Source organism: Anomalospiza imberbis, chromosome 5, assembly GCF_031753505.1.
Source record: "Anomalospiza imberbis isolate Cuckoo-Finch-1a 21T00152 chromosome 5, ASM3175350v1, whole genome shotgun sequence".
Lineage (NCBI taxonomy): Eukaryota > Metazoa > Chordata > Aves > Passeriformes > Viduidae > Anomalospiza > Anomalospiza imberbis.
The window spans coordinates 42650370-42722458 of NC_089685.1; the positions used below are offsets into that span (position 1 = coordinate 42650370).

Consider the following 72089-nt stretch of genomic DNA (forward strand, 5'->3'; position numbering starts at 1 on the left):
AGGTATTTTCCACTTTCTTACCACCTCTAAAAATCACACTAGAAAAAAAAGGCAAAATAAGCAATTCTCTGAAAGGTCAAATAAAAACTTTGAAGACAGTTCTCTGATTCCATTAGACCATCACCTGAGGCCTCACTGATCAGTTTTCTTTTTTTCAGTCAAGCAAAGCTTTTCATATATAACTGTATCAGTTGTATACATTGGAAAGGAAAGAAACTATTTTAGACATTTTGTGTCACAGAGTTAAGTTTTGTAAACTTATTTTGAATGGACACAAATGTGCTTAATGTCTAAGTTAATCTCCATCCAACTCAAGAATGGCCCAGCTGCACTAACTTTTCCCTCATCCTGCAATGTTTTAAGGAGAACACAACATTTCCCAATTAAACTTGTTCACCTCCCATAAATTTCAGACTTCTGTCTATTTCGCTTAACTCTTTTTTCTTCATCTCATATTTTTTCGGGCTTCAGCAATCACCTAGTTATTGTATTTGGATAATTCTGTATCTGTATATTTTTATAAATGTGTGTCTGTTTGTTAAATGGTAAACGGAATTGAACCAAAAACTGAAATCAACATCTGGCCTTTTAGCTTCTGAGTAGACGTTTTAATGCTTCCATACTATTTTAATTTCTATATATATTATATAGAAATACATAAATACATTATGCTAAAAAACAGAAGAGCATTTTGAAAGACGCTGCTTCTTTTTGGAATAGTGATAGAAAGCTAACTCAGAGGGAACATCTTCCCTTCTCTCTTCTCAGCTGGGTTGCAATGACTTCTGGGTTGTGTGTATGGAAAGTAAAGTACTGCAATCAAATACCGTAACTCTTCCCAAGTCTCAGTCAGATCAGAACACCATATTATTAGCTGTTCAAAAATATAAAAAACCCAGAGATAAACATTACCATGAAGGATTGCAGAAAGCATTATCACTGACTGAGAAGAAAAAGTAAGGAAAGCATTCAGATAACAGGCAGATAAATAGCATTCTCAATGTTTGGGTAGATAAATGCAAAATATTAATGTCACCAAAAAAAAATTATTATATAAAAGGAAATTGATGACTTCTCTCTTCTTTAGGCTTTACCTACACTAGTAAATCACATTATGTCCCTGAAGATGGCAAGTTATTCTTTGCAGTATTAATATATAAGAATGGGATTTTGCATTATTCTAGCCCGAACTAAACAATTCCTAGCCAGGGTTTTGGACTTATCACTCTCAACAGAGAGCTTAAATGAAGCCACTGTGTTTCATGAGGCAAAAAAGCCTTACAACACAGATGAGACTAAGTCATGTTCCAGGCTTTGAAAATGGCATGATTTCACTTAATAACATAAATGTAACTTTATCCTCTAGAATATAACCTAAGCCATCAATTAGAAGTAGACATTCCGGTCCTAAGATTTGCTGACATGCCCTGATCCACAATTTGAATTTTATTAGATTATAATTTCATTATTTCCACAATTTTCTCAACATTTATGTGTGTTTGCATGTGTATGGTTGTATTTATATACACTTTTGCCTTACACTGAGGTTTTGAAGAAAATACTATGGACTATTTTTAATTTTCAAAGGAGAAACAAATATGCTTGAGAAACAAGACCTGATTCCAAGATTTAGGAGAGGAATAATATTTAAGTGGAAAAGTTGGTTTCACATAGAACTGCTGACACAAACTTAGCTACAGCAGTACTGGTGAGCAACACTATAATTTAAGCCGTTTTTCTACCTCATAGTAGCTTCTAGATAGATACAGACAATATGACTACTCAGTTGTAGTACGGCAAACCCATTGCTCCTATTCAATTTCATGAAAATATAATGAGACCATGAAAATAAAATAGGATCACACATTTGTAATAACTTCACTCATAAAGGGAAGGGGTTTACACTGGTTTTAGCAGTTAAATCTTTACCATTATTATGGACCTTTTAACACAACCATAATTAAATAACCCTGAGACCCATCAGATATGTGTTGTCTCAGAATGGTTCTTTTTCCAGGGAGTCTACATGAGGGCCATTCTTTCAAGCAAGTAGGGAATAGATGTGCAGGTGATGGCCCACATCAAAATGTTGAATCAAAATGTTTGATTCAAAGCTTGGTGAAGGGAAGGAGGTGTTTGCTTTACCAATTAGCAGGAAATCCTTCTTCTGAAAGCCACCGCTAATGATTTGTCACATACAACAAAACATTTTTAGAGAAGTGCCTTCCAAGGCTTTGGAGAACAGGACCTGTGCTCCTAATTAACTCAGGTGATGTTGTAGATGTTACTCCAGCTTCATCCACATTCTCCAGCCGCACTGCCTCCACCCACTGTCCAGCAGCTGTATTCCATTTGAATCACAGTCCTAGCTCTGTTCTAGGTACACTGTTCCTAGTTTTGTACCTGGCATTATATTATTGACTTGCAGTCTGAGCTTGACCTTAAGCCTGCCCTCTCAGTGGACATCTGTTACAGTCACCAAAACAGCTTTGCTGTGCTTCATGGGGTGCTGTGGCACTGTTACCTCAATCCTGAGGCTGCTGCCCTGCCATGTGTGACTGCTGTCTCCCAGCTTGCCTTCTCCTGCACAGCTGGTCTGTCTTGCTGAAACCCAGCTGCAAGCTCAGGGAAAAGACAAGGAATTGAGCTTAAATGTAGCTTTTGGACAATGAGAGGTAGAAATCTAGGTGGACAGAGGCTGTGGAAGAGATGGTTAAGGCAGCAAGAGCCTGCTGGTGTACTCAGGGCCCTGATATTGCATTTGGAATCACAGAATGGTTTGGTTTAGAAGGGACCTTTAGGGCTCGTGTAGTCCAACCTCCTTGCGATAAGCAGCACCTTCCATGAGTCCAGCTTGCCAAAAACCCAATCCTACCTGGCCTTGAACGCTGCAATGATGAGACAGCCACAGCTTCTCTGAGCAACCTGTTCCAGTGTTTCACCAGCCTTAATTTAAAGAAAATGTTCTTCCTCATGTTCAACCTAATTCTACCATCTTTCAGCTTAAAACCATTGCACCTTATCCTGTCACTACAGGCCATGGTAAAAAGCCTCTGTCTTTCTTATAAGCCTTCTTTATATAGTGAAAGACTGCAATAATGTCTCTCCTTAGTCTTTTTTTACACCAGAACAATTCCAATTCTCTCAGAGTTTCTTTGCAGGAGAGGAGCCCCAGCCCTCTGACACTTCTTGTGGCTCTCCTCTAGCCTCGCTCTATCAGCTCTTTCCTGTGCTGAGGACCCCAGCACTGTATGCATAACTGCAGGTGGGTTGTTCAGGAACGTGGAGAAGAGGAGCAGAATCAGCTCCCTGGATTCCCTGATGGCCACGCTGCTTTTGATGCAGCCCAGGATATGTTTTGCTTTCTAGGCTGCAAGTGCACACTGCTAGTTCATATCCAATTATTCATCCACACATATCCCAAAATCCTTCTTTGCAGGACTGGTCTCAGACCATTCATCACCCAGTCTGTACCAATGCTGGGATTGCTTTGATCCTCACAAGCTTCACATATGTTCATGTACTACATGCTCTCGTACCAGCCCAGAAGCTGTCCATGAGGTAACCAAGGGGCTAGAAAGCTCTTTTATCTCAACTTCCTCACTTGAAAGGTGAGAGAGGGTGGAGCTGGTCTGGAGTCATCTTTAGCTTTCTCCTCTGTAGGACAGAGCTTTGGTAAATGGGACATGTCTTCTTCAGTTCATATTAATGCTATTTCTTTCTCAGCTCTGAAGAATAATCTAAAATCATTGTGCTGTTGCATTTTTCTTTTCATACTGTGAGACCATTCCCACTGTCTAAGATGCCGGAAACATGACAATCCTGTGTGTCAGAATTCTAACAAAGCAGTTCAAAGGGACTATCACCACTTCATTGTAATTTAGTCCTTTGAGAGCAGTAAAGAGCTAATATATTTAACTTTTTCCATAATAATCCAATTATCTGTTTCTGTTAAAGAGAAATTCACACAGTCTTCTCTATCTCTCTCTAATCTACACATGCAGATTGGCATGTCTTTAAAGAATATGGTGGTGAAAATGAGCAGTAAAGGATAGAAATCTAAAATATAGCCAAAAGGCTAATCTTTTTGCTTCATTTTCTTGATGGCATGATGGAACATTAAGTCACTCAAGGTCTAAGATCTCTCAATCGCTCTCTGTTAGGCAACACTTCAAAGTCAGCCCTTTGTTTCAAGAATTCATTGCAATGTATCCATGTTTTCCTTCCATGATAGAATGATGTGTATGGACAAAACTCCAATATTCTCAGAAGGGAATATGAAATTATTTTGAAGCATTTCAATTGTCTAGAGTTTCTAGCATGGGCAAGCAGTAGTTAGAACTATTCTGTCTTTTATGTAAGGATTATTTTATGCATCTTGAAATTTCTTTTTTTTTCTACAGTCTGGAATTTCGTTTATTCTTTACAAGCTTTTGATTCCTGCAAAAATACGATACCTTGAAATGAAAAGATTAAAGGATTCAGCATCAGAATGCTACATGATTAACTTTAATTGGTTATGAGTTTTTCCTGTTGAGAGGGCTTTCTAACATGTGCTTAGTAGCAGACACATGGTCCCTATTTTCCATGACTTTAGGAATTTGAACACTTTCAAAAATTACTCTCTAGAGCAGGACTAGCCTAATTAATCTCAATTAAAGTCTTCATCTGGAAACAATAATGTAACTTGTATAAACTTGTAATTTCAAAAATAGCAACAAAATTCTTAAGGCTTTTTTATTCAAATATAATATATGCTTTAATACACTAGTTGAAAATTAATAAAAGGTGAAAGTATGATTTATCACAAAATATATACTGCAATGTTGGTTAGACAAAAATATAAAGAGTTGGAAAAATTTTGCTTGTTTTCATGTTAAATATGAATATAGAAAGTTTTATAAATTGTAATAATTTGTACAGAATCACAATTAGAAGGGACCACCCTTAGTGTAAAGAAATTTTTCCTCATGTTGATATGAAACTTCTGATGGTTTAATTTATGTTCCTCTCCCTGTCGCTGGGCACCACTGAAAATAGTCTGGCACTATCCTCTTGACACCTACCTTTGAGATATTTACAGGTGTTGGTGAGACCACCTCTCAGTCTTCTCCTCTCAGACTAAACAGGCCCAGCACCTCCCGTTTCTCCTTATAAGAGGGATGCTCCAGTCCCTTAATTACCTTAGTAGCCCATCACTGGGCCCTCTCCAGTAGGTCCTGTTCTTTCATGTCCTGAGAAGCCCAGAACTGGACACAGCACCAGGACTGGCCTCACCAGGGCTGATTAGAGGGGCAGGATCACCTCCCTCAACCTGCTGGCCACACTCTTCCCAACGCACCCCAGGATATCACTGACCCTCCTGGCCACAAGGCTGCTGCTGGCTCGTGGCCATCCTTGCAGAGCTGTTCTCTAGCAGGTCAGCTCCCAGTCTGTGCTGGTGCCTTGAGCTATTCCTGCCCAGGTCCAGGACCCTGAATTTGCCGTTGTTGAACCTCGTTGGTTTCTCTCTGCCCAATTCTCCAGTCTATCAAGGTCCCATTGAAAGGCAGCACAGCCTTCAGCAGATCAGCCAACAACCCCCCTCCTCAGTTTTGTATCATCGGTGAAATTTCTGAGTGTTCCTTCTATCTTTTCATCCAGGGAATATCCAGAATAAAGCAGTAAATATTCCACTGTCCATTCTACCAAAAGCTAGGAACAACACCATCTATCAATTAATATTTTTGCATCTAAACAAAATATCATGCTATTTATGACTAGAAATCATAATTTTCAAGTATTCACCTTCTCTCCTTCTGGGAGTGAGCCAAAGGAAGTACCTGGGCCATTTCCTGGCATAAAAATTTCCTGGATAGAGGTGTTTTAGACAGTTCAGGATTTTTTTTTTGTTTGTTTAAAATCAGACTTTTGTATTTAAAGAGTGGACAGCACCTTTTTTTTTTAATTTTTTTTTTAGTTTACCTTCAAAACTGATGGTCATCTGTATTTTTTCACATCCTCTGAGTGAAAATATTGGAGCTACTCATGTGAGTAAGTGTTTGCAGATGCAAGGCCTACAATTATTCCTGCTTTTCAAAAGCTTCTTCACTTCATGCTGTGGAGGTACACACAGATAGATATTGAAACACAACCATCACTGCTTCTCATCACACTGTTATAATTTTGTTATAAGTTTTTGCTGTAGTCTAAAAGTATATGTGAAATATAATAATAAATATATAATTAGAACAATAAAATTTCTCATAGTTTTTTTTTCCATTCTTTCTCCGGCAGATTTAAGTCCAATTTACGCATGCAGTAACAGAGCATTAACATTCTTCTGGTCTGCTGACTTAAGACACCCACATAGAGGTAATCTCCAAAGCTTTCAAGCAGCATAATGTACACACTGAGACAGAAAACTGCCTGACAAAGCAGTTATGAAGAAACCACTTCTTTAAATCTCAGAAAGGAAAGTGTGGTGTTTAACAGGCAGGGTAAACAGCCTTCAGTAGTGCCTGTATCCAGGCACTGTATCCAGACTGTATCCAGACTGATCCTCTTATGCACTTATGGCACAGTAACAGCCCTGAACTTCCAGAGCAGGAAGCAGGGCAGGAGGCCAAAGGCTGGTTTGTGTCACTTAAAATGCAGCCATTGATGAGTCTTGCTGTTTGAGTGTTTGTGTTGAGTGTAATCCAAACAGCTAAACAGTTTTTGTGCCTTTTCAGGACATCCACAGAAACTTTGTTCTTTTGCAGATGGAGCTGCTGGAGCATTGTTAAGATAACGTTTTATGCTAAAAAATTTCAACTATTTTTAATTTCACAATTTCATTTTGAAGATGAGGCAGTTAATATTGAACCTCTATCTCACAGCCCGTACTTCCCCTTCAGTGTTCTGCAAATTTTCACTAACATGACTCTTTAATTTATTTTCCTTTTTCTTGAATGAACTACTTTCAGCTAAATTAGGCCAACTCTTCAGAAAAAAAAAAAAAAAAAACAGAAAACACAGATGTAGGCAGTTCTCAGAAGAAAAACTGACTTCAGAGCAATATATGCATATGGAGAGAATGAGAAAAAACCCATCCTTGTTCAAAGTAAATGCATTTGATTGTGGGTGTACAAAAAGGCTATTGATCTCACAGCTCTGCACCTCTGACTTAATAAAAAGAGGAAACCAAAACAACGGATTATGTGAATATGAGTACTGTCTTCTCATATAGCGTCATCAACCTTTTTCCTTCTGGTTTTCTCTAGCTAACAGTAACTTTGTTACTGTCCCTCAGTGACACTAGATGGCACTTCAGAGCAGTGGTGGGATCAGAAAGTCTGTAATCTTTTTTAGTTATTTTCCATATGATATTAGAAATACATTAAGTTAATGCTTGCTTTGAACAAACACAAATTTTCAGCTTTTTCCTATTTTTTACACATGAGTGAGTGTGAGGTAGAAAATTTTCTCTGTTTTCAAAAATAGCTAACATAAGCAGAAATAGATTATAACAGAGAGGTTTACTAGCAGCTGAAAAAAAAAAAAAAACCACCAAACACAAAAAACAACCAACCAACCATCCCCCCACCCCCCCCCCCTCAAAAAAAAAAGCCCCCAAAACCAAATTATGGGCCAAAGACCTGTTACCAGACCTTGTGCTTAGATAATTTTAGAAAGAGTTTGTGGAGCCAATTGAAAAAATATATGGTCTTGGAAATGAGAGCAACACACCGATGCCAAGAATTTAAGAGCTGATCCTTTCCTGGAAATAAAATTAGATTTAGTATCATTTATACATCAGCAACTGAGTATATGATAACTGTCCATAACCTGGTGCATTGTAAGAGAAACCATACTAAAAGATGGCCACACCCTTGTTGGCAGTAAGGGATAAGATGCCTTAGGCTGCACCAGGAAACAAGGGTATTAATTATTCTTTATGTGTTTGAGTCCAACAGTTGTGACCATTTACTGTCTTCATCCTTTATGAAGAAGCTGAGGATGCACTGTGGGGCCCAAAGGCTTTCTACTTTAGTTCTCTTATTTCTTTCCACCCATTTGCTTATACATTGTTTGTGTTTGTTCTTTTTTTTTTTTTCTCTTTCCTTATTTTGTTTTTAAGTGGAAGGACCATCTGTTCTTTATTTATATGAAAAGCAGTTTTAAAATTATTTGGCTTCCCGCTGCTTTGAAATCTCTGCAGATGCTATGTGTGGATAGAATCTGATCAGTCAAATATAATTGTTGTGACTGCACAACTTATGGAAAACCAACAGCGATTGGTTTACCTTTCAAATCTGTCATGATCTTGCTTAGGTCTCTTGTTAAAGGATTTGCTTATTTTGTTGCATTGAGAAAGACTGGGAATCAGGAAAGTCCTGCTATCTTTGCAGCCTTTGGTTGTTAGAAGGGAATGTATTTTATGAGAAATAACTTATGCTTTAGCAGTAAGCAGCAAGCTTGATAGGGGACATATCATGGGCATTACATAGGAGGACCAGACTCAGATATTTTCTTCTGGACTTGTTGAAGTTTGTTCTTATTTGAAAGAAAAGCCTTAGTATGTGAGATGTTAAAACTATGGATGGAGAAATGTAGAGTTTGTGCATATGTTTGCATGATGCTTTATGTAATTGTTATTATTTTTTGTATTAATCTCTTTCTGTAATCATGTACATACAAACTCTGTGGAGTTTTTCAGGCTAAGACAATGCCTTTGTTCTCGCTTGAAATGCCTGTGCTTAGTTTTCTGCAAGAAGTCCCTGTCTGCACAATAGCCGATATCCAACCAAGAGCCAAAAGGAAAAAAAAAACATAACTGATGATTTTCTGGAGTGTTTTCTTTCCTGTGACAGAAAGATATCATATACTGTTTATTTTATTTAAAAATAACTCTCTGAAAATGTGAAATCCAGAAGAAAAACAGATAGAAAGCAGAGAAATCATTGGCTACTATATGAAGAAGATAGCCCAGAAGAGTGCAAATATTCTATTTCTGTGTAGTGGTTATAGTGAGTCATAATTGTTTCCAATTATTTACCACTGAATAAATGACATCTAAAAAAAGACTAAATTTGTTTTCTCCTAAAAAAATACCTATGAGAGTTAGGCATGAAAAAGTTCCTTGAGGCAAATGATTTTCACACAACTTATTCTTACTTTAGCTATCACTATGCCAAAGATGTTCATTTTTTCAAGACTTATTTAAATTTCTGACACACTTATGTTATTCTATCAAAACAAAAGAAGAAAGACAAACACTTTGGAGTTTGCCTGTATTACATTATTCTTTAATATAAATGACATATAAGTTTTACAAATTAGAGAGATTGACTTTGGAGTATTAAGAGTCTGCAGAAGATTCTTTTCAGGTGATGTTTTTATTGAGTATATGTTTAGCTTTGAAGATTGACAGTAGATATGTGCAGCCTACCTTTGATGTGCTTGCTACCCGCTGGTATGGGTTGAAGAATCCCAATTTACAGAGGACTCCAAATCACTCTAAATAGGTACATCTACAAATGATGTTCCAACAATGTCCACAATAGCAGTTATTTCACTTCATATATTTCTATACTTATAGTTTTTCTTCTATAGTCTAAATTCCACAAATTTGCTGGACAGAGGAGCCTGCATATCTCTACTTCACAATTAATTCCTTTTTAAAAAAAAAACTAGTAAAGGATGCTGACAAATGTACAATGCAGAACAAGTGAAAAGTGAACTGCTATGGATTTTTGTTTAGATAAATACATGGTTTGATAACAATTACTAAACCCTTATATCATACTCTGCAAGGCAGTACAGTCATAAAAACTGCTCTTGTGACTAAGGTGAGAAGAATTTGCTCTAGAGAAATTTAGTCATCGAGCTCCAGATAGAGGTTACAAGATTTTTACTGCAGACTACTCAATATTTTATTTGTTAGGATGATGTTAGGCTAATTCTGAATAGCATTGCTCTAGAAGAATGGCAAACTTTAAAGAACTATGTGTACAATACAAATTTATTTTATTTTTTTCAAAAATAATGACATTAGCAACAACTTTATTTGCTTCTGCTAAATAGATACATTCAGAATTATCTTATAGTGGATATTTTTAAACCTCCAGGGCTTGAAATAGATTTAAAGGAGGTAACTAATACCTTCTCAAGTCTCAAAATTATTTGAGAGTCTTTTTTCCCTCTGCTAGTTTTCTCTGTGTGTGGCTATAAAAATAACCTCAATCAATGTATTTTTTTTTAATAAATCATAACTTGACAAATATTTACTCCGAATTTCATATACAGTGGAATCTGAAAATCTGTAGCATTCAGCAAACTGAAAAATGCCACAGAAAGCATGCTGGAAAATAAGTCTGAAATAAGTCAGTTTAAAGCACAGTGGGCAATTCTTATTGATGGTATGCTCGCTCTTGTACATCTGTAATGTCTCATTTATTCTACCTCAATGGATCATCTCCACTTTAAAGTGAAGTTTCTGGCATTTGGCATTAATCGATAGCAACTTTTTTTGAACAGGCCTATAATGACAGATACTTTAGCTGGAACACAACCGAACCCCATCTTTAGACATCTATTTGTAATTTCCAATCTGTACTGCAGAGCGTTCATGGATACACCGGAAAGCAGAGGGCTGGATTTCCCAGTACTGCACGGGGTTGCTGAAGAGGCTCACACCAGAATAGCTGGCCTTTTTGGTGTTGTAGCCAAGAGGGCAGAAGTCGTTGATACCGATGGAAGCAATTTTATTGTTATGAAGATAGACCACCTGCAAAGCATACAATTACTGAAGTGAGAAATTGAGCTATCATGGCAAATAAGATGCATTATTTCATAATAAATGTTTCATATGTGTTTTGGCAACGTTAGACAAATATGTCTTCTTTCCAAACAAATCCTTGACTCTGTTTACCTTTTGAAATACCTAGCATACACCCAATTGACATAATTTCTACAGGAAGTGCACAAGCTTTTCACATTGCCTTGTGCAGAAAGTGCAAGGCTATCTAATAATGTTACTATCAGCTGATGGTACTGTAACCAAAAGAGGAGCCAAAGACGTGAAATTATGAATGCAGTTCTGTGGCTCTGGAGCGTGTGCTGTATACAGAGAATGTATTTGATGTAATTGGTTTCTCTCTAGCTCTAATATTTTCATTCTCCTGAGTGCAACTATGCAGGACTCAGAGCCAAAGTAACCACTAATGACAATTTAAAGTAGCTGATGAATATTATTTTGCTCCAGATTCACCACTTCTGGAGAATTTTTCCAAGCAACATGTAGGGGATAATTTACATTTGGGAATTTTCATTCTTTGGGAGCTTTCTTTCCTGTAAAATTTTAATCTGGGCGAAGACAGATTTAAATTACTCCCAAGGTGCAGTATTTCTAGATATCTGGCCAAAAGGACCTCAAAAACACTGGTGATGTGAAATGCCTATTTTGTCTATTTGCACTCCTGATGGCACTGTTTTATGAGATAACAAATGAAAAGTTATTGGGAAAGGTTGCAAACCACCACTTAGCAGAAATGAAAAAAAATTCCCCAGAAGAAATTATCTTAGAAGTTATTTTTTGAGTAAAGAGGAAACCAAAGTACACAAATAATCCCATATTTTTTATGGCTCTTCAGACATACAGAGACAACAAATGTAGACTCCAGATCTATACACCTCCATAACCATTTCCACAAAAAAATTCAGAATAAGAGTCTTCCTGTCATATTCAACATTCCTTGATAATTCAAGCATTTATGAAACTTGCATCAGGTTAAAAATAGTGTGCACATTTCTGTTCAAGACTGAATAAACACACAAATACCATCAGGAATCTTTCCAACCATTGCTTCTAAGATAGTATGATAAACTTTACCTGTATGTATTTGTGATCACCCAGTCCACTGGGTACTCTGACAAGTTCATTGTTGTTCAAGTGGAGCTCCCTCAGATGAGGTACATTGTTAAGAGAGCCATTCTCAACTGAAGAAATACTGTTGAAACTGAGACCTAGTCTGAAATGTTAAAAAAAAAAAAAAAAAAAAAAGAGGAAACAAAAAAAAATGGTGTTAAACTTGCACACCTAACTATCTTTCTTGGGTTGATGGCTTCTCTACACTGCTGTTGCAGAACAGACCTGGCTAATTTTCAGAATTATATATGAGCTAGGTAGAGCGAGGTTAAATAAAAAAAAAATTGTTTGACATGTGATGTGAACAATCACAATTATCATTATGTCATTCAACTTGTGCTTACAATACTGCATCCTTTGCTATATCACTAATCCTGGTGTAGATACCTCCTGATCACCTCCATAGGCACCATTTTTTCTTTAGAAGCTGAAATACTGAATAAGTGATACTTGTAATTTTAAGAGCACTGTCTGAAGCTTTTTGACAAACAACTTAACCCATGTTCCCAGAGCTGTCAAGCTTAAAACTCCACCACATCCTTCTAAGAAAATTAAGTAGTTGGAGCCATGTTGCATGCTGGAAACAGAAGCTCTGTCATACTTCAAGATCCCTTTACTAGGACAAAGAAGTGGGACTTACACATTTCTCCTAAATTCCAATTTAGAGTTTTCATTACAAAAAAATCCTTTCTGCTTTACACATCGACATATTAGGTTTATAGGACAATTTAAGTTCAATTTGGACAATCTGTTTCTATCTGTGCATTTCTGTGTTGATAGTATTTTGGTTTACAATTACTAAACTGCAGACATTTTTCAAGAGACTCCCATAATTTACAGTACTCTGTGTTGCAGTAAAGAAACCAGTGACAATACTTCAGAAGTTGCCATCATCAGGAGTATTGTCATTTTTGAAAATTATTTCTATGAAGGCTAAATTTAGCTCATGTATTTTGCTCTGCTTTTCTTTAAGCATTTTTTTTTAATATTGAGGGGGAAAATGCTCTGAGATTTCTTAATAGGTTAATCAATAAGAGACTTTAATACAAGTAATAAGAAACCTCATGTTAAAATAATTTGCTAAGGAGTACTTTTAAAGAAAGTCTTCTTCACAGTTGTCTAATAACCTGTAATTCTTTATGGCTTATAGCAGTTTCAGAAGTCAGGGCCTGAAACTGGAACAATATCACAGGACTGAAAATTCTTGCTTGATCTTTACGGCTGAGAGGTTTCCTAGTATTAATTAGTATTACAAATAATGCAGATAGTCTTATCATACTAATTTAAATATAGCAATGCTTTCAAACTATTAAATGACAAAGGAGAGTTTAATGAGAGCTTCCACTTACATCAACATGAATTTACTTCACTCAGAAATCAATTCACAGTATCCCATCTTCTAGATAGAATTTGATAATGAAGAATTTTCACTTAAAGCTATTAGAATGAACTTTCTTTTGAATAGGGCATACCAAAATTTAGGTAAGCTTGGGGAATTGGATCCTACAGAGCAATTCAGTCTGAAGTCCTACAGAATGCTTACGATGGACTTCAGTGATGGGTACTCATAGTGAATGTCTTTGAAAAGATTGGAAAAAGAACCCTCCACATTTTGTCAGAGGGCTATAAATTCTTGTTTGACACATATCTAAATATGTGCTCTCTACATATACAGGTCTACAAGCAGATGTGTCAAACCTGGGAGACCAGTACCAAAAAAAACCAGTTCTGACTCTCATATTAGTCTATTGAAGAAAAATAGTCCCTTTGCACAGTCTTTTAGGGAAAGAATGAAAGTATAGGAGTCTGTAGTGAAGTGGACCTAAATCCCAGAAGGAGTGAAATTATATGTGATTACATCTCCTCTAAATGTCTTACAAAAACTCTCAGTCACCTGGAGCTATGCTTACAGTTGAAGTAAGTCAATACTATTGTGTAAAACAGAGGGTGATTTGGAAAGAATATGGTCTTCATCGCCCTTCCCATAGGAAAAAAAAGGAAGAACTTGAAAAATCATTCTTGCTTCATACATTGATATATTACTTCTTTTTTTTATTAGTGAATAAGTAACATATTCCCAGCATTTCAGCAGATCTCATCCAAGTATTCCAAATCATTGAAGAGCATCATCAAAAACATATCTGAAAATGGAAGAAATTCTCAAATAATTTTTTACCTTCTTTCTCCAACATGCCTGCTGAATCATTTCCACTATGTTTTTGAAAGAAACTTCATGATGCTCAACACCATTATTGTCATTTTGGGCTTAGAATCATAGAATTATTAAGGCTGGAAAAGACCTCTAAGACCACCAAGTCCAACCGTTAATGTGGCCCCACCACGTTCACCCCTAAACCATGTCCCCAGGTGCCACACCCACATGCCTTTTGAACACTTCCAGGGAGGGTGATTCCACCACTTCCCTGGGCAGCCAGTTGAAGAGACGGACTACCCTTTCAGTAAAGAAATTTTTCCTTATATCTAATGTAAAGGTCCCTTTGTTTGGTTCAATTTTCACTGTATGGAGCTAGACCATTTAAGTAAGTTTTATTAGAATATAGACATTAGTAATATCAGATGTGTAATGTGAAAGTCCTCTTGGAGCTCATTCCTGCATGTAATCAGCAAAGTCTTTGTTGGGTTTACTTTTAGAAGATTATTGGTTTTTCACTGAATCACTCAATGAAGGTTTTTGAAAGACTTAGGAGTAATTTTACAAGGAAAACAAACAAACAAAAAGGACAAATATTACACATCTACTAGAATGCAAGAAAACTCAAAAGAGAATGAACAATAGACCTACGCCAAGCTCTTGCATGAAATTTTTTACAGTTTAAAATTGTTTAACACAGCCAGAAAAATTACCTGTTTCTCAAAATTTATCTGTGCTTTAGGGCAGCTATTCGACTGTCAAGCTTGAGTAGGCATGAACAAGGTTGTCTGACCTTGTCCTAATATCTCTGAAAACTTAGACATATAAAAAAAAAGCTGGGATTCTTTATGGTAGGATAGAGCTCTTCCATACCTCCCTCCTTTCCTAATCTGTCTGTTTTATTTTGTGCAATGTGCTCCTTGTTCAGCAATCTGTGCTCTTCCTTACCTCCGACCTTTGCAAAAGAGCATCACTGACTATTCTTAGGTTACCCACTTAAGCACAGGGCAGCGAGTGCTTAAATCTCGTGGTCTGGTGATCAAGGTGACCCCGAGAGTGTAAAAGTCCCAGCTCGTGCAGCCAAAGAAGAAGTCTGAATGCGTAGGGTCAGCTTCTCAAGGTTTTTGATTTTCTCTTATCTATAACATTCTTTCTCTGACCTGCTAAGCTCTGTCTAGCAAGTTTGCCATGGCATTCTGTCTGCCCTCTAGGGCGGTGTTTACATTTTACACTAAAAACTACGTGCACTATGTTTACAATAACGTGCCAATATCTATAATTTATGTTGAACAGTGTGTCTCTACCTTAAACCAATAGAAAAGTGTCACCATTACAGCAAGACATGGAGGGCAAGAAGAAGGACAAGAAGGTCAGGACATGCCCAAATCCCTCCGTCTTGTCCCCTCGAACCCCATTCTAAAAGCCCCAAAATTCTACTTTTTCACCCTGTGTTAATTCAACTACCACACTACTCAAATCCTTGTGGCTTGTAATTTCTCATACACAGTTGGCAGTTTTTCCACGGGCTAAAATCGAAGCCACAGGTGTTTTTGACTTTGTGCCAAGGTCTCTCAGCCCCCTGCCAGGGTCTCGAGACAGCCAGGGCAGCCAGAGGAATGTTCTGGGTTCCCACACTTAAAAACTTGGAGCCTGCTCTGAGCAGCTCCACATTTCCACATTATGGTCCACAGAATATCTTGTTCCATACAGTACAGCCACAATAGAAGCAGCCCAAGTTTAGATATTTTTAGGACTCCACTGGCACTTGCTGTTTAAAACTTTATGGCTTTAGGCAGACTTCCAACAATGTTGTCCATGTGATGCTGCCTGTGGTGTTTTCCAAGTGTGAATGAGAAAAACCGAAAAACTGTGTCATCTGCAGGACAGCTCACAAGCCCTACAACCTGCACCTCCAGTCATGTAAATTACTCTTTACCTGAGTAGTTATCATCTTCTTTTGGTTTTGGAAGTTTTCTTCGTAATTTCTCCAGAGAATGTTATAATCTATTCTAAGCCTCTGTAACAAACAATAACTGGTTCACAGTCCTCTAATCCATATTTATAGTATTTTTATTTTTTCATTAAAATCTAGAAAAGATTTTTTTTTTGAGTCTGTGATAAAATATTAACATAAAACATAAGATGAAATGTCGTAATTTATAAGATCTGGAAAGGTGTTCTAAGTTTTATATCTTGGAATTTTCAGATTCAAAATAAGTATTAGGTTACTATATACATCATTGCATTGAACTGCTGTCCAAGCAACTATAAATAGTTGCAAACTTAACTCCTGTTACTCAGTAATTTTTCTCTGATTTCTGTTCTCTACCCTCATTAAGACAAGCAGAATGATGAAGATGAAAATCCATTAATCCAGTAATCTGGTTAAAAGTCTGATTATCAGTCTTTTTAAAAACCATTTTCACAGTAATTTTCTTGAATATTAAATTATAAAAATTATTGTAGTAAAGGACCATTTTTCTCTGCTACATGTTTTTTAATGTGAATGAATTCACATCAAATCATTCTGTATAAGGGCTGTTAGGGAATTGTCCTTTTGATTTTCCTACATTTAGTGAAACTTTTTCAACAACATATTCACAGATTAGCAGAGTAAAGTCACTCTGACAGTAACAATTTTTGAATTAAATTTTATATTTTTTTTTTCTTAATCATGTTCCTAGACTCATTGCAGACTTGCCTTTCTTGAGAAACAAAGGAACCACTGTTGAAAGAAGTTTTGCTTCCCATGTACTTTTTTCCTCTTTTTTCCAGGCAAACTGCATGAGCATTGCTGTGTTCTAAGAAAACTGCTTAAACCAAAGATGGACATGAAATGAAAGAAACATGATACAATTAAAAAAGTCTAATTGTTCTTGTTTGTTTGGTTGTGGGGTTTTTTTTGGTTTTTTTTTGGTTTTTTTTGTTCTGAGTTTTTGTTTAGGTTTTTGTGTTTTGTTTTGTTTTTATTTTGTTTTTTGTAAATCAAATAAACAGTTGTCCTGAGCATATAGCACTCCTAATTGAAAACAGATGAAAAGTTTTGTCAGGAAAATAAAAGTGTTTGTTTTCTTCAATCAGTACACAAATCCTTAGAAGTCTTTGCTGCTAACTTATGATTATTTCAATGATTCTAATACTCATGAAGGCCAGACTTCTGTTTTATAATTGTGTTTGTGGTGATCGCAATTTCAACTAATATTTTATGTGAAAAGGAGAAATTAATTCTTACTTTGCCAAGTTGGTGAGTCCAGAGAGACTTTCAGCATCAATTTTGCTGATTTTGTTGCCATCAAGGTGAAGTTCAGTAAGAGATGGAGGAAGGCCTGAAAGACAGAACACCATCAAATTACTTTTGATTAAACTGGATTCTTATATTTAAAAAAAAATACTTGTACTATAACAAGGCTCTTTTACAGTTGACAAAATATTTTTTCTAAACATGCCCATGAACTATTCACTAAATGTAATAAAGAACTTTCACACTCAGGGAAACTGAAAACAGATACTAGCCACTTATTTAACATGAAAGAAGATCAAGCTCCTAGAGTCATTATAAAATAGTTAACTCTTGAAAAATACCTAAATTAAATTCTTCTCATTTATTAATTCTAGGTTTCATGATGATGTAAATGGGACATAGGAAGATCTCTCATTTTAGCCAGACTGTTCACATATATAAATATGCAAACTTGTGGCACCTAGATATTTAACAAGAAACAGCAGTAGAAAATGCAACTGTAACTATGAGGCAAAATAATTTTAATGTTATTTTAATTAGGGTGCATACTAGTTTACAAATTCTGTTTCTCAGGAAAACAAAAAAGAGGAAACACATTTTACCTGAGGTCCCTCAAAAGAACAACCAAAACAGGAAATATGGGATGAAAAATAAAAATCGGGATTATCATTCAGAAAGTATTCAGCCATTTCAAAACAATCTGTTGGCTGAAGTATGAATAAATTGAATATAATCTCCTCTGTATTGGAATCATTCTTTGTTTTGTTTTTAATAAATTACATGAAATTGTTCTTATTTTGTAGGAATTTGCAATTAAGTACTTTTAAAAATAGCAAGTTTCTGTTTTGTTATAGTGACAATATTTTTGGTTTCAAACCCACAGACTTGCGGACAGCTGATTTTTTGCTTGTACAACTTCTGTTGATTCTACATGAGTTTACAGTTGTGTAATGTTAATCAGGCTCCATAACCAGACTTGGAGACTGAAAACATTCTTCCATTTTATATTTCAGGTATGAGACAAGAAAAGCAAAATAACATAAAATGACATTTCACAGTGCACGTCTCATGGATCTTCTTGTAACCAAAAGCCAAAACTTTCCAAACTAATAAAAATCATCCGGTCTAAAAACAGATACTTTAAGGACAGACTCAAAAAGCTTCCATAATATTTTTTCCCAGCTGAGTCGAAGTTACCACATTATACCTGTGCAATTCTCTGAAATACTAATTGAATTTCTTACCCTTTGGGATGCTTGTGATGTTGGTGTCTGCAATGCGGATGTAGGAGAGCCTCTTCATCCCCTGGAAAGCTCCGTTCTCAATGCCTGAACTCTTGATCGGATTAGTGCCTAGTTCTGCCAACAAAACATGGTTGTGAGCTGTACTGCAGTGTAGGTACCTATATTCTTCAGGTCAAAGCTAATTTGGAGGTACAATTTATTGGGGCATATCTTGCCTTTCTACATATAATCACAGATCAAACTAAAAATAGCATCTTGAAAAAAACACCCAGTAGTGCTTGTTATAATTTCTCATGCTCATACCTAAGACAATCACTTGATTCAGTCCGTTAAAGACAGCTTTCCTCAACTTGGAGATCTCATTCTCATGAGCTCGTATCTCCTGGAGAGACTTCGGCATGTTTTCTGGGAGTTCCTTCAGGTTGTTCTTGGACAGGTAAAGTCTTTCCAGTTTCTTCAGAGGAGCAAAAGCTAATGGGCTTATTTTGCTGATTTTGTTGTTGACAAGGATCAATGCCTGTGGAGTAATAATCAAGGAGATCTTATATGATCACAAGGGAAAGTATTTTTGCGCTGAAACATTTTAAAATTACAAATATTATTATTAATATTAATATTATTATTATTCTCTAGTGCCTTTTGAGGTCTTCTAATGGCAAACTTGGTGAGCTGAAGAAGATGCAATGCAGTACTAAAAATAAAGATTATAATCTTCTGAAACAGTGAAAGGTAAGTCCTATAGAGCAAATACAAGTGTTACTTTGTTGCTGAGACTGCAATGCAGCTTCCGTTAGCATCCATAATTTATGTTCAAGAATAAGTACATACATTCTGTTTGAAAGTTGTGAAGAACAAGACAGTCACAAAAAACATTAATTTTCATTTAGTTTTTTTTTCCTGATTTTGTTTATCCTAAGGAGACTGTTATACCTCACCCAACATCACACAACTTTTCTAATCAGTTTCTCCTGAAAAGGAAATTCTATTACTAAATAGAGTGAAGGCACAGCCCAGCTTAATAAAAATATGCGTAACATCACCTCATTCCTCTTAGTCTTATAAAACAGTACTTACTAGATTTCTGACGAATAACAACCTTTTCTTCTTCTTCTTTTTTTTTTTTTTTTTTTTTTTTTTCAGAGATATAAGCTATCTTTTTGGTAAGCAAAACTTTCTATGGAAGGGGAACAACCTGAAGCATCATGCTCCAAGTCCTGCCATTGGGAATCATGGACCATATTTACTTTGCCTTTCCTGTCAGTGCCTAATCCTATTCTCACGACTGTGATATCTAGACTCAGGGTAACTCTAAGATTATCTCTCTATACAGAGAGGGCAGAAAGACCTCCATGAAAGTACTGTTATCTGTAACAGGTGTTCTCTGCATGCTTCTGAAATTTTACATTACTTCTAAATCTCATAGATTAATTAGCCATGACACAAAAAGGGAGAAGGCCTCGTTGTCAGGACATAACACAGTAAGGGAGAGTATTTCAGATACTTGAATGACTCTTATCATTCCATCTGTTTGCTATCTACTTGTCAGATTTAAAGTGCTACGTATTTTTGCAGTGGATTATGTAGAATGGGCCATATAAATATTAATATAATATTGATTCTTGATATAATATCTACTTATATTTATTAATAGGGCATCTTTTTTTTACCACCTCCATTGTGCTAGTTTCAGAAACAGAAGACAAAAACTGTTGTAAATATTATAGTGAACATCAGAGCATTTTCATACACTTTGAATATTTTCAGAATTACATTTTATTCTATTTCTTGGAGGAAAATGGAGTGTCTGACTGATTCCATAATCAGTTAAGTATTAAAACAATGACAAGACTATCAGGCTCTGTGACAGGCCTTCTCCATCATGGAAACTGGGAAGAGAAGTGGGCAGATGCAAATTTTCCCCTGATGGACTCCTCTTGCAGATCACCCTGAGCAAAGCCAGCAGTATGTACTGGACATGGTTTCATTGAGTGCACGTAAAGCTGAACATATCTGGTTTTCATTTTGTATGCTAGCTAGAAATAACTCATATGCAAGAGGAGGTAGAAGAGGTCACCCACAGTTCAGCCGAGTATTTCCCTGACAATAAGCCCATCCCAAAATAAATATGTTGGTCAGTGGAGGCCCTAGCACCAACTCTCTTTGATTTTTGCCTGTATGATAAAATCTGACATGAGAACACATGGATACACATTGGGAGTGGTTTTCTGATTCATGATTGCCAGAACTGTGATACAGATGTAGTTTCCGCCCATAGTGAAATTCATGTCCCTGTAGAGTATGAGGACATAGCAAACAATCCAGTTATTTAAAAGTGGTTACAATTGGAATTATGCAGATTAGTCTCTTACATTGTTTTTATTTCAATGTGCTACTGCTAATTACATCGTTCTTTATTTTTATTAATTTCACCATGTATTTTTTTTCATAGATCTCTAAGTCAACACTCAATGAGTTTGGGCTCATGTTTATGAGTATTTGAAATTTTTATCCTCTATCTTGTTTTGTACTGATTAACCATTTGTTTCAGCTAAAAGTCTCCCTTTTTTGGATTTCTTTTAACTGTGTTATCTTAAAAAAAAAAAAAATTGGTCAACAGTAATCACAGCTAATGACTTGGTGTCAAATATTTCTTGATGGCAATAGGCAGTCATACATTCAGCTAGGCACTGTAAATATTCTCTGATTGTTACATCTCTCAGAGTGGAACTGAAACCCCTGACCAAACCCAGAAGTTATCTAGGTACCTAGGATTAATCTGTTCTGCTTTTCCAATGCTTTCTCCTGAATATGTTAATGTTATCTTGGGGAAACACTCAGGTTTTTTTTCATTCAAACACTCAAGGAGTTTCTCAGTTAGAAATGATGGTATTCTATCAAAGGTATGTATAAAAAGACTAATTTCACAGTGGGAACATGCGTTTGGTGGTATAAGGTGGGAAAGTACCACAAGTCAGAGTTTACAACTTTTTCAGTACCAGAATATTATTTCCCTCTTAGACCCCCCTCTGCAAGTCCCTGCTCCCAGTATTTTAAACCTGCAATATTTTTCCATTGTTGTGCAGCTGTAAAGGAAAAATAAACCCACACACTAGAGTTTGTAAGAGACATTTTACTGTCTCCCAGAGCAACAACAAATGATGAGGATAACACACCAGTATAGCACCTGGCAAGCCATAGCCCTGGATTCCTTTCCCACTTCACAATGCCTCTATTATATCCCACACTTAAAGAACTAAGTTATTAGCCTTGTAGCAATGCTGTTTACTTTCCTCAGAATGTGTCCCGTATGGTTTGCATGTAACAAAAGCTAAACCAAACCAAAATAAAATAAAATTAAAAACTCAGGGGATTTAGAGGTCAATGAAAACAGGAACTAGGGAACAAAAACCTAGGGAAAACATCTGCAGGCAGTGTTACAGAGGAATGGATCTTAGGCAAAAACAGGTCACATGGACCAGCTATCTGGAATAAAGCCCAGATGGCATGATGGGACATTACACTCAGCATGTTAAAAGACATGAAATTTTTGTACAGGGCAACAAGTACTTGGAGAGAAAAATAAGTCATCCTCAAAGTACTCAAGAGTGCTGGAGCCCTCGGTCACAGATATCACTTGCAATGCTACTGGTAGGAAACAATTTGGCAGAAATGACAGCTTAGAACAAAAGTCACAGGAACTGATGCCCTTATATGAAAATCTACCTTCTTCTACACTTTCACTTTTAATGGAGGAAAAAGAATATTTCATTTAGAATAAATATACTGCCTCAGCCCTAACTTTCTCCCCCCCCAAAATTTTGAAGCATATAATGAATTCACAATAAAAAAGACTGAACATACAAATGCACAGCTTTCAACATGACCTGACAGGGGCGAAAAAATATATGGCCATAAGTGGAAAAAAAAAAAAAAAAAAAGAAAGAAAGAAAAAATAAAGAGGCAAAAATACATCAAGTATTAACACATCAGTTTGTTAGGCTTAGACATTTCATAGCAATTTCTCACAGATAAGAGAAAACTCATCTTCCATCCTCATTTTCCTGAGATAAGGTTTATTCCTTTGTCATAATATAGCATGTAAAATGCACAGTAAACATTGACTCAGTTATAATATTGCACCACCTTATCATGACCAGAAGTTTAAGTGGCATTCAGAGAGGAAAAAAAAAAAATTAAGCTTTGCTCCAAAGATGACTTTCTCTTTTAGTGAAACACCTCTAGTATTTCTGTAGTCAGGAGAAAAAATAAAAACCACTGTATGACAGGAATAGATGCTGGCTACATTGAAGTCAGTGGGAGTCTGGCCATTTAGCTCCCTCTGACGGGTTTCCACATCAAATATTTATTCCCAACACAAAAAGGAGGATTCACAATTCAGGAAAATTTTGGAACCCATGTTGGCAGGCTTTTGTCAAAATACACCCTGACAAACTGCAGAGGCAGCTTGTGGCAGTCAGGTTGGAATTAGCAGAGAGTTGTTCTTCTTGTGGTTACTAAAACTTCCAATTTTTGCCCTGTCTAGGGGTGGGGAGCAGGGAATTAAATTTTCTGGTGTAATTTCATTATATGAGCATCTCAGGAGACTGTTCTGAGTGGTTTCAATCCTCATTCATCTAAATTTAGTATAGTTTGAAGTGAGAGCCTTGCCAAAACCAGAATTAAAATGGAAAATTACCAGCAAACTTTCATCAGCCATATTACATAGTGATACACCTGTTTTGCCAGCTGGGGATGGAACTCTTATCTAACATCAATTCTTTACTGATTCATGCATCCTCCAGGGTTTAAACTGAAAAGTCAATCCCTGACCCAGTGGAATTTCTTTAATTTCCTGGGTTATGTATGACATTATTACCACTTTTTTTTTTTTTTATTACAGTTCTGCTAGGAGCAGTTATATCTTAAGAACTTTAACCTCAAGAGCCAGGCATCCTAATAAAAATAATAATAAAATTCATCCCTTTTGTTTACCTTACATTTTAAGTTAAGTCATACTTATAACCTGAGCATAGAGTCAAGGTTTTCTTCCAAATTATTACAGATGAATGTACATTAATAGAAAAACCAAAAACTAAACAACCCAAGAACAAAACAAACCAACCAAACAAACAAAACTTGCCAAAAAACAGAACTTGACATTCTTCTCGAATCATCCAAACCTAGGATCAGAGGACATAGCTAAGAAAAGCAAGGAGAAAGGGATGACATGGAAGCAATAGAGATGAAAGAATTGTGAAGGAAGGAGATGTCAAGGCACTGAAGAAGCAGCCTGTCAGTACAAACAACAGACGCCTGTGGAAAGCAGTTTGATCACGTGCACAGGACCTTGTTGAATAATGCCACAAAGCAAAGGAGCCTGCTGCAGACCTAGTTTGCCTAGCCTTTGAGCTCTCACTGAAACCTCTCAGGCAACATGACTTGCACAGATGATGAGGAAACAGGTGGTTCTTCATTTTCCTTTTTCTTTCAACCCTGTCTGTGTCTACTATGGCAAGAAATTTTGGTCATTCATTAAATTTATTACAATTGATCTGATTTTTTTATTGTTTTATTCTATAAAAACTTCTTTTTTTTTCATTAGCCTAGTATGCTGATTCTCTCTAGAATTTTAAGGACCTCAAAATATTTTGTCCTGTTTTTTTTCACACATGAAAAAAATCCTTACCCATTGTACAAGAAAAATGTTTTCTGTGCATGTGGTCTGTTTTATACTCATTTCTGTGGAAAATCTCATTGTTTCTTAAGCACAATGCAAAGGTGACTATGAGGAAATGAAAATTCTCTAAGGGAGTGCTTTATTTCAGAAAGATTAACCTTTTCTTCCCCACCTTGAGTATCTGTTAGAAACCTAAAGCTGCACCTCAGTCCTGCCACTGATGATACTAGGAGCTGGATTCAGAGGTAGAACCTGGAGAGGGATATCTGTCTTTCTTTTTGCACAGTACATGGTGATTACTGATTCTTCTTTCTGTGATTTACAGAGACTAAGTGTTTGCTTAACTTTTCATGACTGGGAAAAGGGAACTGAAGCTGTAATGAGCCATCAGAAGACTGGATTATTTAATTAATATATTTTGATGTCTCAGGGGGTTTTCTGTATCTCTGGAAGATCTTAGACTTTTCTTCAGGTTTGGTTTGTTTTGTTTGGGTGTTTTGGGGTTTTTATTTTGTTTGATTTGTTTTGCTTTTTTTAAAAAAGGATGGCATGAAATTTTCTATTGCCATACATTATTTTTCCACTTGCTGTTACTACAAAGAGAGTTTCAATTTCTCTGCCTGCACATTTAGTGTTGATAAACCTCTAGTGTGGATATGGTCATAACTTTAAGTTCCAAGTTTAAATCTTTTAGATATTTTCCTTCAGCTTAAACAAAGTTTGGTTTAGCATTTTTGTATGTACAGCCATGGCTTTGAACAGTTCTGCTAGCTTCAATTAGGTAATGTTCCATTTGATTTCAGGCCAATAGTGCACTCATCTTCTTTCACTATACTAGCACTAAGCCAATTGAAAAATTCTTGTTGGAGAAGCATGTAGTCACTATTCTGTTGTTTGTGCTGTTCTTACAGTGATCTAACACAGAGCAGTTTCTTTCACCTCTTTTTCCAGGTGCAGGCATTCTGCTGGTTTGCTTTGGCTTTGCCACACAGCCTGCAACTCCATGTGCTGTTTGTGTAGGCTCCTCCTTTACTCTGCATGAGTGCTTACTCATGTAGTATTTTGGATTCTTTATTGTGTCCATGGGGTCAAAGTACTGAACTCAATCCAGAAATGTCAGTCTGCCTGGAAAATTCTGACTGTTTCATAGAAATAGAGACTTTTTTTCCTGGCTTTTCCAATATCTTTCCTGTCTGACTTTTTTGCCACAGGTTTAAGTCATAAGCAAGTTTTTTACATAACATCAGACAGTTTTCTGAAAACGTGAAACTCAGTCCTCAGCCCATAAAAAAGGGTCTTCAATTTTTCCTCTATTCTCTCAAGACTTGTGCTAAATAAACAAAACCAAAACCACACAAACAAACAAACAATCTTTCATTTTCAAATAGAGTGAAGTCTCACTGAGTTTTAACAGTACAACATTAATAGTTTAGCCACTTTTTCTTGGATAATTTAAAGCTATGAAAATATCAAGTGCACTATAACTGTTGACTCTGATGTTTCTTGGCAGAAATCTATTATTTGCAGATAAATATTCCTTTAGCTGTGTCCTCTTCTAATTGCTTGCCATATTTCCACAGCTGCAAATTTTAGCTGCACTTGGGAAATCTACTTAGGAAAATTTTCAATACTAAGAATATTTTGGTAGATTCTAATTTCTCTTTCATCTCCAGTGCTGTGTACTCCAGTGATGTGTAGTATAAGCAGTTACATTTGTACTGAAAGAGAAGCCATGAACAAGGTATAAATAATTCCTTTTTTTTTGTGCTACTTATTCTGGCGTTTAGTACCAGTCGAGTGTTAGGTTGAACCCAACTTATTCATGAAAATCACTTCTAAAAATAATACACTTGTGATTGGTGACAGCTATAAGTATTAGGAAGGTATTTTAATAGATTATTTAAAAGTAACAAACTGTATAAGCTGTTCATTTTTTCAAGATCTATGAAAATAGGGGTTTAAGGAATTGTTCCCTTAAGTGATCATTCGAGCAAGAGGCTAACTCCAGTTTCCAATTTTAGATTTTGGACCAATATTATTGTTAATTTTTTTTTAATCTTCTTCTTTTAGTAGAGTACAGGAAAGTTTAGTAAAGTCTAAGAAATTTTTGAACACCACACTGTCAAATGTGACATTAACCCAAGCCATGTTTCTCTGGGATAAGATTAAAAAGCACATACATTTTATATATGAACCTCACACAGTCATATATCTTTAAAATAAATGAGATAATAGAGCTCTGTAAACAACAATGCTTTTGAGTTTTACTTTCTAAAAACAATACTCCCTCTGAAAAATATTTAATTGAAAGTTGGGGAATGGGAATCATTCCCAGATATTACACAGGAATATTCCTGCTGAGAACAAAGATGGTGCCTAGTTACATAAATATACTGAGTGACTAAATCATTTTTTGGGGGAAGAGAACATAGAATCATAGAATGGTTTGTGTTGGAAGGGGACATTGAGAGAATCATTATTTGTTCTTGGGTAAATCCAGGAAAATTGCAGTTTTGATGGTTACTTGTTAAAATTTATGCTAATGTATGATTTCCAGTGGTACCTAAGCATGTACTGAGTACTTTTGTGAGTAAGCCAAACAAATAATTTCTTCCATGAAGAGTTACTTATTTAATTCACTATTAAATTTTATCTGTTGCAAAAAAAAGAAAAAGAAAAAAGAAAAAAGAAAACAAAACAAAATAAAAAAAACTTAGAGTTAACTTCAATGAGATAAAATAAGTTCACAACAGCATAGCTCACAGCAGGATGTGTAATTGAGACTTGGACCAAGTGCCAAGTGGGTAGAAGTCAAGTGGGAGCAGTGATTTGCATCTGCAATACCATGTTCTGACTCATTTAATACAGTGTCATGAAGAAAGATTGCTAAAAGATTAATTTCACTGATAAGAATTTTGTCTCTTTTAGCACCTCATAGATAATCTTCACTGAAAACACAGGACTTCTTTCCAAGGTGGAAGAAAACCAAAACAAATGGGCAGGAATTACAGTGTCAAATCTCTCCTGTAGCCATAGAAGGGAATTGAAAAAAAAAAAATCTGGAGAACAAATTATTTCATTCTTAAACCTAGACTACTGAAATGTGATGTGGAAGAATGTGTTTTGTTGACTTTAGAGGTTATTTATGGAATTAGATCAACTATAGACACCTATGCTAAAATTAGATGACATGAACCTCATTATGATTCACTCATGCAGATCCCTTCATTATGGACATTCTGGCATTCATATTTTTCAAAAATTGTCTTATTGATGTTGCATTGAAACAAATATTTAAGAGGAACTTTGGAAAAAATTAAAAGAGGTAAAATTTTATAAGTTTTTTCCAAGTATGAGTGGTTGAATGTAGATTCTTGTTTGAAACAGTGATTATTTGGGTGATGATATTGGCACCAGTAATGGATGAACAGTGGGAGTTAACTTCTTTTTTTTTTGAGAAAGGAATAGAATAGAATAGAATAGAATAGAATAGAATTAGGCTGTAAAAAGCCAGGCAAGAAGAGACAAATAGGATATTCTTTATAATAATAAAGGATCAAATGGAGGAATACACAGAATAAAATAAGTTGTTGAAATGCTACAAAGTAATATTTTCGGGCATATGAGTGAATTAGGATATTACTTTCAAAGAGAGAGAATAGTCTTTTTCTGCTCTGTAAAGAAAAATATTTCAACAAAATTTAGGCAAAAGTATGAGGTATATATTTTAAAATGTTGATAAAAATTATAGACAGGGAGGAGGACCTCAGACAGAGCAAAAAAATTTACAGAGAGGAAGGTAGCTGTCTGATGGAAACTTGGAAAAGAAGAGGTGAACCAGAAAAAAAAAATGTCAGAGAAACCAGGAAGGAAAATACTTCAGCAAAGAGGAAACCAGACATAAGTGTTATAAGAGACTGGCAGGTAAAGAAGGATGAGGATGAAGCTTTGCTTGGAGAAGATTATTGCAAAAACACAATTTCATGGCAGGGCAGGGGGCAGAAAAGTAATTTGGAAAGATTCTTGAATTAAAATTAGTACAGAATGTCTGCTGACAAACGTGGCACATACAAATCTCTGTGAGCCCAGAGGCAGGAGGGGAAAAAGTACAATGAGAAGTGAGTGAGGTGGCAGGGCTGAGATGGAAATAACCAAGTATCTGTGCCAAAAAGACTGAGAACATAAATAAATATGTGAGAGAAGCTATGGTGGAGATCAGGGGACTGAATGGACAGGATACAGGTATGAATAGCTAAAAAGAGGTGAGAAACTTCTGTAGTTTGGCAAGAAAGCTTGCAGGAGAGAAATGGGGATGTAAAGAAATAAGCTGTGCTGGTGGAGGAAGATCACAAATTATTGAATCAGTTTTCCTTAAAAAATGCATTACCAGGCCAAAGCCACAATTTCTCCCCATTTTTGTTGGTAAATACCAGTTCATTTCTACACTTACATGAAGATTCTTCAGGTTCTTGAAATCTCCTTCTTTAATTTCAGTGATTTTGTTGTTCTGTAAGTCCAACAGAGTTGTGTCTGGGGGAAGGTCTTTTGGCACCTTTTCCAGACCTAGTAACAGCGAAAAGAACAATTAATTTTGAGAGAAACTTTAAATAAGGGACAGTGCCTTTCTTAGTATCATTTTTCTTTCAGTAAACAACATTTCTAGAACTAATTTCCTGAAGCAGCTTATGAAGACTTTTTTGGAAGTGTTTCTGTCTCCAGCCAGTCAAAGAACGTTTTATTTTGCTAAGTTGAACTAACATTTATTTATTCACATTTCCATTATGCCTTTTCAGAGAAAATATCTGAGGTATAGCTTGAAGAAAAGGATTTAGTTTGGGAAAATAATTACTAACATGTTTTATTCCACTGAATTGTGTGGATAGAAAATCCTTTTGGACAGAGATATAGTATTTATTATTTTCACTGGGTCTTAGCTTTTGTAGACAGAGAACTTTTCCTGCTTTTAAACGGTACTTGGTTTTTTGAAGGAAGTACGATAGTTAATTATAATAATTTCCAGAAAAAATACCATTTATTTGACAGTAACTGAGTAAATTGCAGTAAAGTCCACCTTAAAAAAAACCCCAAACTACCAATCCACCTCCCCCCTTTTCTTTTAATTGAAACTATGTCCAAGTTTTCTGGAGAACAAATCTCTTGGTTTCTCTACAACTGCCAAAAGAACATCAGACAGTTTAAATTAAAGACTCTCTTTGGGACTATTTTCTGAATAGCTGATATGTAAGTCTGATGAAGTCATGGAAATGAAATTATTTAGTGTTAAATAACACTTGCTTTACCCAGCTTTCCTTTCATACTGTGACTTGGAGTAAAACAAATCTTTTACAGTCATTCTGATTTACCACAAAATTAAAATGTTCTTTCCTAACTAGCTTTTTTTTTAAAATAGAATGTGAAATGCTAAATGAATAGTTGGTAGGAAAAAATTTCTAGACACTAATAAAGTCTATATGGGCATGTATCAGAAGTGGACTTTTCTGGGTAAAATTTTCTTTTTACCAGTAAAGGTTTTAACTAGTATTCCTGAAGCTATATTTGAACTCTTCTGGGAAAGATCTCTCTGCAAGTATTTCCAGTGTCTCCCCAGAACGATGGTGAACGGCACAATATTCTTCTCAGAGGAAAGAGATATACATATATATGTTATTTTTTTAAACCTATATATTAATCCCAAGCATGGCATTGCAAATACAGTGGGATATGCTTCCCAGAGATAAGATGCTGTGCCCACCATGGCTGTGGAGATTCCACACCTGGAGATACTCCAAAGTTGTCTGGATACAGACCCAAGAAACACCCTAAGCAGGGGAGTGGCCTAGATGGTCGCAAGTGTTGATGTCCAAATTCAACAATTCTGTGATTCTGTGATACTTATTGCTTCTCAAAAATGTGTTTTTACACACAGAATGTAGGTTTCTCTGTCAAAATCCTGTGTGAAGTAAAACTCCTTCTCTTTCAATCCTTTTGTAGAATATATGTGTGTATATGTAAAGAAAAAAGTATGGTAAGATAAAAAAATATTAAAATATTTGGATCAGATTTTTATTAAAACTGAGTGCAATAAAAATTTACCTGTCTGAGTTTTAATTACACCAGAATTCAAAAGTTTTAAAAAGCAGAATCATGCGGCCTGGAATGAACTAGTAAAAGCTTAATAAACTGACACCAGCCAAAACTCACATCTCATCCTGTTTACCTTACTGATGCTCAGTGCACAAATATTTAATACAGATTAAGATTGTTCATATTACTAAAATAACTTTTCTTCATTTAGGCATGGACTTTGTTCTTACTTCAACAGTTGCAAAACTGTTGTACTTCCAGAAGTGTAGTACTAGAGTTCCAAATATGTAAGAAAATGATACTGTACAATTTGCATGTTGGTTGTCTTTGGACAGTTTCTGTCTTCAGTGAACAGGACTGATGTCAGCAACTAAAAAATTCTTTCTCAGAAAACACTACGTTTTCAAGACCATAATTTTTTTATAACTTCCTACAATCTAGCAACTTCTATAGCGTTCTTCACATATGGGAATAAAAAGCCCTGAAGGGTTTAATTGCTTATATTCAAAGTAGCATTAGCATGTTCTGGTTGTCAGCACATTTATATTAGTAGGCTGGTACCTCTACTAAATGTTATGGCAGACAATAGGGTGCAAGAGCTATGCAGCCATGCTTTATGTGATGCCCTTGGAACATACTTCATAAGGGCACTTGGGGAACACTTGGTTCACCACTGAAAGGATAATTTGCCAGAGACTAAACTTCACACACCACTTCCATCTGTAATTTTCAGTTCCTAAAAGCTTAAGTGTTACTCATTAATATGGTAGAACTGATAATTTCTCAGAGCAATACAGTTAAATTTTCAATGCTTCATATTAGAAAGGCAAATTTGACAATCAGAAATCCATTTCTGAAAATTATTTATAACATCATTTTCCTGTCTTGTACTAGAAACTAGAAGGATGTACAATACAATAATTAGCTCTGCATGCAGAGTATAATTTCCATCACTTGAAGAGTTGAACTTTTTTTATTACCTATTCCATGTATATTGCAATGCATTTCCTGAAGCTGTTTTTAAATTTTTTTTCAAAACCACCTATAGACATCATATTTCTTTTTTTTTTTAATTGACTTGTGTGCGTTTTGAAGAGCAAAGTGTAGATGAGTACAGGGTGCACACCATCTACTGAGGAGAGCTTGCATTATCAGTGAAAGCAATTGAATACATCCTCCAGCTGAAACTTGCATCATCTAAAGCTCTCCAGTAGAGGAAGAGTTTGTAAATGGGTGAATCTGGACACTGACTTGCAAAATGAGCATTTAAATAATTCAGGACTAAACTGCATTTGAGGTGTAAACTAGATCCACATCTACCTTGGCTTGTGCTTCAGCCTGCAGTTCCAGGTCTCTGTATAAGTTGATGAACCTCCAGAGAGATACATGTAGGAGGAGCATTTGGTGTACTGCAAACTCATCCCTGTGCTTCAGGCTCCCAGCCCAGGGAGCAAAGCTTCAAACCTTTCTGGTCGACAGCATCCAGTTCACATGAATGGGGGAGCCTGAACTGACGTAACGGAGTTTAAATCAGATGGAGAAAATTGTAATCCCACTGGAAGCTCAAATGGCTACTGGCATAGAATTATCATGTCCCAGAAAGATTTTTTTTGGTTCTTCTGCCTGGGAGACAAAAGCTTAGAGGGGAATTGTGGGCTGCCCTTACTCATTTCTGAGAGACTCAGGAGATGCTCATGTACTTCTGAAGCCATGTTGTACAGTGTGATTACACATCCACTTACAACTGACTTCTGGTGAAATTTATGTAATGCCAACCAAAAAGAAAACTAGTGTCAAAATATATCAATTGAGTTTCCTCTCAATCATTTTAAGAACAGTATACACAGATATTCCAGCTCTTGGCTGTGATGTTTTTATACATTAAAACTTGCTTCTTGAAAAGCCATATGAAAATCTCTCATAGCAGTCTGAGTTTTTATGTCAATAATCAGTGCTGCACAGTTTGGTATTCAACTCCCTGGAAGTATTTCAGGCTTCTAGCTCCTAAGATTAACTTATAACTGATAAAAAAATTTAGATTCATCTGTCTTTCCCAATATTAAATTGAAAATACATATATACATATATCTATGTATTTTATACATATTTTATATTTTTTATATATATTTTATATGTATAAAATACATAGATCCTCTTTTGAATTTTGGTTGAATAAAATGAAGTCAGTTATTATTAAAGTTGGTAAATAAATTTTTTAAAAATCAATTTATTCACAAATAAGAAGAAATTATAGAGCTCCACCCTTCCCAAAAATTCTTGTTTACACTGAGATTAAGAGCTTAAAGATTCTGGAAATAAAAGAGATTTAATTAACCAGTTCATGTATCTTAGTCAAAATACCCTTTTGATTTGCACTAAAATATTTCTTTGGGAGAAATCATTACTTCCTTATAGAAGCTTAATAGCCATCAGTTCCTGTGGCCCAGCTCAGATTTCTAATACCCCTTTTTATAAGCAAAAATTTTCCTATTTTCCTGCATTATCAACCTGGAGCAAACAATTATTCCTGCCAGTATACATTTACATGTGTAAAAATGTATGCACATTAAAACACATGAAGAACAGAATAAGCTACAGAACTACAAAATGACAAAAAAAAAATTGTGTAAGGAAGTTTGAATATTTCCTTTTCTTAGGATAAAATAATATTTTATTATTCAAGACAGAAGTTTTCTTAACTTTTTTGTACACTTCCTTGCTACACAACAGATTTTTGAGATAACATGCACCATCAAAGTTTATTAAATAAAATCCAGAATTGGATTGTTAACCAATTTCTTTCTCACACAAGAAAGACTCATCCACAGTCACCTTTGGTGGGGAGATGTTACATGGACCAGGAATCTCTGCTTAGTGTGAGGTTGGAGAAGGTAACTTTGCGGAAATCAGCTTGTCTCTGTGGGATCTCATCCTTGCAGCCTTTTGTAATCATATCTTAAGCAAATGGCAGTGTCAGGCTGTTTAGCTGTGATTGCCTCACCTCCTGGAGAGGACAGAAGGCTGGTGGGTCTGAAGATTTTATGAGATTGGAAATTAGGCAGAGAAGGGCCAAGACTGGTATAATTCATCACTTATCTTGTCCCTGAGAGAGAATCAATCAGTGGCTGGCCATCTCCCATGTAGCACTGCACCAGCCCAAGTAGCACATGTTTCTCCTGCTTAGCACACCAGCCAAACAGGTGTAGGAGATGTAGCAGTAATTTGGGAATAGTGTGAAGATATTATGGGTTTTGATGCACACAGCAGGTTTTATTTCTGCTTTATTTCAGCTGAAGGAATAGCCTGCTCAGTTACAGGAGCTGAGATCAAGTGGCCATGGAATCTTTTAAACCACAAAGGAGAAGGGAGAATTTTGAACCCTCCTGGTTATGCAGAGGTTTCAGTCCACTGCTCCAGCTTCTTGGCAGCGAGAGCCACAAGTTAGTCTGCATCTTGGCATGGAGCCACATTTCTGCTGAAGCCATACGACTGTGCGAAAAAGGAATGCAAGATTTATGGGGCCAGCGAGGGAGACTAAGCAAGTAGAAGTCTGAGTCTGCAGCCCAGAGATGAGGGTGCTTTCCTGACAATTGCATCTTTCCCACACTGGGACCACAAAGTCTAAATAACAAATATGTGAACAGTGACAGTGATAAACAATTTTTACAATGTTGTGGTTTGATTTTTTGGGTGTGTATAGCGTATTTTGGGTGATTTTTCCTCCACCTATCTGTTTTACAAGCAGCAGGGATGGGGCTTATTCCTCTGAATAAACCTTTGCTTTCCCAGCTGGAGAGCACGGGCCAAAAGGCAGAGAGACATCTGAAGGCTGTAGCTCAGATACATGTGTTATTACATTGCAACACTTACGATTATTATCACAGGGGCCATAAAATGGGGCTCGTTTCTAGACTCTCTCAGTTTCTGCAAACAGCTGCTGCCAGCTGAGGAATTTGGACTGAGTTCCATGTAATTCCCAGCCGTGATCATCAGTGGCTGCACTCCCAGTGGAGGCAGCCCCTCTAGCAGCTGCCTGGGCTGTCTCTGCACTCTGCTGTGTGCTCTCCTTGCTCCAAGACCAGCTCTGCTGCATCCCACTGACGGGCAGCAATCTTCCCAGGGGTGAATGACCTTAGCAATGCCCTGTGTGGACTCTGGGGCAAATGAGGTGAAAGGCAAGTTTACAGGGTCAGGATACTTAGTCATGGAAAAATAACTAGATTCAAGGACTGCTTTCTGGAAGGATGGCAAGGAACTGCTTTGAATGCTTTGACTTAGAAAAGTTTACTGATAGTTTCCCAGGCTATGTGCTACAGTATTTACTGGAAATCTGTTCTCTATTGTGTGGGATTTGCAAATATGGGCAATTTCATTATTTGCATCCATGAAATAAGAAACAATTGTCTTTTTCTACAGACAAGTATCCATGGCCTCCTTCTCTCTCCCACTTTCAAACTAAAAGTTTCTTCTCTACTTTCTCCACTCTTGCTATTAAATCAGCAGTAATTTTTTTTTCTAACAGATATAAAAAAGCACTATGGAATGCATAAGATTCTAAAAAAAATATATTATTGAAGATGATTCACAACTGTTTTTTAGATATTTTTCCTGTTCAGTAGTCTGAAAGTCTCATAAGTTCCATTTTAGGCTTATTTTTATTACAGATTATTGTTTTTGTATATGTCTGACCCTTCCCATAGGAAAGAACAAGAAAACAAACTCCAATCCCTGTTGAGGTGGCCCCTCACAAGGGTAGACCTACTGACCTATTGCTACACAGAGGATTTTTCCCCCCAAACATTTATAACATTGCTTCCCAGAACAGAGTGAGAAATACAGGAAAATAAAAACGAATTCACACACACTGCAATCAAAGGCATAGTTCTCCACTGTGATAGTGCTAACAATTATAAAAGCCCTAACAAAGGTATAAAAGTGTATTCATGACTTTATCTGCTCTTTTCCACCTCCACCCACTCTGAGTAGTGAACACTATTTCAAAGCATAACAAATATTGAAAGCCACAGCTGTTATGAATTATTTTTCAGTGCTAGTCACATTTCTGGTACAGATAGAGTTATTCTCCTGGCTCCAGAAGTTAATACCTAAGAGTAATGATATATTTTTGAAGCTAAAATTCATGCAACTTTTACTTCTGACTTTTAATTACAATGATCTCAAATGTATATGCCTTCTGAAGAGCACTAGCATTTTAGATAGACAGAAAAATATTCTGAAATAATCTTTAGACTTCAGGGAATAAGACGTAAAGTGAAATAAAAATCAAGTATTATGAGTTTTCTAGTTAACTCCTAGAATCATCAGCTTTACATTTCCCGCTGCTATGGTTGCAGACATAAAACATCCCATCAGAGAGCATCAACTGACCCATGTGATTCATGCAATCTGCCAGCACCATATGTATAATGGCTTTACTCAAAGTGGATGCAACGCAGATGTGCTATCTATGAGTACTCATGCAGTAAGGTGAAACATTTATTCCTTCAGTAGACATGAGAGAGCATTCCAGTGACTCAGAAAAGTGAGCATTATCTAAAAAATTATGTTTTGAAAGACCCTTTGGAGTAATGCAATTTGATGTTTACCTCTGCTTCAGTTTAAATTAGCAACAGGCAACAGACAACAATTTGAGGACAGTTCCCTCAATTTTTACTTTGGGATTTACCAGAATTGGCTCTAACATAATGTCATAAAGAATCATCTGGGGGAGGTCTTCTCTGGTTTCAAGTAAACTTACCCCTTCCTGTTCTGACTACATGGTCATTACACAGCCCTGGTTTATAACCTGAGGGCAGAGATATATTCCTGGTTATTTCAGGTACTTCTAAACATAACACAGCCATTTTTCATAAATGTTTTAGGATTGTTGTCAACCTACTCTCATGCAAACATAAAATGGAAGAAGCTGCTGTGGTCATGTCTCGACACAGTGAATAACAAACAAATTTTGGAAAAGAATTTCCAGACTGAATCAGGAAATCTACAGACCTGCTAGTTCCTTCTTTCTACTAAATAATGTATATATGCCCTTGTAACTCTTAGACATATTTGCTTTGTAAATTTTATTTCATCAGACATTTAGTGATAGAGCTTCCCCAGGTCTTCTGTAACTCTAACAGTCATCTCCAGCCCAGAAGATGTAAACTCTGTGCCACAGAGAGAAAGAATAAAGAAGAGAAAGTAAATTTTATCCCCTAATCCTGAAAACATTAAGACTCTAATTTAATTCTTTGCCTTTGCTCCTATATCTCTTAGACAGAGATACACAGCAGTGAGTTTGATTATTGCACCACTATGGACACTTTCTTCCATGTCGCCCTAAAATATGAGTTCATTGAGAAACTCTTTAGTTTCTGAGGCCCACTCTGGAGCAATAGAAGGGAAAACATGTATTCTAGTATAGAAACTGAAATCATTCTAGGCTTTCACATTTTAGGTGGTAGAGGAGGTGCAAGGAGAAACTGTTTCTGGGATGTCTTATTGCACATTTCTGTTGTGTAATGTTGTATTACAGGACCAGACTGTATCCCCATTTACTCTTGTACATGTTTTAAAAGCTGTGACATTTCTATAAATATTTTTTCCATTTGGGTTTTTTTGCCATTAAGTCCTTAAAGTTACCATCAGGTGGGCAGAAGTGGTTTCTTGCTTTTACTGCTATTTGTAAAATATTGCATTCCATTTCTTATTAAAATTAAAACTGTAAGCATCCTCTCCTTAACAGATTTTTGTAGAAACTAAAAACACTCCAGCTAGGTCTCAGGCAACAAACACAAAGATGGTATGGGATGCTCTCCTGGATTCCTCCTCATATGAGTATGCATACAGAGAGTACATTAATTCTTTAAATACTGCTTTTCCCCTTTTTTGATTCCTGTTGACTGCATACGAGATTTGCAGTAGAGTTGCCTATGTAGCAAATGCAACCTTACTAAAATCAGGGTCATTTGTAGAGAGCTGTTTGAATCTCATAATTGGCTCCATAAGTTGAAAACTGCAACACAAATCCCATCTTTTTTTTTTTTTTCTCCCAAAAAACCCATGCAGGCATGGTCTTTGGTCTTGAGGTCCCTGTGTGTCGGTGTTTATTTTTTCCACCTCTGTCTTTGCAGAGAAGCCCAGTAGCAAGTTTTACTCTTTTGTTCAGCCTACAGAAAATGAGACTGAAGGGAGACTTCATTGCAATTTACAACTTCCTCATGATGGGAGGAAGAGGGGCATCACTTTTCTGTGGTGATCACTCACAGGACCCGAGGGAATGGCCTGAAGTTGTGTTAGGGGAAGTTTAGACTGGATATTAAAAAAAAGGTTCTTCACACAGAAGGTGTCTGGGCACTGGCATAGGCTCCACAGGGAGGGGGTCACAGCACCAAGCCTGAGAGAGCTCAAGAATAACTTGGCAATACTCTCAGGCACATGGTGTGAATCTTGGGGCTGTTCTGTGCAGGGCCAGGAGCTGGACTTTGATAAACCTGATGAATCCCTTCTAACTCAGAATATTCTGTGATTCTGTGATTATCTATCTACTTTACTTTCATAGTGTAAAGGACAACAGTGCTCTATGTGAGCATATTAAATACAATACAGCCAAAGACACATATAATTCCAGCATTTTCTGGGCAGACATGGAAAACAGGATAAATAAATTTTCTAAAATGACAATATATTTTGGAGAATAAAGTTTTTTGTTTGAACTTTAGGAAAAGACTAAAATATATGCAGAAAAATACTTCATTTTCCTGGAACTTGATTATCTTCTTTTGGACCACTTCCTTTTAATCAAAGATTCAGGGCATGTGTAAAGCAAAATATAGACCACTGAGTCGAAATTTGTTAAGGCTGGGACACTCCAATCTGGGTTTGAAACTGGTGTTTTGAAAATCTGCGTAAAACTAGATTTACAAAATACTATAGTAACTGTGTGAACAGAGATTTCTGGAGAGCTGTGTGCAAATAGCAGAAGTTTCTTGCTGCTATAATTGGTGACTTTGCACAGGACCTGATTTCCTAGATCTCCCTGTTGCTGTGGGTACACAGTGAACACTGGGAAGGAGCTTTTGGAGTCTTTATCTCTTCCTTGGCTGGGACCCCTCCATAATTAAATACCAGAGGCTTTTTGTTGTGAAAACACATGTATTTTTAAAATAGCTATATCTCTTACCAAGTAATACTCTCTTCAAAGTCGTCAAGAACATAACACACACACCAGTCACACCCGTTAGTCCGTAACACTAGGTCATGTAAGGAATGATTATTTAGCCTGTTTTAAACATTGTAATCACCTATAATCACTTATCATTTACTGACATTTTACTAGATGTCTATTAGCTATTTATTACTACATTGGGAGATTTTAGAAATGAACAATTGTGACAGAGCAAGTCAGAAAACAGTCACTTGTACAACTATGACTTGGCAGTCTGCATTTCCATTCCTGCTACTAGGCTTTCATAAATGACATTTCCAAGTCCGAAGCAAGCAAACAAATCTAAAAAACTAAGACAAAAAAAGAAAACATACAAAGCTGGTCACTGTTACCTTGGAGTAAGCAGTAAATAAGGAAGGGATGTACTTAGAGTGGATTAATTTTCATTTAGGATCATGTTTATCAGCTGAAACTGGAACATCAGTAATTCAAGTGGTGATGCAAAAAGGCCTGTCTTTTACTGCCACACTGGCAAAAGATAATGGCTTTTTGTTAATATAAAGTAATCTACATCCAAGACAATATTTTTTTCTTGACATTTTTTCAAGTATTTTCTTATTATTGGGTTGTTCATTTAATGATTTTTCAGAATTTACTGAGCACAGGGCTTTAATTCATGTTTTCTTAACTTCCAGGTCATCCCCAAAATTGTATCAAAGCAGAATATATACAAAAATTTAATAATCCATGCCAAATTTATCACAAAACAAAATGGCAACATGGGTTTATTTTTCCTTGCCTTAATTTTAACACACATAACCTCATTAATCTGTAAGTCAGTTGCATAACCTCCAGTGGTCATTGCCCTGTCTTGGCAGTTTGCTTCTCCTTTCCATCAGTGACATCTACCTTAGACAGGATGAACCCTTGCATGGACAGCCTACCTCACCCCATGTCTATGAAAGGAAAGCACACCTGTCGTAGGTTCTTAACATCCTATGATAATTCCTATAGATCCTCCAGTCTGACCTCCAACATATTGAGGGTATTCCAATTCACCCAGTGAGCATGTGGAATGCTGGATGGCTTGTGCTTGCTGACAGCCTAAGTTATGTTGGGCTAAAGAATGTCAGTTTTTAGGCCAGGGTCTTGTGATGTTGGTACTATTCTCAGCATAAGTTACAGAATACTTTCCCAGATTTCATGGCTCCATTTTAATGATAATAATTTGGTAAATGATCCATTCCATGAAGCCAGGGGTTTTCATAAGGGTATTGGATTCTATTAAACATAAAAGGAGTAAGACTTAATCTTCATTGTAAGAAGAAAAAAAAAACACATAAAGAATGAAATAACTTGTTCTAAAGGCCCATGAGTGACAGTGTAAATTCACAAAAAAATCTTTTTTTTATTTAAAAATTGTATTTGTTAATGCCTGGCCATTTAAGGATACATGCTTTCTTTTATTGCGTGTTTAGTAATCTATAGAATTAGGTAAGATTATTGAACATTTAGCTTTAAAGATTATGTTTCAAAACAAGGTATATTACAAAGGAGATAATTTCCTTTATAGTGAAAAATGAAGTTTTCACGTGGAGTCAAAATCAGAAAAATGGATGTTCAGATATTTCTGGAAGATTTCATACAGCAAGATAAATTATCTTTTGCCAACAAATAAATAGCCACATCATGATAGTTCAAGTGTTGAAGAGCCATCAGTTGATATATTAAGACACTCTATTTGTTCAGATAAATTGCCTCATGCTACCAGATAATAATTACTGGTAATACTTTACATATCTGTGAACCTTTCATCTCCTGATCTCAAAGTGCTTTTCAAACACTCCATGCTGAGCTCTAATGTACTCTTCTTTATATAAGCTGGAGAAACCCTGCATTTCTGAGCTGTGGGCAAAATTTGAATTTTAGCTGTAATACCACTTGAACTGTGTTTGCTGACATGTCTCTCTCCCACACCTTTAGGGAACCACAAAGCCTCCATGGATACTCCCAGTAACACAGATGGAGAGATCCCCACTATGTCCTGTAACTCTCCAAGGAGGGCAAGCTCATTGCATCCCGTATAGAGACACTGCTTATTTAGAAGGGGCTGCCAGACTTATCTGAAGGTGAAAGAAAGCTCTGACAACCACCTCTGAGTGTGCTTGTGAAGCATTCTGCATCTGCTGCAGGGATGAGTAATCACACATGCATCCTCCTGCCTACCAGGGTGCTCTGGGATGAACTTTACTTGAGACTCCCTTTGGGAGGATGAGACTTTAAATGGAACTGTTAATCCTTGCTAGGGTTTCTGAGAGGCATTTGTCTTCCCATCTGACTGCACATCTTCCCTGTACATATTACTTTAGAATGGGAAAAGTGGCCTCTGAGCAGCTACATCAGTTGCTCCCCACCTGTACTGTGCTCTAATAAGGAAGATGTCTGTGATTCCTATAAAAGCCTGGATATAGCATAGCAATGCCTCACACTGAAGCATGATCAAAAAGTGAACCTGTGGCTCCCTTTTAACAACAGGACGTAGATTAATAAAAGGCAGCAGTCTTATAAAGCTAGCACAGTGGCCTTCCTTGATAAGATACTTGAGCCTGTTCGCAAAGGTGATACTTCTCATGAAATGTAGGCACATGGGGTTCTGCTTTTGATACATCAGTAACCAAAACTTAGAGAGAATTCTTTTTCAGGATGTGAGAAGGCAGCATTATCCTTCTTGTCAACTCAGCTCTTGGCTGGGAGGCAAAATAAATTAATTTGTAGGTGTGTGTTTAGGAAGATGTGACTGAAGTTTAAGACTATAGGAATGCAAAAATTCAGCTGACAAGACTGTAATTGGACCACTGGGCATTTTTTTTTCATTGTTTTTATTGAACTTGGATTTTATTTTTTTTTATTATTACCATCCAGTGCTCATGAGAAAAGGGGCAAACCTGATCTCTGGACTCTGGATTCAATAGTTCTCCTGTGGTTTATTCACCTAATCTTCTGTCGGCTGGTCGTTTTTTTCCTTATGAAGTAAAAATCTACAAATACCAAATGCCCATTTAGGCACAAAAGAAACAGGCTGAGGAAGAGGAGACGTCTCCATATGTTGCTCTTGTTAGGGTCCTCCAGCTGCTCTAGTATGACCCCTGCACCCGTGGGCTCATGGCTGTAAACATTCCTTCCATGCTGGAGAGTGAGTAGGGAAAAGGATCCTGATTCAGGTTTCAACTTTCCTTTGTGAGAATTTATTTAAGAAGGTCTTAATATACCCTTTTGAGGACCATTGTAATTGCCTGAAATTTTTCTTCTACTAGTACCCATGGGACTAGATGACTAAATTTAATTATTTTGGAGGACAGATGTAGCTAATCTGGTTGGGTTGGAAAAGCACAGAGCTGAAGGGAGAGGGAGGCCAGGAGCACAGGTTAATAGGGAGGCAGAACTTTCACTGCTAGTTTCAAGCCTTCCATGTGCAAATTGCATTCCTGATCCCTGAAACATGAGTGTCCTTCATCCCACTGCTCAGGAGCGCATGAGGTCGCCGCCACTGTTTGCAGCAAAAGGCTAGCAACTGTCTTTTCTCAAGTCAGTAGGTAAATATGATTTTGCCTGGGTCTGTCACACAGTAGTGAATTCAGAAGAGTAGAGGGCAGGTTTGCCTGTGAGCAGGTGACACACAGCTCTCCTGTCCCTGCTTGCAGGGCAGTCAGCAGACTCGTGTCTTCATGAGCCGCCCAGCTGGACTGTGTCCCATCAGGGGCTGTTACATGTGACAAAGATGGGTAAAACTTAATGGCAAGGCTGGCACTGCTTGATAAATACTTCCTTGAGCTCTGCCAGGGAAGTATTATTTATTTATTTTTCAGGGCTGTATATTTTGAGCCCAGGGAGATCTCTTTTCCTGTGTACCCAAGGGCTGGATGCTATCAGTCCAGCTGATCCAAAAACACAACCTTTTCATTGTATGATATGCAGCATGTGGGTTTAAAGAAAGCTCAAAATATATCTTTTTTCACCCCACATGAAATTATTTGGGAAACACTGGCCTGGGGCCTTAATTGCTGTATTTCTGAGTCTCCTTGTCAGTATGGGACTCTACTAACTCTGAAGTATCTTATGCAATGTACTGTAAACCATGTATCTGTGAAGAAGTGCATGACCACAGGAGCAAACACAGGAGCAAAGGGTCTTGTGTGAATGTCTCTACTTTTTCACCACGTGAAAGCTCATTACATGCTGCAGAACTGAAGCAGACTGAGAACAAGATCTCTAAATAACTTAAATTCCATCAGCATTACTAAGTGTAACAATAATAAAACCTAAGATTTTCATGGCATGTGGGGCAACCTCCTCCCCACTCTCCATTCCATGTTTGCTCTCTCTGGCACCCAGATGGTAAAAAAACCCCATCTTTCAGGAGGGTTAGTACTGTGGAAGCTTTCTGAAAGGATAGCTAGGTTAGCCTACTCTGTTTTTTGCAGCTTGGCTTGCATTGCTCACTGAGTGTTTGCCAAACATATCTGTTGCATAATTACGTGGCTCACTTTAACAAATTCACAGAAGTTTCTAGGGGTGTAGCTAAAGTTTGCCCTCCTTTCTGTAATTATACAACCCCCAAAACAATGAGACACAGGTCCTAATTGATGGATTTGTGCCATGATTTACAGTAACTATCAAAGCCAACATTTAAAGAGCTAGGAGGACTAAAAGAAAAAAAAAAGCTCTATAAAATCATGAGAAGTTATTTGTCTGTTTTCTTGTGAACAAAACCAATTCTAATTGATTTTCTGCACTATACACTAACTAAATGTACACTAATTAACTAAGACTGAATTACACTGGTTTAAACTAAGAGCAGTCTCACCAAAGTCATCTTCATTACTTGAGATTTCTGCATGGAAAAGTCAAATACAGTGATGGCAGATATGTCTTCATATCCTGCTACTCTGACTCTGTACACAAGCCCTTCCCTTACATAAAGGAGTAAGGAAAGTTTGTGAGGAATGTTCTCATGGTTTCAGCTTATATAATGTCTTAGAAAGATATTTAATAAAGAATTCCATGCTGTGTTCATTATTTTGGTGTGTTTCCAAGCTCTTTACTCCAAAGAGCTGGTTCCAAGACATATGATTCAGTTGGTTATTTCATGCTCATGTATTTCTATGGAAATGGGATGAGGCACTATGTTGAGGCACTAGACAGTAGGATTAAAGGTGTTGGACCTTGGACCACACAATTTAGAACCTTTTAAAATGTTTCCATCCCCACATCTAACTTTACTGCATTTATTTATATTAATCTGAAGGAATACTTTGAAAAGTTATTTTCTCTGCAGGAGAAATCTGTGGCATTTCAAAGAACAAATGAAATGTACACATTCAAAATATACATTTTTAAAAAATCAAACATTCCTCATGGTCACAACAATGCCCATCTTGCCAGGGCTTTGTGACCTACTTTGCATTGAAAATTCTGGATAACAGCATCTGTAGCATATTTCTTTGAAAAAAGCCAGTTAGGGAGTGACAATCCATGGCAGCCTCACCGCCCAGCTGCTAGCCCGTGATTAGAATGTGAGTACAGAGCCTCTGAAGATGCTCTTGGGCTTACCTAGGTCGGAGCACTGCACCACACGTAGATGACACTGGCAGCGGAAGGGGCACACCGGTCCAAACCCAGATATGACGGGATCATCCGTCGGAGCCATGTCGGCTGACCCCTCATCCTCCAGCATAAAGTCAAAGAGGCCCTGCTGGTGGAAGGGCTTGGCCAAGCATGCTGGCAGCAGGAGCACAAAGAGCAGAGCCAGCCTCTTCATGGCTTAGTTCATTGACTCCCAACAGAACCTAGGATTCAAAGCAGTGGATTAACAACAAAAGTAGCAGTTTCCCATAGCTGCACAGTTCCTCCTGAAGGAGGTCCAGAACATCCACCAATTGCATAAATGTTCCTTTCAATTAAAAAAAAATGAATTGTAAAAATAGGACAGTTATGTTATAGGAGTCTGGTAACTGCTTGTCAATAGGCCTTTTTATTTTTTTTTTTGCAGAGCAGTTTGAAGGCAACAGTAAACACATCTGTTTGTATATTTAGAGTAATATTTTTTAGAAACAGGCAGTGCTGTCAACTTTGTTATGCAAAAGAGTCAAAGCAATAAGCCACATTTTCCATGTGCCTATTTTCTGCCAACATAACAGTCTATTTGATTTCATTAGCATTTATTTCATAGCAATGGGTTTGACTCTGGGGACAAACCTGAGGTTCCCAAACTCACTGTAATTCAGTATTTCATGTCTTGAGAAATATTTTTTAAGTATCGGCTTGCTGTGTGTTTTAAATTATAGCTTAGTAAAACTGCCTGAGAAAGAGTAGGATTTAGTGACAGGGTGGAAAGTGGGAAAGATCTTTAGTTGTTTAAATGCACTATACTTCTTTCCTAGTTCAGACAGCACAATAAAATGGAATAAAGTGTTGTGTTATATTGAATAGTCCTGGCTTTCTTTCTAAATTTGGACATCCATCCTAAGAATCCTCTGCTTTGCACTGCATAAGCTTTTGAATTGATGCTTGCAAAGTTGTGTGCACACTTTCTAATAGGACTTCAGGGCTTCATTCTGCAGACTTTCATAATCAGGAGCAACTTTATACAAGTAAGTATTGCCATAGATATTAACAAGAAAAGCTGCTTAAATGCATGTTCTCAGGACTTAGGCTTAGATGCATTTCAGCACACTCTAAGTTATGCTACCTGTCTTGTTGTCCATTAAGGAGAAATTGCACAACTGCTTGCAGGTTTTGTATCAAGGCTATAAACACCAGCTAATTTTCTGAATATTATTTTCTTTTACTGTGTATTTTATATAATGAAGTCCATACTTTACTAATTTTAAATGATTTTTAAAAACCCACCAAAAAACAACAAAAACAAAACAAAACAAAAAAATCCCCCCCAAAAAATAAACAAAACAAAAAACCACCCAAAACCACCAAAATGAAATCTGCCTTCAAATTGCCAAGAGACACAAAGGCAAACTTGTCATTTATATAGAAACTTTTTCCTAAAATGGATGGCATAGTCCTAAACACAGATGCTGCTCTTTGTAATGAAAGCAAAACTGTCCACTTGCTTCTTCAGGTCAATATCTTAGAAACATCTTGCATGGGTGCTAGCTGGGATTATTTCTTTTTCTAGAAGAAGTTATCAAACAGCGAGGGGTGTTCTAGAGCATTTTTCATCTCCATATTCATTATTGGATTAAAAAAACTGGGAAAGGCAGAAGAGGAGGACTGCCTCCCTCTCTACTTTGACATATGGAACCTACCAGGGAGATGACAAGAAAGAACAGATGATATTAGGTGAGAGTAGTTTACTGAAACCTACCTTTCTAACATACTACAACCAGGTATTCTAAAAGGAATGTTTAGTGTTAAGAAAAAAGCTAAATATATAAAAAAGCCATGAGATTGGATTTAGATACAATTTATATTGTGCCTGGGTTCACTTTCCTTTATGAATTTCTACTTACAGGTGCCAATAATACAGTTCTCCAGAAACCTTTAGGTCTGTTTCTTGAGAAGATGATTAGGCTGCCTAATAAAATATGCTGGTGTCTTTAAATAATAGCCTATATTCCTGTGATCTACCTGACAGGAAGACATGTATCTAACATCTTCAGACATCCTAAAGACTGCAAAGTGAAACCACATGGAGTAAAACACTGTTTATATTGTCACTTTCAGGGACATATTTGTTTTCTTAGTTGGATATGAAAGTACTTCTGTTCCTGGAACAGACACCTTACTTACTGCATGTACTGAGGGGGATCACAGACCCCAACATCAGCGAGACAGTTTTTAGTATGTTCTGTCAGCCAGTGCTGACAGTGTAAACTCATGACATGTAGCAGGAGCTGGCTGTGTCCCCATGTGGATCATCCTCCTGTGCTTCCTCCTGCCCTGGCTCCCCACTGACACTGGCACTGTGTCCCTTTCTCTCCAACACCCCTGCCAGTGCAGGCAGAGTGCACAGGGACACGTCAGGATGTCACAGCAAAGTGCTGTTAATGCATGGCAGTGAACTGTTTCCAGGGTTTCATCTAAAACATGATTTTTGAAAGAGTAATCATCATATGCAAGTTATTGTAAAATAACAATGCAATTTATTAATAATCTCAGATGAGAAGAAAAATGTGCTAAACCATCACCATTCATCACAATAAACTGCCTTGTGAAAGTGGCCAATAAAATATTACACCAGTACAAATTAATTTTCAGAATATATATTAACAACAATAAACATTGGGAATGCTACACACTAATTTTTGAATAGCAGTGGCCGTCAGGACCTTTAAAGACCTTCCTCAGTCTTTTTTTATGTATTAATAAATTTTTAAAATATTTTAAACTTCTTCATTCCCTCTCAGGGTCACTGCTGAAGTACCACCCATCCCAAGAATGCGCAATCAGGATCTTATCCTGGAGTTTAATTACTACCATTCAGAAAAGCCAAAAAAGAAAAAAAAAATGTAAAAGCACTTTGGAAGTGTCTTCACACTTTGCTTCTTATTCACATTAATATTGATGACTTCATTTATCTCAGTTAAACTCTGTAGCAGGCCTTTCCTTTGGTCCCTGTTTTGTAAAAACTTTAATGAAATCAGAAAAAGCTGGCTATAAAGGAAAACTGTAGGACAACAAAGGATATCAAGTATATCATCTAAGGATACAGCAGAGAAAACAGGAGACACAAGCTGCATATTAATCAGGATATAGGAACAGATATCTTCCGTCATATATGCATTCATTCTGCACACACATGTATCTGTTCCTATTGTTTGCATGTGTAATTGAACAAAAACAAAAGATATACACAAAAATGTACTACCAAGAAATGTTTACACTTCACTTACAAAAAAAAAGTAGAGAGGACAAAAAAATCTGAATTCTGTGACACAATATTTATGTCTGCAGGACATAACTGTTTAAAATTCCTTTAATTATGTGTTTACAATGAAGAAGAGTTTTCCACAAGCAGAGGAAACTATACCATAGGCTTGGCCACATTTCGTTTTAAAATACCACTGAAAATATGCTTCATCAGTTCATGTCACCACTGTGTTGGTGGTCTTCTTATCAGTTTACCTTAATATTAATGTTAAATTATTAGTTCACCTACCGTCAGAAATCTCTCAAAATTCCACAAAGCCAAGCTAAACAATATTTTCCAGTTTCAAAAATTCCCCTCCATTTTATGTTATGCCCATTTTGTGCAATAAAGTCTACATATGCAGACATAGGAGTTGGAAGTTTTAGAGAATAAAACTCTGTTAACAGGAGTTTCAACTGCATGAATTTTCTTTTCTAATCTTTCATTCATAAGAGCCTTCTTTAATCATGATTCCCTTGTTTGTAGCCTCTAACATAGCACTTTCTAACATTACAAAGGCATGCACAGAGCCTGTTTAACTTACTATTACACATTTTTTTCTCTGAAATTGAAATTATATTCATCACTGTCTGAAATATATATGAAGAAACACATGAGAAAGAAATCACGAAGTGCAGTTTAAAGCAGAAATGTAAGCATACATGCATTTTTTACACTCTCTGTATCTCCAATTCTAAACACTGGATTGCAGAGAATATACTGCTGTAAAAGTTTACAGCAAAGAAAAAGAAAGCACTGTAGCAGTGCTTATACAAATCAAAACAAGAGACAGAACAGTCAAATAAACAGTAGGAAATCTGCACACTCTTTGAGAAAGTATTCTCATGTTTCCAAGAAACAAAAGTGCTGCATAGAAAAGTTAACATTACTAAACATTTTGAAGGATTTTTAACTTGCTTCTCTTAAAATTCAAATAGTTCTTGCCATAGACTTGCCCGAAGTTTTATTAGCACAGCATAGTTCAGGAGAATTACAAAAAACCATACCTTTTAATCCAGGGATTTGCAACAGGAGCTCTCAAAGCAGAGATGTAATTAAACTAAATATTCAACCCAGGGAGAAGGCTTTGCAGGTGTGGAAAGGAGGAGGGGGTAAATTCAGCTCAGTGACTGTCACTTGGTGGAAAACACTCCTGCTTCTATTCCATAGCACAGTTAAAAAATGTTTCTCTCAATGAACACAATCCAGGCTGACACCCACATTAGATCATATGGTAATGATATGTCTCCTGTATTGCAGCCAGAAACTTTATCAGCTCTTTTGCTTTCTTTTCCTTCTTTTTCCTTTTCCTTTGCTTTATTTCTCTTTCATCTGTTTACAATCCCGAACTACTTGTACATTATAAGACAAATTCTCAGCTGTAATTCATCCTACTTACTTTATTTATGTCCCTACAACATATATTTAGGAAAGTTTTCTTGGTTTAACTATGGGGGGTTTTACAACTCATTAATGAAAAAAATGTTTAGCTCTCCCTCTTGTTTATAGTATCTGGAAATCAAGGAAATTATATAAAATTAATCTTTGAGTTAGACAAACTAGAGATTAATATCAGAAGAAAAGGGTTAGCTTTTAGTAAAACTATTTAAACAGATATCAACCTGCCTTTGCTTATGCTGTAATCATTGTCAAACTAAGTAGTATATAGTTTAATATATTATTATCTGGTCTAATAATAGAGTTTGTATGTATTTTTTTAAACGACAGCATGGTTTTGATAGATATGAAAATCGTGTTTTCATTAGTAAAATGATTCTAACATTTGTGGTTAGAACTGCTTTATATAAACTTTGGGGTTTTTTTTTGGGTTTTTTTTTTTTTTTTTTTTTTTTTTTTTTCTTCACTGCCTTCTCACCAGGACAGCAAAACAGAGGGGAAATTAGCTTTAACTGTTTGGGTTTTGTGTTGGTGGTTTTTTTTGTGTTTTAATTTTTTTTAGGTTTTTCTGTTTGTTTGTTTGATTTTAAGAGACAGAAGAATATTTTTTTTTAAACATGGGAGGGAAAATGCATCTGACTTATTGTTTACATTTATGTTTTATTTTAGTAATTTCTGGTTTTATGCAAATGTCACTGGAAGCCAAAATGCAATTTCTTTATTCCTACATAATTTTGAAAGTCTAGTGAACTGAAATGAGAGAAAATACAATTGCTATTTATTTAGTAATCCAAACACATTGTGAACATGTGTAGTTTCACTGTGCTGTTAGCTGTCCTATCTAAATACTGAAGGCTTGTGTCTCTGTGTTTTGACTTGCATCCTTTTTATTTCTGCCTCTAGGCAAAGACCAGGTGCAAATCTGAAATTACAGCCTGTAAAATGATGTTTAAAAGAAGTCAGAATTTTTTAGAAACATAATAGACTCTTGAAATTTTAGCTGTCCTCCTCATTTAAATTCAAGAAGAGCCCTTATGATAGATCTTAAAATTGTTCTCCTTTGGTGGAAGATAGCATGGTACAAAAATTGTCTCTTAGTTTTGGTCTCTGTAGAACAAAGGTGTAATCAGACATCTTACATTACAGATTCCTTATATAGCTCACTCTAAAAGTTAAGGATCAGTTATTCACCCCTAGTCCTTAAGCTAACTTCTCTTCCCTGCATCTCCATTGGATTCAAGACTGCTAATGCTTTTTGTTGTGACATTTTCCTATATATGATTAGTGGTGTTCCAAGCTTTCATGGTTACAAAAAAGCCTTATCTTTGTCCAGAAGTGTCGCCATGAGTCTTGCTGAAATCTTGGCTGCATTTTAGTAATGTCAGTTATTTGAACCTTGGTCACCAGCTGCATCTGGTGTTTAAAAACATTTCAAAGCAAGATTTTGATGAGGAACAGGTCAGGGTAAACTTGTTGTCAGCTTGCTTCACAAAACCCATTCATATGCTTTTGCAGCACAGCCTTAATACATTTGTTCTGATATCTGTCATGGGGTTGAAAGGTGTTGTAATTTAATGCCTCAGTATTTTTTTTTTTGGAGGCAGAGGGGGGATGAACAGCCGTCTCTCCTTCTCCTTGTCTTAGGCATTAGGGAGGTTCAAACCAAAATATGAAGATATAGGTGGGAACAGGTGGAGCACAGGGTGTCTGCTGGATGGACTGGGGACTCTGTTTTCTTTCATTAAGTCCATTCCAAGAAGCTCAGAGGGGAAAAGATGTTACGAGCTTTAGGAATGATGAAAACATTTATGTCACCTGTTGATACCCAGAAGAGCTGTGTGTTAGGTGTCCAGCCCCTTCCTGAAATGGAAATTGGAGTAAGGTGGAACAGAGCAACTGAATGGGAGAGGACTTATGACATTGAGTATTGAAGTAATACTCTATTAATTATATTGATGTAATAACCTATTAATTGTTTTGAATCAAGGAATCACAGAATCATTTAAGTTGGGGAAGACATCCAAGGTCATTGAGACTAAACTTAGACTGATCACTACCTTGTCAATTCAACCATGGCCCTAAATGACAAGTCCAGTCTTTTCTTGAACACTTCAGTGATAGTAATTCCATCACCTCACTGGGCAGCCCATTCCCATGCTTAACCACCCTTTCCATTAATAAATTATTCCTAATGTCCAACCTGAACATCCCCTGAGGCAGCTTGAGGTTGTTTCCTCTTATCCCACTGCAGGTTGGCTGGGAAAAGAGACCAGCCCCCACCTGGCTGGATCCTCCCATCAGGCTGTTGTAGAGAGTGATAAGGTCACCCCTGAGCCTCCTTTTCTCCATGTTAAACAATCCCAGCTCCCTCAGCTGCTCCTCTTAGGACTTACTCTCTAAGACCCCTCACCAGCTTCATTGCCCTTCTCTGCACCCACAATATTTTCATGCTTTCATGGGAATGCAGATCCTTTCTGATACAAGTATTCCTTCAATCCCACTCTTTGCCCCCTGCTGTGTCACTCAGAAGACAAACAACCATTAAAAAAAAAAAAAAACCACCAAAGAACAACATCAAGTGATTATATAATTTTATGTCCCTTGTGACACTACACAGTGCCTAGTGTCAATCAGCTATCCTTCTCAGTCTGACCTTGTCTGACTGCTGCTTAGTCAATATAAAAAATCATCATTAGAACAGTCTTGGTTTCTTTGTGATTTTATTACTCCAATTTAACAAACTTTTAGGGCTACATGCTGCTCCAAATACTGATTTCCAGAAAGTTACAGGCAACTGCATGTTAATGTTATTTATATAACAATATTTTTATTAAATTTTGATGGATAGCATCTGCTTCATTTGCTCTTGGCTTATTTTGTGGACCTTCCAAAGGGCAGCGGTGGGAAAGAAGGCAGGAAGCCCGCCTGCTGGTGACTGCTTTACCTGAGTCCCGTGGAAGTCTCTGCAGGAAAGAGATGAACACTGCCCTGTAAGGAGAAGGCATTTCCTGGGGAAATTGCTCCTGGAGCACAGGGTTGAGCTGGAGGAGAGGCATGTCCAGCAGGCACGCAGTGCTGCCAGAACAGGCTGAAGACTCCTCAGAGGAACTGACATTATCTGTCCCTGGGTGTGGAAAGAAAGGCTTATTTGAGGGAGTCTGGGAAAAAATGGGTAACATTTATTGCAATCCAGAAGCTCCTGGAATGAAACGAAAGCAGGACAAGATCTGTTCTGTAGGAACATGGTGTCCCATGTCCCAAAGATACTAATTCTAAGTTTTCATCGGAGAAGAAGGCATTTTCTTGGACTGCCTTCTAATAAATCCCAGCTTTGATGATCAAAGACTGGTTAGCATTGTTGTGGTTGTTGTGGTAAAGAAGGGCAGGCAAGTCTGCCTCAAAGTCCTCATAAAACAGAGAGTTAAGTGCCAGTCCCCATCAGGTAAGTGCCGATCCCCATCAGGAAGGGATAAAAACAGATCTCTCACTTGGCTGCCTCATGGGAACCCTCTCCACCTCCTTGGTATCTCACACCTGGGCTTTTATGAACAGCTTCCTAGTATTTCATCTTCCACATTCACTAGGTACTACAGACTGTCTCTTCTTTCTGCACTAGGCATAATAATGTCTTCCAATTAAGTGCAGTAAACTGTTCTTCATAGTTAGAAGTGAAGTTCCTTTACTAAAAATGTGAGTAAATATGCACCCCAGCTTAGTAAACATTAATCCAGGTAAGTATTGACCCAGGCACAGCCTAACAAGGTAGTTAAAGAAAAGAAAAGTAATTTCTGGATATTCTGAGTATGAAAGTTTCCTTCAGTGCTCTGTGACCTCAGAAATTATTAGCCTGAACTCCTTTACATTTCTACAGATCAAAAGGGCTAATGTATCAGACTTTGGATGTGCGCTACCAGTAACATTTTATTTATGCTTCTGCAATGCTTGTACAACTGTTTGAACAAAATTCAGTCAAACTTCAAAAGACAGAGCTTTCTTTTTGGAGGACTAGTCTCTTCTGTCACTGTCTATCTTCCCATCTCTCGCTTTCCCACTCTGCAAGAGCATGTACTGTTACCTCTCATGGTCATCTCTCTCCTTTCTTCTGAATAGAGTCTCTGGAATCTATAGGTCACTCTAGGAAGCTAATTCAAATTTTCCTCAGCTGAAGAATCTGACATGTGATCACATCCTTCACTTTTGTCTCTTTTCTTTGGAAAGGCCTATCTGTTCCTAAACTCGACACTGGCTTTCATTTCCACTATTTTTTCTATTCTCTCCTGAATAAAATAATGTTGTCCAGGTCTTTCTAGCAGCTGTTGAAGTTAAGCACATATTGATGTAGTCTTACTGCTCACTATGATTTCAAACACTCTGAACTTAACTTCTGCCCTTGAGGAGGAAACATTTCCTGCCTAATCCTCATGTTTTTGTAGTGTAGATGTACATTTTCATATTGATCTTACCTCTCTCCCTCAAAAATGCAGGAAATAGGTAAAACTAGACTTTGCATGAGTCCTACCAACTCCTAGCCATGCTACAAGCAAAGAATGGGGGAAAAGTAAGTGCTTGTGGACCAAAGATCCCAGAACTTCACTTTGACTTTACTTCTTCACCTTTCATTAAAGAAATTGCAAATGCAGGCAAAAAAGTTTGCTCTCACACACATTGATAGACAGAATATCAGTACTCAGGTGTTCCATTTGCTGTGCTTCAGTGACAGACAGCATTAAATTTTGTTCCTGCCTGGTTTCTAGGTGAGCATCAGCAGCCTTCTGTCCTCCAGAAAATTTCTTAGATGAAAGAAAGAGTGTGCTGGCATCAGCAAAGGTTCCAGGAATCTACAAGTCCCTGAGAAAGACACTTTCCCAGAAAAGAGTATCGTTTTGGTAGTGTGGGCTGTGAAAGAGGAAGTGATGACTAAAGAGGAAAGAGGATTAGTTTAGGTAAGAGGAGATGAATTTTCTCTCCAGTGAGCAGCTTTTTCATCAGATTTTGGCCTTTCTCTATATTTTGCAGTATCTTGAGTTGCAGTCCAACTATTTCCAAGGTTCAGATGAAAAATCCAAACCTTAATTCTCATTTTGATGGCCCTTAGATCATGCTCTGGATAAGCTTCGTCATCCCAGCTGAATTCCACAATGCCCTAGAAAAGGATGACAATAATTCATGCAAATGTTGTAACTGTATTCCTTGCATGTACTCTTTTAGTCATGGGTTATAAACCAGCATTTGAAATGAGGCACATCCTGTGCAGCTCTGAACAGCCCATTCCCAGATTATGAAAAACATGTGAATACAAGGGTCAGCATGGGTTTCCAATTTAGTCATCACAGTACTTGTTCAGGGGGAGCTAGTGACTGTTTTACTGAGGAAAGTCTGGAAAAAGGAGTGGAATAGGAAAAAAACAACATTTACATAAGGCTTTGTGTCTTTTTCTCTGTATTAAAATGTTCATTTTTGTCAAGCTGTTGAGGAAAAAAATTCTAATTCAGCTAAACATACAAAATGGTGACTTTGAAAATATAAGCAATGTCATCACAAAACTTACCAGTTTTGCATGGACTGTGTGTTGTCATTAAAGAGGAAAGAAGGGTGAAATGGAATTTTATGAAAGAATGCAGTAGAAGCTTTCAAATTGATTTTCACAATATAAAGACTTAAAAATAAAAGTCTTGGATATTTTGGGAAGAGTCTTTAAAATATCCATTATATTACCTTAAGCAATTGGAGAGTCATTCACTTTCATTTGCCTTAACCACATATGAGCTTTTCTTTGACTACTATTTAAAGTATATATATGTATTTTCCTTTTATTCTTGTAAATAAGCTCTTCAAAGGATTGTGCTGACTAAGAAATTGCGCTAATGTTCCTCAACAGAACTTTTCCATAGCCAATCTGCATAAAACATAGTGAGGTTTACTAAATGAAACAGAGTTTAATTCTACATGGAAAAAATGTGATGGCAATTCCTTCAGTTACTGAATTACAGCATAATGTTAATTGGAAATCAAAAAAAAAAAAAAAAAAAAGAAGGTTATCATTTTTCTAGACCTTTTTCTACATTACTCATTGTTTTATTTCCTTCTTTACAATTTGTTTCTCAGTTACCTTCGGGAATATTTTGTTCCAAAAAGACTGGCTACATTTTAATTTAGAGGATAACACACATCTATCGTGTTCTAGATGGATAAAAGTTAAACTAGTCTTGTTATGAATATTCTTGGTTTTGCATTTATGTCTCACTTTTGGTTTTTTGGTTGATTTTTTAGATCTTCATATGCAATAGATGAATTTATGAGCATGGTAGGACCCAGCTCCAGAAAACACAAATCATACCATCTTATTGAAATTGCAACATCCTGTGTTTTATGTCATTTCAGAAATTAGCCACTGATTTTCTTGACTCATCTTCATCTATCAAAATGTATGAGGAACACAAACCTTTAGAGGTATAAGATTTGTAAAAGTGACTAACAGTTTTTCAAAATACCCTTGATAGATTTTGATTTTCAAAGAGACTTTCAAAGTGCGGTTTCTGAAAATCAGGTATTGCATAATGCACTGGAGGATGGACACAGAAAACAGCTAGACATCCATGCTATCTAACAGCTTTTGAAAAGATCAGCGTATTGTACCAGTTAGAAACTAGATACTAAATTTAAGGATCAACACATTGTGCTTTAATTGTAAAAATTAAATAGGATGTTTCAAAATGAATGTATCCATTTTTTATTGCAAGATAGAAAGCTTGCCTCTGAAGAAGCCACATGTGCCTGAAAGAAAAAATCTATTCAGAGACTGTTCTCCGCTTATAAAACAAAACCCACTCCAAACTGGATCTCGAGACTTGGATGGGTTAGAATAGTTATTTCTCAAAATGTTGTTCACTGTGCTCCTGCACACTGTATCACATTCAAAAATTTTGAAATCAGCCTCACAAGAGGAACAGCCTATCTTTCAGTCACAATTAGAAATTTCATCTCTCTGAGGAAATGCCATTCATTCTGGTGTCAATTTGAAATGAGAATGAGTTGACAAAAGAAACAATGGAATTAAGTCAGAGAAAATAAACTATTATTGTACAAATTATAAGAAGTGAGAAAAGCAGGTTTTAAAAATATATCTAAGAAAATGCTAGTAACTTGTAAACTCTATAGAACCTTTTAGGCCTTACAAAATCCTTTTTTTTTTGTGGCTTTATTTTGTTTGGATGGCTTTTTTTCCCCACAAGTCCCACTGTGGCTATAGGTTAGATCATATTTTAGCCTGAAGGACACCTGATATTTAGTGTGAAATGCCTAACTAATAATCACCATCTATCTGTCAAGGGCATATCCAGGATGGAACCATATATAGTTTAGAATGAGTCCATTTTGCAACCCTCTCTTCCTTCCTGTGTCCCAAAGATGTTGCATTTCCCCAGCTTCAACAGAATAAATGTGTGTACTGGGACTGCAGCAGGCTGCAGAGACAAACTAGGGTTACTTAGGTTTAGGATTACTTTCATACATCTTTGTTTTGTTTTGTGGCTTTGAAGGGCTGAACCTGAAGTGACTGGGATCTCTTCTCCACTTGGTTATAACTGTTCCCAGGAAACAAAGGAGACAGCATTGCCAGCCTGAGAGGCTCAAAGACTGATTTGTGTGTTGAGCCAAAGTATCCACCTACAATGGCAACAAAATGTTGCTCCATGTGAAGATCTCAGTTTCACCCCTTGTCACTATGGCACTGTCATGGTTTGACACTGGCGCAATGCCAGTGCTCCATGAAAATGCACTTTCCCAAATAATTGCTATGAGATGTGATGAGGAACAGAGCAGAGCAGGCTCAAGCTTAATAACAAAAGAAACTACTTTATTAAACTACTACTACTATAAAAAACACAGACACTAAATTCAGGATGAAGACCCTCTAAAACACTCCTCTTCCTCCCACTCAATTTCCAAACAAACTTACAGTGAGACACCACCCAGGATCCTGATCAAGTTGCCACCCTTCAGATAATCAAATACTCAATCTTTCAAGGGAGTCAGAAGTCTCTCTTGTACCACAGACTCCCCAGGAAACACAATTGTCACCCTTGTGTTTCCATGTCACACATGGCAACCGCCCGGAGAAAATCTGCCCATGGTGACACTCTCCTTTCCATGTCACAGTGCTCTCACCACCGTGCATGGACAGACTGCTCATAGGGCTCCTTTAAGGATGCTTTGCTACAGACTAAAAGAGACAACAGTTCAGCATCTCATCTTGGGACTACAGTCCCCCCCATTTTCCCCTGGGGCTGAGGGTCTAAGAACAGAGATCATCTTCTTCCTGAAGACAGAGGGCATCACCATCTTCAGCTTTCTTCTGTTCTCTCTATTTCTGCGCTGGTGGTTGCTGAAGCAGGTCTCTTTGGTTCACCACTGCATCCCCCTAAAATGCACTTTCTATTGCAGGAGAATTTGGTTCAGTCTATGGCTAACAAGAAAAGTCCAGCTACAAGCCACTCTATCATCTCCTTCCACCCAAAAATTTCCCCTTCCAACATGTCAGACCCCAGACTGTCTCTCTTCTACTTCAAATTGAGGAGGAGTAATATTTTTCAGAGCTTTCATTTCTCAGGAAAGGGTTAAAAGTTCAGACTCCCCAGATGGCTGCAATCTCTGCCGAGAATTCCAACTCCTCTACTGGGCATCTTCCCCCCTCCATTTCTCCTTCTTCTCCACCGGCAAACAAATTTACAGGTGCCGTCGGACTCTCTATCTCCTTCCCGCTGGGGCGGGGGACAAAGGCATCTCTGCTTCTTTCTACCCTTCTGTCCACAGGAGCTGGCTCGGTTCCAGTCCTTCAGCCCCTCAGCTCACCTCAACCAGGCCACGTGGCTTCCCCTCCCCCACCCAGCCCATGGCTGGGCAGGGGAGATCTGCACTGCACTCTGACCGGGACCAAAGAGACAGCTCCCCTGGGAGTACTTGCTTTTAACCCGCTGTGTTCTCAGAGTCATGTCCATGCCTTCAGTGGTCAATCTAAGTGCCAGTATACAAATCTGACTACTGATTGGTTTGACCTAACTTCCTGAAAAAATTCGCTTCCATGTCAAACCACGACACGCACACCGCCTCGTTTCTGAATCTGTTCTGATGCCCATCCACAAATGTTGCTGGTCAGCCATTTTATATTAATTTAGTACAGAGTTATGGAGCTGGTACCATCTACTGAAATTCTCCCTTTTTTCCTGCAAGTCTCCCCATGGCCTCTCCATTTTTGTGTTCATAGAAACAATTTGATGCTATTTTCCAAATCAAGCAGCTTCTTTTTATGGTTTCTTTTTCAAATAGTGAATTCGTAATTTATTACAGCATGTTTCAGATTAAAATATTAGTGATGCCAAAAAGGTATGAAATGTAATTGTCAAATACACTGGAGACAGCAAAATGAGTTTTTTAGTTTTTAAAAGTATTTGAATCTTGAAAGAAGGTTCAGCCTGTTTTAGATTACAATTTTTTATGGCTTTTCTTAAAAGGTATATCTCGGTATATTTTATTTCTAAAAACCAAAGCCATAATATGGCCTTCTCTTTGTAGTAAAAGATCACTAGATGTAGATTATGAAAATTCACATTGTTGTATTTCAGGTCAGAACCATTTAAAATAACACTAGATATCTTTCATCGATGAAAAAGAGAGTCAAATTACAGCTTTATGATGAAAGTTTGTAGAATATTTACCAGTCTGAGAATTGCTGGGCCTATTCTGAAAAATGTGAATTTTACCTTTTACATAATCTAGTTTTTAACCAAGACATAAGGGTATATTTTCATCTTGTCTGGTTAAGATGTGATGTACATTTAGAGATCTCCCAGTTTGTAGACTAAATGAAAAGGAATTGTGTTTTGGTGGTTAGGATAGATAAGCCTTGTGCTGGTGCTAAGTGCAACGATAAAAAATATTGTGTTGACCCTATGATTCCTATAACTATGAACTCTTGGCTTAGGGAAACTGACAATTTTATAGTAAATTACTACAAAATGTGACTTAATTAAATATGGCATTTCTAGGCATTCAGAGTACCTTGCCCTCTTTTTTTCCATAGTTTCATTTTGTTTGTATAAAGCTGGTGAACAGAAGTGACTGATGTGACATGTGCAACAGCTGTACCAATCTCTGACCTACAGTGTGCTCTTTTCCCAGACTTTCCAGGCTTATCTTAAGTGTAAAAGCTTGATTTTGGTTTAGATCTACCGCTTACTGAATTTTGGATTTTTGTGTTAGTTTTTCAGAAGTCCAAGACCCATAAACACTTGATTACATAAGATATAGAACTCTGTGCATCTGTTTCTTCTTTCCATCTCTTTGCTCTTGGAGAACAACATAATCCATATAGGCAGTAACTGGGCAAAAGGATATTTTCTATCACCATGAAAAATAGTTTTACATCAACATGAATTTTGCTTTAGAAACTGTAGAATTAAACTATTTTATCTGAATATCATTTTGTTTATCTTTGTAATAATCCATCTCTTTGAAGGCAAAAAGACACTAAATAATCAGAGAGGAAACCTGATTTTCCAAATTGTGCGTTGAAAAAGTACAATAATATTTAATATAATCAAATTGATGCTGTATAGTATTTCTAAAACAACCAACACAATCAAATGGAAAATCCATGAAAAATTCTATTCCTACTACAAACCACTTTTCTACATCCTGTTCCATGTAAAAAATTCTGTGGAAGCAGTTTCATTCAATACTTGGTTCTCCTGGATTCTGAGTAACTCCTTTACAAGCACATTTATTTTATTCCTGTTTCAGTTACTCAGCTCTACTGATGGTTAGCAAAGCTTTCCCAATATCTCCCAAGCATGAGTATCTGCTGCAAATTAAACCAATTACACTTTGTTCTACTTTCTGTGAGGCACCTCGTGACAGTCTTCTTCATAGCAACATTTTGTGTACTTGAAGTTTTATCACTTCCTTCTTGTTATCCAAACTGTTAATTCTCTATTTTGCTTGCTACATTTTTCATCCAAATCTTCTGATTTTTCATTTATTCTTTTATTTATGATTTTTAAGGTCTCTTCCAATCCATTTATGATTCTCCCACAGATTCTCTTAATTAAAACGGGGTACTGGAAGACTGCTCCAAAGTCTCCACAGGCACTTCTCTTCAATAAAGCAGAACCCAGCACATCAGTTCTGATGAGATTTGAGCCAAGCTCCATTATGTGTGTCTTGAAGGCAGAGTAAGTACTGAGCCACAAAAATATAGATATGGTGGGGAGGTTCTTTCTGCACACTTCTGCATTTAACAGCAAATGAATGACACTGGACATCCACTTCAAATGTCTGAAGTAAGAGATTTTTCTGAGACTTCACAACAAATAAGTTACGCACAAAGATTGCTGTTTCCTTGAGGGATTGCAGGCTTGGATTTCTTCAGTTTGTCTGGTGTAAATATTGCAGAATAAAATTTAATATAAGCCTATGTCCTACCAATTAAAACTGGGTTTACAACAGTAATTTAAATTGAACTGATTAAGTTCTTTTTAGCCTTGCAGAGATTATATATTTGAAAATGCTTCATGGGAAGCACATATTATTTCAGAGAAACCTTGTGGTTTGTTTAATTAGGTAAAAACGATATTCCTGTCTGTTAATGTGTCTGAAGTTAGAAATTGTGGAGTAAATTTGCAATGCCACCAAAGCTGGGTTTTGCTTTTCATTGGTACAATGAAAACGTGGATGTAGATTTTATAGCAATCCATTTCACATGAACCATTTACTGAGGGAACACACATTTGTATGATTTGTAGTCATGAAAGGATAGCCAGGCAACTTTAAAATTTCAACTCAACAGGACTGTAGAATCATATAAAGACAGCACATCTGTCTTTTTCTGTCATTGAAGAGCCTGTTTGCCATCCAGATATTTACTTGTGAAAGCCCTTCTTCGAGGGTGGATATGGAAAAAGCAAAGTAGTTGTGTTCATTATATTTTGTAGTACATGTCACTAAGTGTAAGGCAGTCCAGTAAGCAAAAATATGTATGCCTTGAAAAGTTTATGCATTAGCACATAGTGCTATAAATAATAGTGGTACCTAGGAATAAGCATCTCTTGAAAAAAAAATCAGGGGAATAAATTAAAATATTAAATAAATTAAAGTAGGAAATCAGAAGACAGAAAAGGGGGGAGGAGAGTACTAGATGGAGAAAGATTAAAATCCTAGCTACACCTATTGCTCACCAGACTGAATCACTTAAAATTCTTCTCCCCTGAAAAATATATTTTTCTGATATCTCTTCCCATTTTTCACCAATGAGACTTTAATAATATGTACACTTGAACATTCCCACAGGGTAATACTTCTTTCTACTTTCTCTCACACTGACAAATTTCCCGTGTCACTCCTAGAAAGTGTAACCCATATTGTTACAAGGCAAATTCTATGTTCCAAGTTTCGTAATTAAAAAGTGGACTTCCTAAAAATCTCTAAATGACGGGTAACTGACAGAGTGGAATGAGCACTGGAGTAGTATCATTAAGTGCTAGACTGCTTTCAAGCCTGCATGTGGTACAGAGGACACTGAAAGCAACCTGTCTGCTCTCTGACCGCTGCCGGACAGGGCTTTGGCTGGACATTTCAGCTGCCTTCCTTGTTGCAGTTTTTGGGCTTCTCAGAGCAGGATAAGAAGAGTAAGAGGCTGTCAGAGGTATGTTGGAAAGCTTTTGTAGCTTATGTAGGATAGGCCCCAAAGGAAGCAGAAGTCTCACAGACATTCATAAATTAGCAAGCAAATCTGTTTACTAGATAGGCATTGCATGTTTTGGGTTTTTTTTAAAACAAGGCTTTTTCCTCAAATATTTATTTCCCATATTTAACAACTTTTATTTGGTTTATTTAACAAATAATGCTACTCTTTGGAGTAAGTTATTCACCAAGTGAAGTTTTTTTCTCCAAACTCATCCAGTTTTGAACATTATTTAAAAGAAAACATTTTTTTCCCACAAGCCACAGGAAGTTCAAAATGCTTATTTAAGAGGGCAATGAATGCTTCCCAGTATGATGTAAAAGTAAAATACCATTCTCAGTCACATATTCTTCAGACAGACATAAAACAGATTATATGAGAGGCCAGGAGAAAACTCCCTGCATTAATAGGCTAAGAAATTAAAATAGTTTGAATAGTATTATTATAGTCCATTTGCTCATATTATCATAGTGCATTTGCTCAAGGCTATTTTCATTATTCTCCAGATACACATCTTTTGCCCTATGGCAGAACACTGAAAGAAATTTTTTCTCACAAAAAGTTTGGAAAGAAAATTTTTGTGTGAGTGTGATATTCTGAGTAAGAGACATAGTAATATACAGATTTTTTGCAACTGATTTTTATTAACAATAAATTACAGTAGGAAAGACTTAGAAACACATTTCCCAAAATAAGTGTCAGTGATCAGAAATTGTCATTTTCCTCTGAACCCAAACTCATTAACCACATTCTTGCATTTTAAAGATTCTTTTCACAAACTTTTGTGTGAGTTTTTAAATTTAAAGGATGTAGCAAACCTCTTCATCTGCACACAAGAGATTTTTTTCCTTTATTTCAGTTAATGTTGGATAGGACCACAAATAAATAGGTCAATTTTGCACATCAGCTCAGATGTGATAGTTCAGTGGGACATGTGGGAAAACTCAGTCCTTCTAAAATGAGACCACAGATCTGGATATAAGCATATATTTTGGGAATTATATTAGAAAATTTAAGCTACTATGAAATCATGTATGAATGAAACATTACAGGAAGAGTGAGAAGGTATTTCATGTACTGAAAAAGCGTTGGCTTGCATACATTTTAATAAAGATTTGTATTTTTACTTCTGCAGAACATGTTTAGATGGACCATTAATTTCACTAATTTTAATTTAGCCCAGATTGCATTTTTCTCCACTAATAATTTAGACATCATTTCATATCTCCCACCTCTAGTATCTAACACATTATCCTTCCATAGCCTGGCATTCTTCATGTAGGGAATATCTTAGAAATAGGGTGTAATATGCTGCTGTGTGTTCACGATGGTGAGTTTTATGTTATTACCATGGGCTGAGTACCAGGCACTTATGGTTAAAACACGTTTAGTAAATTATCCAGACAGAATGCACAAGCTTCTTGGCAGCACTATTCTTTTGCTTATTGCTTTTCAGTGTACAAGGAGTACTTCTAAATACCAAGTAGGAAAAGTTTTTATGCCAGAAAACATATTTCTGCCACCTAAAAATTGAAACAATAGAAAATTTAAGGCTGTAAACTTTTTTGAGTTTTGACTAGAAGTATTTCTTTTCAGATATTTTTCTAGCTGCATGAAAACAAAGCTTATTTGTCATTTCAGTTCCCTAGGAGCTATGGTAAAAATCTAAATATTAAAATTATATATATTTAAGTGACGTTTGAAAGGCTGATTTTTATGTTCCATTCTTGCGACCCTTTAGAAAATGTACTTTGCATTTTGCAGCACTCATGGAAATACAGAGATATTGACAAAGGCAGCAACTAGAAAACAGCAAAAATCACTAAACACAAGTAACATTCTTGGCATATGACTTGTCTTTCAAAGATGGATCATTTCTGCCTTTGAATTGTTCACTCTCAGTGATTTTAAAATATGTTGACGGTTGTCGCAATTTCCGCAGGACATAGCACTCAGATGTTAATTTGAACCAACTTCCATGTGTATATAAGTTCAGGACAAACAAACACAGTAAAAAAAAGGAAAATTGTTTACAACATGTTTGAATATTTGAAAATATTGTGCCCTTATATACACCTAAATGTAGTGCTAACTCAGAACTCAGTCTTGTTTAAATACCTTTTAATTCCCATATGTGTGTGCAATTTCCAACTCATGTTTTTTCATACAAAGATTTCTATAGACAGGTGCTGAATCTTAGGAACAACTTCACATTTTCTAAATACACTTACAGCTGTTTGAGATTTTGGATATGATTCATGGAGACAGGCAACCCCTAGGATCCCACAGATAAATTATTGCTTGCATTAGTCTGAGTTAAAATTATACCTTATAAGATGGTCATAAATATTAGTCAAAGCATTCACTGTAAATATTAGGTAACATACTGGTTTTGACATGCACATTCATATTTCTTGATCCACTTTGTAGACATGCCCAAGTGTGGACACAAAATGAAATTGAAATTATTAGCACGGAATAATTTTCTTCCTCTAAACACCAAAACATAACCCACATATTAGATATATTGTCTGAAATCTTAGCTCAGTACTGGTTTGGTCATTACTGAATAAAACTGCCCAACCATCTGTTCATATCTGAAAATTAGGGCATTTTTCTGGGGCTTGCTGATGATTTCCCAGCAGCTGAGCACACAATTGAATGGATAATTTCTCTATATTTTATTTAAAAGCCATTGAATCATTCTTCAGATTGCTGGGACCACATCAGTGTAGGTTTAAAAAATAGAAGGCTGCAAACTATTAATGATTTCATGAAATATATGGTTTGCCGGGTGATAAATGTTAGAGACAGTAAGATGCCCGGTTTAACATCTTTAGCACTGCAAATATGCTACCTTTATAAACATCCTTTGGAAGTGCTTTACTGCTAATTCTACTGGACCTTCATGAACATCCTTTGTAAACAGTCAAAAAAGGAAAGTGTCTGAGTTACTAAAACATGTTAGGGCTTGCTAACTAAAATCCTGTTAGCATTCTATATGCTTCCTTAAAGTTAATTAATGAGCAGAAAGCTGACAAGCTAAGAGTAAAGATTAAAAAGTGGAAATGATTATCAGAAATCAAATGAAATGCAGTTTTATGCATCTCAGCTACAAAGAGTCATAAAATACTACTTGTGCTATGACACTTGCTTAAATATTTAGTAGAATAAACCAATTTATGCATAAGAGAATATGAATACAAATATAACTGCAGTCAGAAAACTGTATAACTAAAAAAAAAAAATTAATTTAAATTGAAGCCAGAAGCACGGAGATGTCCTAGTGTCCTTTTTTCCAGTGGGAGACTGTTTTTTCATATGTGCATATCAGCAGGGAACCTTGGCCTCTCCATGGGTGTAGGAGTCTGCCCCATCTTGTCATTTTTAGGCCAGATGCCAAAGAAAGTGGGCTTTTCATCTTTAATGACAAACACTTTTGCTACTGATTAGTGATTTGGAGGTCTGTCACTAATTACAAAATTTTCTGATTCCACCTTTTCCAATGTGTACACAGACAGCTTTCCATTGCTTTGTGTTGCAATGAGAAATGAGACAACTTAAATTGTCAACTACAATTGACAAAAGGAAAAGAGAAACTAGACATTAAAAAATTCAAATCAAAATAGGAAGAGGATTGAAAGTTACTTCTATTTCATATAATCACAGTGGTTTGTGTTGGAAGAGACCTTTAACAGGATCTCATTTTCCTGCCATGGGCCTTGACACCTTCCACTAGACTAGGTTGCTCAACATCCCATCTAACCTGGCCTTGAAGACTTCACGGAATGGGGCAGCCACAGCTCCCCTGGTTAACCTGTTCCATTGTCTCATCACCCTCACAGCAAAGAATTTCTTCCTAATATCTAACCTAAAGCTAGTCTTTTTCAGTTTGAAGGCATTACCCCTTGTCCTGTCACTACATGCACTTGTAAACAACTCCTCCCCACCTTTCTTGTAGGATCCCTTCAAGTACTGGGAGGCCACAATTAGGTCACCCTAAGTCTTCTCTTCTCCAGGCTGAAAAATCACAATTCTCTCAGCTTCTCCTTATAGGAGAGATCCTCCATCCCTCTCACCATCTTGTTGGCCTCCTCTGTACTTGTTCGTATGGGTCGATGTCCCTGTGCTGGGACCCCAGAGCTGGATGCAGGGTTCCAGGTGGGGTCTCACAGGAGCAGAGCAGAGGGGCAGAATCCCCTCCCTCCTCTGCTGGCCACACTGCTTTGGATGGAGCCCACATTTGGAGGACATGTTTGGCTTTCTGGGCTGTGAGTGCCACTGCTGGGTCATGTTCTGCCTCTCATCCACCTGCAGCCCCAGTCCATCTCAGCAGGGCTGCTCTCCATCTGTTCATTCCCCATCCTGGATTGATACCAGAGGCTGCCCCAGGTGCAGCACCTTGCACTCAGTCTTATTAAACCTCATGAGATTTCATGAACCTGTTTCTCGAGCCTGTCCAGGTCCTTCTGGATAGCATCCCATCCTTCAGGTGTGTCAAAGGCACCACTCAGCTTGGTGTCATCAGCAAATCTGCCGAGCGTGCGCTTGACCTCTTCATCAATGTCATTAATGAAGATATTAAATAACAGTGGTCCCAGCAGAGATCCCTGAAGAACTCCACTTGTCACTGATGTCCATCTCTCTGAGCCATTGATCCCTACCCTCTGGATGCAACCATCCATCTGCCTTCTTATCTGTCTAAGAGGCCAATCATAAAATCCATTCCTCTCCAGTTTAGAAGGAGGGATGTTGGGGGGATGATGTCAAAGGCTTTACAGAAAACTAGATAAATGACATCCTCATCCTCTCACTTGTCCACTAATGGACAAATCACAGAATATCACTGGGTTGGTCAGACAGGACTTATCCTTGGTGAAGCTGTGCTGGCTGTCTTGAATCACTTTCTGGAAGCTGAGAAGACTACAAATGAATATTGCCTCTTTAAGACCAATATTTTTCCTTATTTAAGGTAAGGTAAATCATTTATGGTAGTTAATGTAGTGAAGCAGTTCTTGGTGTTGTTCTGAGTTCAAAATGGGTATAGTGATCAGAGGTTCAAATTCTTCACTATCCAGCAAGGATAGATAATAGTACTATCCAAACACAAGAGGTTAAGTTTGGGCCTCAAATGGAAACTGAAGCTGCATTCCTGTTGGAAAAAAAAAACAACAAACAACCAAACAAACTTATTAAAAATAATTCTGTCACAGCAAAAGAGCCTCTTTCAGAGTAAAGCCAAGGGCATTTTTGAGTCTATAGGAGGAAGGGAATGCCAGCAGCAGTGAGAACCACTCTACAAAACTCCCAATGCATCATTTTGAAGAGCCAGCTTTGGTTTCCATCCCCGATATTTCAGATTTCACATCTAATTTCACACTTCCTTTTTTCCTTTCAGAACAAAACAAAGTATTTTGTTTAAAAACTATCTGAACTGAGGACAAAATGGCAACTTTAATTATGAATGTTCTGCTTGTTTTTTGGTTTGAAATTCTTCCCGAGGAAATATAAAGACATTTTGTACATTAATGAGTAATATATCAATTGTTTTGAATGACTTAGATATCAGACGATTGTCTGAGCATCTTTAATTTGAAGAGCATACGTGAAAGCATTCTCTAAGGAGTAATATCATATCTTTAGGCAAAAAGGTCACTCAAAATTTTCAGATAAGTCCTGCATATTAGTAGTATTCAGACCTCAAGAGAGTCAGTAGATATTAAGGCAGAAAGTCCAATAAAAAATAGCAGAATAGGCACAAGTTCTTTGTAAACCCAGTATTATCCAAAGCCAAAGGAAAAGTATACTGCCCTCACTACTTATGCAGCATTTCAACTCTTAAAAAAGCAAAATAGTGCTGTGGTTTAGATGCCACACTATCATCAAACAGCTGGGTTTGCAGGGTTTTTTTATACTGGAGAAAAAGAAGGAAGTATGTGCTGCTGGTTTTAGCAACTCCCTCTTTTCTACTTGCCTATGTACAGTTGGTAAACTGCAAGTTCTCCAGAGGAATGAGGTTTTTGATAAAAAAAACTATTGTAAAACAAAATAATGGTAATATATCAAGCGAAAATACAAAAAACAACCCCCAAACCCCCAAAAAAACAAAAAAAAAACCCCCAAATTTGGTACAAAGGCAAAAAAATTAAGAATTCCTATTCAATTGGTCTCAAACTAGCAAAATTTATTCTTCTCAAGCCTGAATTTTAACTCACTGTATTGTAAAACTTGTTCTAAGAAGGGACAATTGTAGTAGAAGGTATCAAATCATTGACATAGAAACAGATTGTTGACCCTCCAAACAATCCAGGAACCTGTTACTGTGACATGAAGAGGAGCAGGAAGAAGAGTAGAAGGGATAAGATGAAGTAGCTGCCGTGTGGCAGTGTTACCCTCCTGGAGCATGAAGAAATTATGAGAAGTGTTAGTGGAGAAGTGGTCCTCTAAAGGCACGAGAAGCCTTCTGCTGCATTATGCTAAGCCTCACAGACCCATACTCAAAAATTGTATTAAGTGTTGTTGATATTTCCAAGGTGCTAAGCTCATACTGCTATCAGCTGACTTCACAAGGCTTTTGGATGCTACATGGTTAAGTAAGAAGTTGTACCACACCAAGAAAAAATCAGCTTTGTTAAAAAAAAAATAATAAACCTAACAAAAAAAAAAAAAACCCAAACACCATAAAAAATTCCCTCTAAAAATGCGGTCTACTTTCATATGTACCAGTATGGAAATGGTTACAAGAGGTGTGCTTGAAGAACATTTGCCACATAAAGAATGTTGCATTTCAGTGCCAGCGATCTTTACTCTGTTTTTAATATCCCATGAAAATGTTTCCAAACAATGGTGCAGAGGAGTATACAGGAACTAGTTAAAACAGAGGAGAGAAAATAAGGAAAATATTCCTAAGCAGAGACACAAGCACACATTATTTTACACCTTGAATTTTTAATAAATCAAAACTTTTTTTACTCCCAAATAGCCCTGTCAGCTAGAAGTGCCATTCTTGCTAAGTGGATTGTACGAGTTGGGTATTAGTTTGCTCTACAGTATTCAGTCTTCCTGCCAAGTTGTTTGATTACTTTCTTAACATGTTCTACCAAAACCAGTTCTCTAAAATCACCAGTTTTAGCTTCAAATATTACTTTAAAATGCAAATGTTTGAAAAAAGTTTCCAGTCTACTTGAGCTGCCTTTCTATCAAAAGAGGAATTTTGAAATATAATTCCAAGTATCCAAAAATGAACTTTTATATAAGAATGAAGTAAAGAAAATATAAGGACACGCTTTGTTGTTGCTATGACTAATAAAATACCAGAATTTCTCTCTCTCTCTTTTTTCTTTTTTTTTTTTTTTTGTCTCTTCAAAGCATTTTGCCACTCATAAGGATAGTAGCCACACATATCTGAAGAGATTTGGGCAAAGCTGCATGATATAAATGGCATAATTTCTACAACGCTCTTGCATCCTAACTAATTATTCCAATCTGTGTTATTTCTGAGTACATTTTTACCATGGTATCATTTTTTCCACTTGTATAGCTGTGGGACTACAGAGACATAAGTAACAGGCACACTGCTCACACCATTAAATCACATTTAAATAATCACATTTTAAAATGTACTGCAAACTATCTTTGCAAGCAGTACAGTAGAAGAAAAAATGTCATTTCAATTCCTACTTCTAATCTCAATGCTAATGTATTAAATTAATGATATAGTACCACTGATTCTTGGAGTGTTCCTGCACAGGGCCAGGAGTTGGAAGACCCTGATAGGTCCCAGCTCAGGTATTCCATGACTGCATGACTCTCACAAATACACCAGGCACCCCAGCTCTATGCTATTGCAGCAGTGGAGCACTGTGCTGCTTTTCCCATGTTACTTGGCAATGGAGGCACTGTGTGACAGACATGCCAGCCAATGAGCCCTATAAATCCCAACAGCATTTCCTGGATCTTTTGGTGAATATAACCTTCCCTTGAAAACTGTGAAGATCACTAGCGTATTCTGTAGGAGTGCAGTCATCACCAAACACAGGTTTCCATGGTTAAAAAATATTTACAGTTCATTTGCCTATATTCAAATACATATATAAATTTCTTCCCAACCAGTAAGAGATTCTGAAGTAATTTATAACTTTTTGTACTAACTCCCAGAAACTGCAAAAACACATCTATTAAGAGAAGGGAAATGGTGGAAAGTGAACTTCCACATTAAGAAATATACTTTGAAAATAGTATTTTCTATTATTTCATCACATCTAACTGCACTAACCATCCAATAAGACATTCAAGGTGATTCTGGAACTGAAAAAATAAAAAAGATGGATTTCTTGTTTACTAATTCCTATGTGTTAGCAATGGAGAACGACTACACATTAACACCAGCCTAGGAGGCAGCTCTGGAAGAACCACAGCTGCAGCTTGCTGCTAAAAGCATCTACTCTAAACAGACAAGATAGACTCCTGAATGGTTTGAAAACACAAACATTACCCCTGGAATGGCTGCAGATCTCAGACTGGTGATAGTGTCAGAGAGACAGGCTATACTTGGGAGGAAAACACTAAGTAAAAGAAAAGATAAGAAGAAAGGGGACGTTGAAAGGAACAGGGGATAATGAAACAGTGTCAGAGGAGAGGCAGCTGTGGCTCAGATGGAGGTGGGTTAATGGTAGTTATAGGCCAAAATATCCCCTAGGTTGGAATGTCTCCAATCCTCACAGGACCCTCCTTGGGCTACATCTGGAGCTGCCCTTGTAGCTGAAGTCTCTGGCTAGGTCTTGTCTCAATTTCACCCTGGAGGGCAGGTAGGAAAGGAAGATTACCTGAATTTTAGGTTTCCCAAAATTCTTTTTTGCATGGTTCCAGGGTCAGAAAGACCCTTGGGAGTTCAAGAGTTAACAGCTGGACCCTGTCATATCCCTTCTCCTCCAGGACAGCTGCCCATGCCATCTGGTAGAAATGTGCTTTATACCTCACACAAAGTCTCTCTCTCACCACACAGTTACTACAAGGCCTGTTTATTCCACTGTTGTAGCATATTCCCTCCTTTGCATTTTTCTGTTCCCAGCCATTTATTCATAACAGATGACATAATTGCAGGACAAATGTATGGTGAAGGTGTTTTCAGCTTTTGTAAAAGCTCTAAAACATGTGCAGAAAGTCCATTATTAGCCTAGGTTTGTAAAAAGCCCTCCCTCCCTCTTTTATTGTTTCCTTTTGGTATCCTTTCATATAGCAAAGTCTATGTACACATAACCCAAATATTTAGGACCCCAAGCTCTCAAATGAAATCCATGCCTGCTCATTTTCCTTACAGAGAGTAAGGCTGTGATTAGACATGAAATAACTGTAGATAATAAATCTGCTCCCAAGGACTGAGTAATCTTATTACAAGTGGGAAATGATGGTTCACTCATCAACATGTGGAGTGCCTTAAAATTGGTGTAATAGCCAAACTAATGTAGAGAGGCAGAGAAAGTCTGCTTGAAGAAAAGAAGGAACCTCTGGTGATGTTTTACATATGTAGAGACTTAATGTTGGAAAGAATAATGTATCTTATGTTTACCCTCAAAAACAGGCTAACTATAAAAGTATTTGGGATGTGAGGCTTGCATAAGAGCTTCCCATTAATATAGCAGGCTTGTTTGATGTTCTTAATAGAGACAAGAACATACGTTGTACATTATGGAATGGAGATATAAATTCCCTTGGAAGTGCATTCTCTTTCTGCTTGGAAAAACTCATGGTAAGGTGTCAGTCTGGTGTTAGATGAAATGCAAAATTTGCTTCCAAAAGGGTGTTCTTTTGAGCTAGATGTGGGTGTGCTAATGTAATTCCTTGGGACAAAAAGAAATGTATGCAATTTTCCAGAGAGAGAATCAATTTTTCTCCTGAGCTTTTTTCTGCTTTGCATGATTCAATACAATGCCTATAATGACAGCTGTTTCCACTGGGATGGAGGCTGTAGTATCAGTTGAACAGAACTTATAATTGTTGACACTCAGCATGGTTTTAACAACCTTGATTTCCAAACTAGAATGCTTGTCACGTTTTTTCTCTTTTCATCTGTGAAATGTGTGTGCAATTTTTTAATTCACACAATGAAATCTGAACAAAAGTCAGGCCCTAAGCAGCCTTTTGTGCTTTTTTGCTGTTTTTTTTTTTTTTTTTTTTAAACGACTGGCTGTGGAGGAGTGTTTGCTTTCAGGGGTCAGAGGTGGTATTCATTCATCAACAGTTCAGGAACTGAAATGAAGTTTTTTATTGGAAAATAAAACATCATGAATGTCTTTCTCAGAGCTAAATTAAATGTTGGCTTTATACCTGTCAGTCTACATCTTTCATTCAGTAATCACAAAGATGTTCTGAGAGCTGCTAGTATTTGAGCTAGTTTACCAGCCTTGAATATTTGAATTGTTCATTCTGGCCAAATGGAAGAAACCCTTGAGCTCCTTCCCAGAAAAAGATGACTGGCACCCTTAAAGACAGAGCTCCAGATCTGTGTAGAGGTTGAGTAACATTGGGGAAATCATCTCCACAAACTGATGAAAGTACAGAATTGGGTGGTTTTT

The 72089-nt window shown here is 36.9% G+C and overlaps 1 protein-coding gene and 1 long non-coding RNA gene across 2 annotated transcripts; one reads left to right on the forward strand and one right to left on the reverse strand.

Annotated features, from left to right (window-relative positions):
* Positions 1 to 9247: 9247 nt before the first annotated feature.
* Positions 9248 to 48518, reverse strand: DCN (decorin). Its single transcript, XM_068190367.1, has 8 exons — positions 48389 to 48518; positions 44066 to 44301; positions 28655 to 28767; positions 18831 to 19044; positions 18528 to 18641; positions 17275 to 17368; positions 11855 to 11993; positions 9248 to 10750 (listed from the first exon to the last, which is right to left on the reverse strand). The coding sequence occupies exons 2-8, from the start codon at positions 44271 to 44273 to the stop codon at positions 10556 to 10558; spliced, it is 1077 nt and encodes a 358-aa protein (XP_068046468.1). The 5' UTR covers positions 44274 to 44301; positions 48389 to 48518; the 3' UTR covers positions 9248 to 10555.
* Positions 48519 to 48542: 24 nt separating this feature from the next.
* On the forward strand, positions 48543 to 55765 carry LOC137474082 (uncharacterized). The gene is made up of 3 exons (XR_010999132.1): positions 48543 to 48615; positions 53534 to 53722; positions 55050 to 55765. It is a non-coding gene; the product is annotated as an uncharacterized lncRNA (long non-coding RNA).
* The last annotated feature ends 16324 nt before the right edge of the window (positions 55766 to 72089 follow it).

What these genes read in the sequence shown, in the direction of transcription:
- DCN (XM_068190367.1), bottom strand. Translation starts at nt 44,273, where the DNA reads ATGAAGAGGCTGGCTCTGCTCTTTGTGCTCCTGCTGCCAGCATGCTTG. An exon ending in GGTGCAGTGCTCCGACCTAG is followed by an intron (nt 28,768 to 44,065) that starts GTAAGCCCAAGA and finishes CGCTGTTACTAG; the next exon opens with GTCTGGAAAAGGTGCCAAAA. An exon ending in GAATCAAGTGATTGTCTTAG is followed by an intron (nt 18,642 to 18,830) that starts GTATGAGCATGA and finishes TTTTGTTGGCAG; the next exon opens with AACTAGGCACTAATCCGATC.